This window comes from Medicago sativa, chromosome 7 (assembly GCF_051527215.1).
Source record: "Medicago sativa cultivar Bolivia chromosome 7, Bolivia_mono, whole genome shotgun sequence".
Taxonomy (NCBI): domain Eukaryota; kingdom Viridiplantae; phylum Streptophyta; class Magnoliopsida; order Fabales; family Fabaceae; genus Medicago; species Medicago sativa.
Genome location: NC_140755.1, coordinates 93,543,301 through 93,614,934, shown reverse-complemented (window position 1 = coordinate 93,614,934; position 71,634 = coordinate 93,543,301). Strand labels below are relative to the sequence as shown.

Here is a 71,634-nt window from a genome sequence, read left to right as displayed (position 1 = left end):
AAGCTCTCTTAAATGATATGTCTTACAACTATTTTGTAACAATTTTTCAAATAATCCATTTGGGGTTGGCCTAGTGGTTGGTTTGGAATCTTTGAGTGTGTTCGGTCTCAGGTTCGATTATGGTCCCCTCAGATTAGTCAGTCCTTGGATCGGATACCGAGTTTAAAAAAAATCTTTTTTATGTTAAAAAAATATGTTTTAAAAATAATCGTATAAATATCATTTATTTTTATAAACAGTTAATTAACTCTTTATTACTTCATTTCTTAGTTGTTATCAAACTAATGTTGTATCCTCGTTTCTAAACTTTTTTTTGTTTATGTTGAGGATACCAGAGAGCGTCGAGTGCGGTAATTTGTTAAACGTTCAAGACAACTAAGAGACTTTGGCACCACACGTCCACCCAACATCTTAAGATTTTCAATAAAGATGTGGTGTCAAAGTTTCTTAGTGGTCTTGAACAATTAGTTCATTGCCGCTCTGAGCGCTCCTTAAACTCCCCAACAAGAGGTATGAGGGACGACGATAATGGGATCCTGGTGTAGAACAGATTGTTGATGTGGGTGATTTACACTTGAAAGAGAGGTTGTTAGAATTCAAGAGAGTAATTAAATCTCACATCGACTAAAATTGTTGGATATGTAAGACAGGATATCATATATTCAATATTTTAAGATTTTGGGTGAAGGTATAATGTCGAAGTCCTTTGTTTTATGAAATCTAGACATGTGATTAAAAATTGATATGAAATAATATTTTGTTTACATAAGAATACGTTTAAGTATATCCATGAGACAATATCGCAATTTTTATTTTAGGGTTAATAGTTCTCTACCCCCTGTAATATAGGCCACTTTTGATTTTCCCCCCTGTAATTTTTTTTTTTAGATTCCGTCCTTGTAAAAAAAAATTTGTTTTGGAATACCCCCCTAAGTGAGCTGACTGTGCAATTTCGTCAATGTGGCACGCTGAGTCACCTTTTTCTGATGACGTGGCGCGCTGACTGTATAATTATTTTTTATTGTGTACACGTGGCATTTGTGATTTTTTTAAAAAAATCTTAAATTTTTTAAAAATTCTAGAAAAATTAATAAAAATGAAAAAAATACCGGAAAAATTAATAGAAATAATTAAAAAATCTGATAAAATGAAAAATAATGAAACAATTCTAGAAATATTAATAAAAAATCTGGAAATTTTTTTAAAAAATTATGGAAAATATTAATATATATCAAAAATTTTGAAAAATTTTAAAAAATATGAATTAAGTTCCTAAAACATTCTGAAAAAAATCGAAATTTGTATATTTTTGTATAAAAAACAAACTTTTCAATTTCGTATAAAAAATTTGAACTTTTTTTAAAAAATTTCGAAATATTTTATGTTCCTGAATTTTTCCTTTTTTATAAAAATTCTTATAAAAAATAACACTCTTATAAAAATTTCAAGAACTTAAACTATTTGGAAATTTTTTAAAATAATAAGAAAATATATTTCAATTTTTTTTTAAAAAAGATCAAATTTTTCTTTCGAAATTGAAAAGTTTGTTTTTTTATTTTTTATACAAAAAATAAAAATTTTAATTTTTTTCAGGAACTTAATTAAGATTTTTTTTATAATTTTTTTCGAAAATTTCGATGAATATTAATATTTTCCAAAAAGAAATTATTTTTTCATTATTTTTCATTTTTCCGTATTTTTATTAATTTTTCCATAATTTTAAAAAATTTCCAGTATTTTTCTAGATTTTTTTAAATAAAATTTAAGGCTTTTTTTTTATATTTTTTAAGATTTTTTTAAAAAATAAAAATCACAATAAAAATATAAAAAAACAAACTTTAATATAAAAGATGAACAAAATTTACTACATAGTAGCAATAGTAAATAGTGGAGTAATTTGTAAGTAGTACATAAGACCATCCACAACATAGCATCTGGTTTAAGTGCTTAAATGGGACCCCTTTGTCCACATCACTCATTTTACAATAGTACTTAATGAACATCAATTTTCTCCAACTCAGCACCACAAAGAAATTATTAAATAGATCCCACAAATAATTTTATATCATTATATTTCAACAAAAATGTTTAATTCAATCTGATTTATCAAATAGAGTCTACAAAAAAGTGAAGATAAAGAGGGTGCTTTCATAACTACATTTCTCCATAGACACCCAAATATTATACTTTACAATGAGGGTGCCTATTTAATATGGTGCTAAATAGGTGAAGCACCCACCATTGTGGATGACCTAAGTATTTTGAGTCTCTTGTAATCTAGTGAATATCTAAAATCCATTTGACGTAAATTATTTATATATTTTTTTTTAAAAATATGACCGAATTGACTTAAATATTTAAAGATATATTATTTAAAACGTTAGAGGATGCCATCACATGTATCACTAATTAGTTAATATCAGTAAGCACTGTTGATTTCATCTAAAAATAAACTTTATTCCCAGTATTACATTTCTAAAAAAAAAAATTATACTCTGGTCCTTTTTACAAGAAACAATTGATTTTTTAGATACATGGAATAAATTATGTATCTGGTTTAAATTCTAGGTTAGATACAAAAATTATTCAATGTATTTAAAAAGTCAATTGTCTCTTGTAAATAGGACCGGAGGTAGTATATATGTGTATGTATATCGTAATTTAAAAATTAAACTCTTGCTTGGAATGAATTAATGTACAAGTTAATTCGTATTTTCTTATAACTTGGACAACAAATATTTTTTAATTCACACCTCGAAGGATATGCTTTATAAGTGTTCTAAAAAAATGTGCAAAGAAAATGTGAAATCTACACATTGATTGATTTAGAAAAAATATTGAAATTTACATATACTTGAATGGTTAAACATATATTTTTCTCTACGTTTTACCATTCTCAAAGATATTAATTGATACATTGTTCATCGTTAAACCACAAACAAATGGATTTATAGGTATTTGTAAATTATTGTTGCGGGACAAAACTATTAATAGTCAACAGTTGAAGGTCGTTTTACAATTATTTTCATTTTTATAGAAGCCATGATTTGGATGAGCAATTAAAACTTTTTCATAATAATAAGAAATTGCATAAATACCTTTTTAAATTGAAAACTATCATATTGATTATTGAACTTATTTTTATGAGAATCTTAAAAACTATGTTTGATGATATACTTGATCAAACATATGAAGAAAGTATAATTATTGAATATAATTTTCTCCAACATCTATCTGCAACAACATGAGATTTTATCTGATCTGCAATAGCCACCGTTATCATCCCCATAAATCACTCGACACGAATGGTCGCAAAATGCGTGTGTCCCCATACATTGTGGGAAATTAAAGCAATGTTCAGCATTTGTCAGATCTTCTGCTCCTGTTGCAATTGACTCAACCATATTAGAAATGATACCTTCAATTATTTATTAATTATTTGCTTTTCAGGTACAATGTTAAACCATTTTCTTGAAAACGTATTTCTTATAACTCAATTAAAAAAAAATGTCTAAAATCAACTCATATCCTAAAATCAAAATATATTCATCGAAAAGGTAAAAAAGGTTGAGTAATCAAACTTATTTTTTACCTGCAGCCATTATGATTTTGTTTAAGAGGCTAAAATAAAATATATTACCACAACAAATGGCCTTTCTAGCACAAGATGTGCCTAGGAAGTAACACCAAAGTTAGAACAAGGTATGAACAAAAATTACAAGGCAAAAGCCTAAACTCAACCAAACCACAGAACAGAAACAACGATAATTAGTCTATGCCTAATAAAGTAAATGGACTAAGCCACCAACCATGATAATTAAAGGGAAGAGTTGCATTCACCTTCAACCACTTGTAGGTTAACGACTTTATCTTGTCCACCACCTGCAGCCATTATTGATACGACACACATGATTATAAATGGCATAAGGAGAGGATTGATCCGAGTCGTCATTCTATTTTGAAAGGTTGATAGGAAATGCCTTGCCATAAGGTATTTAAGATCACTGGAGAAGTCATTTTAGAATAAAAACATTTAAGTAAAATTAATTTTTTGGTCAAAAGAATAATTAAATTAAATACTTTTTGACGATTTCACTTTATAAAAATTTATTTCCAATGAATGGTACGTATTATTTTACCTAAAAACTGTTATATCTTATTAAATATGTTCAAAACTTGATATAGCTTTTTGTAAATCATATTTTTTTACAGATTTTATCAATTAATACTAAAAACAAATGTGGTATCTGTCTACCGAATTTACTGTCAATTAAATTTTGGATATTTCTTCAAAAAAATTAAATTTTGGATATCTATAGGAATTCATCTACTAACAATATATCTACTAACAATATATAAAAATTGAAGTACAATAAAATTTCATAATCATAATCATCCTTATCAAAACCTATGAAATTTCATAATCATCCTTATCAAAATTTATGATATCCTTAATTTTATGTGCATAACGGTCATTTCATAATCTACTAACAATTCATAATTTACTAACAATATATAAAAATTGAAGTATAGCAAAATTTCATAATCGTCCTTATCAAAACCTATGATATCCTTAATTTTATGTGCATAACGGTCATTTCATAAAATTTAATTTATTTGCTTTTTAAATAATTAATTACGGATAATGGTTTGTAACAAATTTTTGGATAACTATGAAGTAATTTTTCGAGAAAAAAAGAGGTGTAACAAAATTCCTCAATACCACGTCACAAGTTGGTAACCAATTTTCTACTAACAATATATAAAAATTGAAGTACAGCAAAATTTTATAACCGTCCTTATCAAAACCTATGATATCCTTAATTTTATGTGCATAACGGTCATTTCATATTCTACTAATATTAATATATTAATATATTATCTACTAACAATATATAAAAATTGAAGTATAGCAAAATTTCATAATCGTCCTTATCAAAACCTATGATATCCTTAATTTTATGTGCATAACGGTCATTTCATAAAATTTAATTTATTTGCTTTTTAAATAATTAATTACGGATAATGGTTTGTAACAAATTTTTGGATAACTATGAAGTAATTTTTCGAGAAAAAAAAAGGTGTAACAAAATTTCTCAATACCACGTCACAAGTTGGTAACCAATTTTCTACTAACAATATATAAAAATTGAAGTACAACAAAATTTTATAATCGTCCTTATCAAAACCTATGATATCCTTAATTTTATGTGCATAACGGTCATTTCATATTCTACTCATATTAATATATTAATATATTATCTACTAACAATATATAAAAATTGAAGTATAGCAAAATTTCATAATCGTCCTTATCAAAACCTATGATATCCTTAATTTTATGTGCATAACGGTCATTTCATAAAATTTAATTTATTTGCTTTTTAAATAATTAATTACGGATAATGGTTTGTAACAAATTTTTGGATAACTATGAAGTAATTTTTCGAGAAAAAAAAAAGGTGTAACCAAATTCCTCAATACCACGTCACAAGTTGGTAACCAATTTTCTACTAACAATATATAAAAATTGAAGTACAACAAAATTTTATAATCGTCCTTATCAAAACCTATGATATCCTTAATTTTATGTGAATAACGGTCATTTCATATTCTACTAATATTAATTTTTTTGCTAAGCAAGGAGTAATGGCAGACATCGGGAGAAAACACCGACATACCAACTAGGTTGGCATCTGGGAAACCTCCGTCCTATGCCGCCAAACTCTAAAATTTTATTAAAAAAAAGGAAAAATATATACAAGAAGAGGGGGGACTAGGCCAAAACCCTCAGAAGAAAAACAAACCAAAAATGCTGGAAAAAAAAACTACTACAGACTAAGAAAATCTGCAGTTAAACAAACCAGCTCTATCACGAAGAAATCCATATGCAACTGACAATCAGCCGGAAGAGTTTCTAACCAAATAGAGCTATGAATCCCATGACTCATATTTTCCAATTTTTCCGCATAGCTGATACGGACATTCCAATATAACATAATCATTTGGAAGATGGAAGACCACCCTTTGCACGGGTTTGATAGGGCGTACCAAGGACTTGCTTTTTACGATTTTGTTTCTGCGCCTTGGTAAGAACTTGAGTGAAGCCTTCATCAGCCATTCGTTGATCATATTCACGGATTCTGGCCCATAAATCAAGGTCATGCTGAATACGAGGATTGCTATGTGTCATTCCTTCTTCACGAACAATTACGGGCCTGTTGACATCGTCCAAATCTGCACCATCAGTGGCATCCAATTGATCAGTTGGTGAGACCTCCCTATCAACATTATGAACATCAGCGGCTGTACCTGCAGAGGCATGTAGGGAAACTTGTGTGTCAGCTGCTGCAGTTGAGTCTACAAGATCAACAATAGGCTCCTCCTGCACATGAACATGCTCCAATTGCAAATGAGGACCAGTAGCAACCGGAACATCAACAACCGGAATAGAGATGTGCCCTTCCGGAGATATGGCAGCATCCTGTGATTCATTTGTCACCAGTGTCAATAAAGGAACCGCAGAATGCAAATCACGTTGAGGAACCTCGTCTGTGACGTTTTGTAAAGAAATACTAAATGAAGTCTCAACATTATTTTTAGTCACCAGAGGTTGTGCAGTAGGTGGGGTTTCAAAGGCCTTGGAGGAGCCTGTTCCGGAAGGATTGTCCTTCAACGGCATCCACTCAGTTTTTTTTACTGGAACTTGCTCTTTCCCCTTACCATCAGTAGGTTTTTGATTGGAATCATCCTTTCTAGGGTACAACCAGCGACACTTAGAAACATCATGGCCAATGCTTGTACAGTGTTTGCAAAAATCGGGTAGTCCCTCATACTCTATTGCCAATGGGAAAGCAAAACCTTCACGTTCCACCATGATCTCATAAAATATATCCTTCGAAAGATCCATGTCAACCAGAACTCGGGCATAATGACCATAAAGTCTGTTACGAGTCACATTATCAATGAGTAACGGAGTCCCTACCGCCCCGGCAATCTCATATAAGGTCCTCTCCATCCAATATTCTTGTGGTAATTCCCATAATCGAACCCAAACCTGAGTGTGAGTTTGTCGTTGCGTGTGCATGTTGAAGTCTTTTTTCCATTCAAATAATCTGAGTAACCCTGGCTTCAAGCTAACAGTACCTGCTGCCCAAACGGTTCTCATATCCTCTTGTGAGTTAAAGAAAAATTCATAAAACCCCCGGCCAAGGGATGTAAGATGCCATGGCCCTTGCACTTTCCATAATTTCTGTAACTTGGCAGCGAGATCCTTGGAGGAGAAAGGCTTATCGCCCTTGTTCAGAACTAACCGCCCTCTAAGGTTGGTTTTGCAAAAATCTAGTCCACAAGAGTAAACGTCGTCAGTGATCTTAACCGATAGCATGTTACCACGAATGGAGGGCACCGGAAGGGGGTCCGAGAGGGCTGTTTTGCCTCGTACGGCCTGGGCTGTCAATGGAGATCCTGTCAGTGCTTGTGCAAACGAGACCGCAGAGGAAACCACCGGCGCCTGAGGTGTGACAACCCTCGTGGCAGAGGGAATTGGTGCTGGAACCATCATCTCAGCCTGCCAATCGAACATGGCAGCTAAGATCGCAACAAAGACAAGGAGCAAGCACGATGTGGAATTCCACAAGGGGATTCAATTGACTGCTTTCACGTAACAAAACTCTGGAGAAACTAGGTGGCCACGTAACAAGCTTAGGGTGCTTTTGCTAATTGCCAATTCTCCACCAAAAGTGCCAAAAGGATGGAGCCAATCACCAAATGTAATGGAAATTGGAAAATCCACCCAAAAGAAAATTAAAAGGAGACGTGAAATAATTGAACAACATGAATTAGCAAATGAAGGGATAGCATGAATTAACAAACCGATTGGAATGGACAGGACGACGCCGGTTACACAAACCCTAGCAGAGCCATTCTTCAATATTCCCGTCTCAAATTCTATTCTACTAATATTAATATATTAATATATTATTAATATATAAAAATTGAAGTACAGCAAAATTTCATAATCGTCCTTATCAAAACCTATGATATCCTTAATTTTATGTGCATAACGGTCATTTCATAATCTACTAATATATATATATATATATATATATATATATATATATATATATAATATAATAAAAAAATTGAAGTACAACAAAATTTCATAATCGTCCTTATCAAAACCTATGATATCCTTAATTTTATGTGCATAACAGACATTTCTTAAAATTTAATTTATTTGCTTTTTAAATAATTAATTACGGATAATGGTTTGTAACAAATTTTTTGATAACTATGAAGTAATTTTTCGAGAAAAAAAAGGTGTAACCAAATTCCTCAATACCACGTCACAAGTTAGTAACCAATTTTTCCTATAATAAAAAAAAAACAATAACAAAAATCCTCAAAATTAATTTCCACGTTATCAAACAAAATTGTAACTAAATTTCTCAAAACAATTTATCACGGTAATGCTCATCACAAAATTTTCTCGGATAAAGTGTAACAAATTTTCTCAAAATTTCTTAAGCAAGTTCCTATATATTCCTATATTTTTTTTCCTCCAATACATCGATCAACTTGATGAGTATGATGAATAATCTACCAACATCCACTAATAATATATAAAAATTAAAGTCCAGCCAAATTTCATAACCGTCCTTATTAAAACTCATGATCTCCTTAATTTTACAATCGTCCAAAAAATATTGAATGATGTTTTGCATATAAATAAAAATTTAATCAATAGAAACACCGTGTTAATGTTGATATTTTGAAAATTTAATCAATAAGGATTCCAAGTATTACATTTCAGTATTTACATTTCTAAAAATAAAATTATATATATGTATGTATGTATGTATGTATGTATGTCGTAATTTAAAAATTAAACTCTTACTTGGAATGAATTAATGTACAAGTTAATTAGCACTTTCTTATAACTTGGACAACAAATATTTTTGAATTCACACCTCGAAGGATATACTTTATAAGTGTTCTAAAAAAATGTGCAAAGAAAATGTGAAATCTATACGTTGATTGATTTAGAAAAAATATTGAAATTTACATATACTTAAATGGTTAAACATATATTTTTCTCTACGTTTTACCATTCTCAAAGATATTAATTGATACATTGTTCATCGTTAAACCACAAATAAATAGATTTATAGGTATTTGTAAATTATTGTTGCGGGACAAAACTATTAATAGTCAACAGTTGAAGGTCGTTTTACAATTATTTTCATTTTTATAGAAGCCATGATTTGGATGAGCAATTAAAACTTTTTCATAATAATAAGAAATTGCATAAATACCTTTTTAAATTGAAAACTATCATATTGATTATTGAACTTATTTTTATGAGAATCTTAAAAACCATGTTTGATGATATACTTGATCAAACATATGAAGAAAGTACAATTATTGAATATAATTTTCTCCAACATCTATCTGCAACAACATGAGATTTTATCTGATCTGCAATAGCCACCGTTATCATCCCCATAAATCACTCGACATGAATGGTCGCAAAATGCGTGTGTACCCATACATTGTGGGAAATTAAAGCAATGTTCAACATTTGTCAGATCTTCTGCTCATGTTGCAATTGACTCAACCATATTAGAAATTATACCTTCAATTATTTATTAATTATTTGCTTTTCAGATACAATGTTAAATCATTTTCTTGAAAACGTATTTCTTATAACTCAATTAAAAAAAATGTCTAAAATCAACTCATATCCTAAAATCAAAATATATTCATCAAAAAGGTAAAAAAGGTTGAGTAATCAAACTTATTTTTTACCTGCAGCCATTATGATTTTTTTTAAGAGGTTAAAATGAAATATATTACCATAACAAATGGCCTTCTTAGCACAAGATGTGTCTAGGAAGTAACACCAAAGTTAGAACAAGGTATGAACAAAAATTACAAGGCGAAAGCCTAAACTGAAGCAAACCACAAAACAGAAACAACGATAATTAGCCTATGTCTAATAAGGTAAATGGACTAAGCCACCAACCATGATAATTAAATGGAAGAGTTGCATTCACCTTCAACCACTTGTAGGTTAACGACTTTATCTTGTCCACCACCTGCAGCCATTATTGATACGACACACATGATTATAAATGACATAAGGAGAGGATTGATCCGAGTCGTCATTCTATTTTGAAAGGTTGATAGGAAATGCCTTGCCATAAGGTATTTAAGATCACTGGAGAAGTCATTTTAGAATAAAAACATTTAAGTAAATTTAATTTTTTGGTCAAAAGAATAATTAAATTAAATACTTTTTGACGATTTCACTTTATAAAAATTTATTTCCAATGAATGGTACATATTATTTTACCTAGAAACTGTTATATCTTATTAAATATGTTCAAAACTTGATATAGCTTTTTGTAAATCATATTTTTTACAGATTTTATCAATTAATACTAAAAACAAATGTGGTATCTGTCCACCGAATTTACTGTCAATTAAATTTTGGATAAATTTTTGGATAACTATGAAGTAATTTTTCGAGAAAAAAAAAGGTGTAACCAAATTCCTCAATACCACGTCACAAGTTGGTAACCAATTTTCTACTAATAATATATAAAAATTGAAGTACAGCAAAATTTTATAATCGTCCTTATCAAAACCTATGATATCCTTAATTTTATGTGAATAACGGTCATTTCATATTCTACTAATATTAATATATTAATATATTTAATATATAAAAATTGAAGTACAGCAAAATTTCATAATCGTCCTTATCAAAACTTATGATATCCTTAATTTTATGTGCATAACAATCATTTCCTAAAATTTAATTTATTTGTTTTTTAAATAATTAATTACGGATAATGGTTTGTAACAATTTTTTGGATAACTATGAAGTAATTTTTCGAGAAAAAAAAAGGTGTAACCAAATTCCTCAATACCACGTCACAAGTTGGTAACCAATTTTCTACTAACAATATATAAAAATTGAACCACAACAAAATTTCATAATCGTCCTTATCAAAACCTATGATATCCTTAATTTTATGTGCATAACGGTCATTTCATAATCTACTAATATATATATATATATATATATATATATATATATATATATATATATATATATATAATATAAAAATTGAAGTACAACAAAATTTCATAATCGTCCTTATCAAAACCTATGATATCCTTAATTTTATGTGCATAACAGACATTTCTTAAAATTTAATTTATTTGCTTTTTAAATAATTAATTACGGATAATGGTTTGTAACAAATTTTTTGATAACTATGAAGTAATTTTTCGAAAAAAAAAGGTGTAACCAAATTCCTCAATACCACGTCACAAGTTAGTAACCAATTTTTCCTATAATAAAAAAAAAACAATAACAAAAATCCTCAAAATTAATTTCCACGTTATCAAACAAAATTGTAACTAAATTTCTCAAAACAATTTATCACGGTAATGCTCATCACAAAATTTTCTCGGATAAAGTGTAACAAATTTTCTCAAAATTTCTTAAGCAAGTTCCTATATATTCCTATATTTTTTTTCCTCCAATACATCGATCAACTTGATGAGTATGATGAATAATCTACCAACATCCACTAATAATATCTAAAAATTAAAGTCCAGCCAAATTTCATAACCGTCCTTATTAAAACTCATGATCTCCTTAATTTTACAATCGTCCAAAAAATATTGAATGATGTTTTGCATATAAATAAAAATTTAATCAATAGAAACACCGTGTTAATGTTGATATTTTGAAAATTTAATCAATAAGGATTCCAAGTATTACATTTCAGTATTTACATTTCTAAAAATAAAATTATATATATGTATGTATGTATGTATGTATGTATGTATGTATGTATGTATGTCGTAATTTAAAAATTAAACTCTTACTTGGAATGAATTAATGTACAAGTTAATTAGCACTTTCTTATAACTTGGACAACAAATATTTTTGAATTCACACCTCGAAGGATATACTTTATAAGTGTTCTAAAAAAATGTGCAAAGAAAATGTGAAATCTATACGTTGATTGATTTAGAAAAAATATTGAAATTTACATATACTTAAATGGTTAAACATATATTTTTCTCTACGTTTTACCATTCTCAAAGATATTAATTGATACATTGTTCATCGTTAAACCACAAATAAATAGATTTATAGGTATTTGTAAATTATTGTTGCGGGACAAAACTATTAATAGTCAACAGTTGAAGGTCGTTTTACAATTATTTTCATTTTTATAGAAGCCATGATTTGGATGAGCAATTAAAACTTTTTCATAATAATAAGAAATTGCATAAATACCTTTTTAAATTGAAAACTATCATATTGATTATTGAACTTATTTTTATGAGAATCTTAAAAACCATGTTTGATGATATACTTGATCAAACATATGAAGAAAGTACAATTATTGAATATAATTTTCTCCAACATCTATCTGCAACAACATGAGATTTTATCTGATCTGCAATAGCCACCGTTATCATCCCCATAAATCACTCGACATGAATGGTCGCAAAATGCGTGTGTACCCATACATTGTGGGAAATTAAAGCAATGTTCAACATTTGTCAGATCTTCTGCTCATGTTGCAATTGACTCAACCATATTAGAAATTATACCTTCAATTATTTATTAATTATTTGCTTTTCAGATACAATGTTAAACCATTTTCTTGGAAACGTATTTCTTATAACTCAATTAAAAAAAATGTCTAAAATCAACTCATATCCTAAAATCAAAATATATTCATCAAAAAGGTAAAAAAGGTTGAGTAATCAAACTTATTTTTTACCTGCAGCCATTATGATTTTTTTTAAGAGGCTAAAATGAAATATATTACCATAACAAATGGCCTTCTTAGCACAAGATGTGTCCAGGAAGTAACACCAAAGTTAGAACAAGGTATGAACAAAAATTACAAGGCGAAAGCCTAAACTGAAGCAAACCACAAAACAGAAACAACGATAATTAGCCTATGTCTAATAAGGTAAATGGACTAAGCCACCAACCATGATAATTAAATGGAAGAGTTGCATTCACCTTCAACCACTTGTAGGTTAACGACTTTATCTTGTCCACCACCTGCAGCCATTATTGATACGACACACATGATTATAAATGACATAAGGAGAGGATTGATCCGAGTCGTCATTCTATTTTGAAAGGTTGATAGGAAATGCCTTGCCATAAGGTATTTAAGATCACTGGAGAAGTCATTTTAGAATAAAAACATTTAAGTAAATTTAATTTTTTGGTCAAAAGAATAATTAAATTAAATACTTTTTGACGATTTCACTTTATAAAAATTTATTTCCAATGAATGGTACATATTATTTTACCTAGAAACTGTTATATCTTATTAAATATGTTCAAAACTTGATATAGCTTTTTGTAAATCATATTTTTTACAGATTTTATCAATTAATACTAAAAACAAATGTGGTATCTGTCCACCGAATTTACTGTCAATTAAATTTTGGATAAATTTTTGGATAACTATGAAGTAATTTTTCGAGAAAAAAAAAGGTGTAACCAAATTCCTCAATACCACGTCACAAGTTGGTAACCAATTTTCTACTAACAATATATAAAAATTGAAGTACAGCAAAATTTTATAATCGTCCTTATCAAAACCTATGATATCCTTAATTTTATGTGAATAACGGTCATTTCATATTCTACTAATATTAATATATTAATATATTTAATATATAAAAATTGAAGTACAGCAAAATTTCATAATCGTCCTTATCAAAACCTATGATATCCTTAATTTTATGTGCATAACAATCATTTCCTAAAATTTAATTTATTTGTTTTTTAAATAATTAATTACGGATAATGGTTTGTAACAATTTTTTGGATAACTATGAAGTAATTTTTCGAGAAAAAAAAAGGTGTAACCAAATTCCTCAATACCACGTCACAAGTTGGTAACCAATTTTCTACTAACAATATATAAAAATTGAACCACAACAAAATTTCATAATCGTCCTTATCAAAACCTATGATATCCTTAATTTTATGTGCATAACGGTCATTTCATAATCTACTAATATATATATATATATATATATATATATATATATATATAATATAATATAAAAATTGAAGTACAACAAAATTTCATAATCGTCCTTATCAAAACCTATGATATCCTTAATTTTATGTGCATAACAGACATTTCTTAAAATTTAATTTATTTGCTTTTTAAATAATTAATTACGGATAATGGTTTGTAACAAATTTTTTGATAACTATGAAGTAATTTTTCGAAAAAAAAAAGGTGTAACCAAATTCCTCAATACCACGTCACAAGTTAGTAACCAATTTTTCCTATAATAAAAAAAAAACAATAACAAAAATCCTCAAAATTAATTTCCACGTTATCAAACAAAATTGTAACTAAATTTCTCAAAACAATTTATCACGGTAATGCTCATCACAAAATTTTCTCGGATAAAGTGTAACAAATTTTCTCAAAATTTCTTAAGCAAGTTCCTATATATTCCTATATTTTTTTTCCTCCAATACATCGATCAACTTGATGAGTATGATGAATAATCTACCAACATCCACTAATAATATATAAAAATTAAAGTCCAGCCAAATTTCATAACCGTCCTTATTAAAACTCATGATCTCCTTAATTTTACAATCGTCCAAAAAATATTGAATGATGTTTTGCATATAAATAAAAATTTAATCAATAGAAACACCGTGTTAATGTTGATATTTTGAAAATTTAATCAATAAGGATTCCAAGTATTACATTTCAGTATTTACATTTCTAAAAATAAAATTATATATATGTATGTATGTATGTATGTATGTCGTAATTTAAAAATTAAACTCTTACTTGGAATGAATTAATGTACAAGTTAATTAGCACTTTCTTATAACTTGGACAACAAATATTTTTGAATTCACACCTCGAAGGATATACTTTATAAGTGTTCTAAAAAAATGTGCAAAGAAAATGTGAAATCTATACATTGATTGATTTAGAAAAAATATTGAAATTTACATATACTTAAATGGTTAAACATATATTTTTCTCTACGTTTTACCATTCTCAAAGATATTAATTGATACATTGTTCATCGTTAAACCACAAATAAATAGATTTATAGGTATTTGTAAATTATTGTTGCGGGACAAAACTATTAATAGTCAACCGTTGAAGGTCGTTTTACAATTATTTTCATTTTTATAGAAGCCATGATTTGGATGAGCAATTAAAACTTTTTCATAATAATAAGAAATTGCATAAATACCTTTTTAAATTGAAAACTATCATATTGATTATTGAACTTATTTTTATGAGAATCTTAAAAACCATGTTTGATGATATACTTGATCAAACATATGAAGAAAGTACAATTATTGAATATAATTTTCTCCAACATCTATCTGCAACAACATGAGATTTTATCTGATCTGCAATAGCCACCGTTATCATCCCCATAAATCACTCGACATGAATGGTCGCAAAATGCGTGTGTACCCATACATTGTGGGAAATTAAAGCAATGTTCAACATTTGTCAGATCTTCTGCTCATGTTGCAATTGACTCAACCATATTAGAAATTATACCTTCAATTATTTATTAATTATTTGCTTTTCAGATACAATGTTAAACCATTTTCTTGAAAACGTATTTCTTATAACTCAATTAAAAAAAATGTCTAAAATCAACTCATATCCTAAAATCAAAATATATTCATCAAAAAGGTAAAAAAGGTTGAGTAATCAAACTTATTTTTTACCTGCAGCCATTATGAATGTTTTTAAGAGGCTAAAATGAAATATATTACCATAACAAATGGCCTTCTTAGGACAAGATGTGTCTAGGAAGTAACACCAAAGTTAGAACAAGGTATGAACAAAAATTACAAGGCGAAAGCCTAAACTGAAGCAAACCACAAAACAGAAACAACGATAATTAGCCTATGTCTAATAAGGTAAATGGACTAAGCCACCAACCATGATAATTAAATGGAAGAGTTTCATACTTCACCTTCAACCACTTGAGGACAAACGACTGGACAAAAATTGAAATTTTTACCCCTCACTCAATCACATCATAACTTTTTGTCCCAAATACAAGGAAATTTGACGTTGGCATACTAAAGAAGGCTGAAAAACACCAGTAAAAGACGTAAATGTCCCGGCGGCAGTTAACTACTGAGGAAAATAACCGGCGACGGTTAACTACCGAGGAAGACTTCGGCAGTTAACTACCGCCGGTTTCATCGCCAGTTAACTGCCGATGCATCTTGAACATATGCAGAAACAAAAACTGTTGGGTATTTGGAGTATTGGCCTCATCATTGCTAAAACAAATACTCATGTACGATGTTAGATATGTTGTTCCAACATCTTGGCATCTTGTACGATGTTGGATATGATGTTCCAACATCCTGACACGGTTCAGTGTGCCCTGTTTGTGTGGCTTGGTTTTCGCGAGCTTTATCTTTTTAAGGAAACCACGCCTTAGTTCTTCTTCACCAAGTAACATATTTTTGTCCATAATCATCTAGGCGATTTGTTTATAAAGTGTAGACAATATTTTAGGATTCCTTGATGGTGTTTTTGGCGGTTCCTAAAGATGTTCCTACTTTTTAGGAGTTGATATATTTGTTACTATTTTGTTACGTGGATCAGCTGAAGGATCTACAATGTTCTGAAGCCCAACAAGACTATTTAGCTTGTGTTGCTTCAGTATATATACAAGAATAAAAGACCTAATTATTCATTCAAGCCGTCATATCAAGATTTTTTTTTTTTAGGGTTTTGAGTCTTTGTGAGCCTTTTTTTGTATCGCTTTGATACATGATAAGGACTGATTTTTAGTGTTTGTTAATTGTGAGCCTTTCTTGTATCACCTTGATGCAAGCATAAGACTGTTTAATAGAGGTGTAATTTGTTGCTACTCCTAAGCTTTGAAGCACGGAGGTTGTTTGTTTTTGAAGGTAACTTCACCATATTGAGTTGTAATCTGATAATCACAGTGGCTGCGATTGATTGAGGGAAATGAGATGAGATCTCAGATCTAAGAGTTCCTAGGTTGAAGTCAAGATGGGTAGGTCCTAGGTCTAGAGTTGTAAACGATGAGTTTGCTAAGAACTTGGAATAAGGACTACACTAGTGGATTTCCTTCCTAGCTTGGTAGCCCCCAGAGTAGGTGTGTTCAGTGTTTGTCACCGAACTGGGTTAACAAACCTTCCGTGCCTTTTACTTTTCTGTCCGTTATATTTTCCTTGTTGTGTTTGTTTTCTGCTAGCACGATGTTCTAAACATTACATTCAACATTCGTATTTTGTGTCTGATGTTGGAACATCGTATAAAACATATGAAAGTTAGCCTGCAGGAATTTCAATTGGTATCAGAGCAGGCACCCTTCCTGTTTTAGGGTGAACTCCAAGGAAGATACTTTATGGCATTATGGACAAGGAAGGAGGATTTGTGAACAGATCACCTCTGTTGGATGTCACCAACTATGATTGTTGGAAATCACGAATGAGTGCTTTCCTTAAATCCATATATAAAGACATGGAAAGCAGTTTTGAAGGGTTGGGAACATCCTATCATAGTTTTAAAAACCGGACCGGTCATCGACTCGGTAAGGTCATCGGATCACTGGTTAAATCGCATGACTGAATCGGATGACTCGTTAAGATAACTCGGTAGTGTTTTATTATTATTTTGTTATTATAATTATAGTAGTAATAATAATGATTATTATTATTATTATGTTTTTGAAGGATTTTTATTACAAGTTTTTGAACGAATATTATTATTATATGTTAATTAGTTATTTTATAAGGGATTATATTTTTACTTTTTTTGAAGAATTTATAAAGGATTATACGTTAGTGCAACATGAATATTATTAGGTAGTTTCTTTTTAAGCCCCCTCGATATCTCTTAGCCCCCCCCCCCCCCCCCCCAAATTCCTATTTTACCCCATGTTCTATTCATTCGGTATCTATCTTTCGGAGGATCTGTTTCCATCATATTAAGCAGCAATAATGTATCCAATATAAATATGCTGAAGTGAATAAGATACTTGCTTTTCTTCTTTATCTTCTTCAACTCAAATAAAACAACCATTTCTCCAAAGCTACCATTTTCTTCTGCCACCTTTCACCACTATCCTTCACTTCTCATCTGCAACATTTTCCAGATTTGAATTTCTGCAACTTGTATGTGAAACAAACAACGTTGGTGTTAGTGTCTTATGTTTCTATGTCTTTTTGATGACTGGATCATGTATTTTAACTTTGTTTATTATGTTCTGATCCCAAATTTAAACAACCTTAATAAATGTTTTAGTACTAGAAAAAATTATGGTTTTTTCAAGATCTAGTTAAATCAAAGTCAACTATGATGGATACACAAAACCCATATGGGAATTCTTCAAAGTTTGAAACTTTCGTGCATAATTCATTATCAAGATGAAGTTCTGGTTGAAATTCAATGCTCTAATTAATGCTTTGTGGATTATGTATCATTACTGACCGAACCTTGAAGAAGAATGACAAAAATAAAGAGTTGCAATGCTCTAATTAATCCATTCCAAGTAGATCGTGTTCTATGTGACTGTAAAGCCCCAAATTGAAAGTGTCTAAAATTTTCAACATGAGCGTTAAAACTGATATTGGATACATTAATTATACAATACTGAAACGACATAAGTCGAGAATTCGGATACAAAAGCAACTTGAGTCATATGTTACATTATTTATACATAAACAGTCTAATGAAACTCGTACAACACGGCTCATTACACACAAGCATATAATATAACATAACATCAAGCTAAGAGACATAAGGGCTGGATCCAAGATAGCACGATCATTCCGTAGCTTTCTCCTTACCTTTGCCACAAGAAACCTGTGAACCTGAACAAAGAAGGAAAGGGATGAGACATATTGTCTCAGTGAGTTCTACCTAATCCTAGGCTATAGGTAACCTCGGGGAAACCTACGGTCACCACGTGTCTACAAAACAATCTGACGGTTGATTATACATGTGTGGTCGTGCTTACCTAGACGGTTGTGCATACTAAATCCGTCATAGGTTCATATATCTTGGCTTAGGTCTTACTTAAATTCTACGTGTCATGGTGGTCAAGGGAACCTAAGACCGCAACACCAAGATACGTTAAACGCATCAAGCCGTAACATAACATATTCATGACACGATCCTAAACCGGACGATCGGGGGAAACCTAGCTCGTCACCGGTATAATTTCATAGCTTGCCCTATGCATAATCCATACATGTCTAACAACGTATCATATCGTGTCGTATAAAATTATATACATTCATTATGTTAGAGGTTAGCGTTGAACAACACATTATCTAAGTTCATTTTACGGAGAGCCCCGGGTGGAGTAACCTCGAGTACAATCCCATACGCGACCGATGAAAACTTAACTAAGGTACATCGGACTCCCTCAGCAACGTGCGGGCCCCCTTGTGAAGCTTATCCCGTTCCCCTGGCGGGAACCCCTTGAGATCCCAACCTAGCGTGGATCGCAAGAGACACGACACCTACATCTTGCTTATTCATTCTTAGCGAAAAGTTTAACTAATCGCTTCACGTCTTAACATACATATAATTCATAATTAACGTTCTAGTTCTCGATAAACTATATCGAGGCTCTAGTTTCATTCCCTTTCTTAAAGTATAGTTCGTTACCCGATCAAGAATCTATCTTTTCTCTCGTATGCCATGAATTACTAAATAAGTTAAATACTTGCTTTACCTTCAAGAAAAACATTTAAAAGATTATCCAATAGGATCTTGGTTTGAGGGGTTTAATTTCGTAAAAAGACAACACAGAGAAAACCGACCCGAAAAATGCCAAAACTGCCTGAAACGAGCAAACAACGAGTTTTTACACTGTTTACTCGCCTAGGCGAGTTTGAGGCGAGCAGAACATGGCTTCTGTGGCTTTTTACTCGCCATGGCGAGTACTAGCTCGCCCCGGCGAGTTATGACATCCCAGAACTTGCAAAAATGGTATTTTTAGCCCAAAAACCTCAAAACCAAGTGATCCCAAGTATATTTTGACTCTAATGATCTTAAGATACCTGAAAAACATTCACATGACAAGTATTCACATGTTTAGTGAGCATGACATGAGAAGGGGTAACTAATCTCTATGCATAAAACCCTAAAATTATGATTTTCTCACAAAAATAATCACATAATCCCAAGGGTGGATTCTATCTAAGAACTTACCTTGAAAAAAACATGTAGTTAAGCTCAAGAACTCTAAGCCTTAACACCAAAACCCTAGTAGATCATTCCTTACATAGTTGCTTGCTTGGAAGATAAATTATTAAGCGAAGATGAAGTTGGGAGGGAGAGAGTGGACCGATTTCTAGAGAGGGAGAGGAGTATAAGTTTTCTCAAAACCCTAGAGAGAGAAAGTTCAAAACATTATGAGAATTTTTGGGTCCAAAAGTCTTTATATACTCCCTCCATGCACAATTACAGTAATACCCTTAAACTTAGTCGCGCGCATTTTGACGTTATCAGGTAAAACATTGCATTGTTAATAAGCGGGATATTACAGTGACTCTCTCGTATTTTCTTAAAGAAATAAATAAATACATATGGGAGATAACTACATAACCCTCTGGTTCGTATCTCCGTTGCTTAAATTCTTCAAAAACTCCTCCGGAACATAGGTCCCGAAACCAAGCGATATGCTTCAGATGATATCTTCCGGATGTATAAAATAATGGTAAAAAATGAATTTTAGGGGGCCTAAAAGATATTAAGGGGCCCAAAAAGAAACCTCCATATTATTATACAAAGAAAAGGAAGATACATGTGCATTGGACTAGTAAAAGCAATGGGCTTTTAACTCATGGACTATGCTGACCCGAAAACAACACATGAGAGGACTCGATCTTCTAAAATGTAAAAAACGGCAAAACAAGTGAGAAAACCATACATGTAGTGCCGTGCCGCCGTCCCTCTGTTCCTCCCTTCTCATATCTCATGTGCTTGATACTCATTTTTTAAGTTTCTTTCATTAAATTTCTAACCCATTTCACCACCTCTTTAATATTTTGAATTGAGTTCATTCCATTAAATTTATGATGTTATCAAACAAGTTTATACAACTGCTTCTTTGTTTTTTCCCTTCTTCAGATCTACTGTTGCACTGCACACCATCTCACTTTCTTCCATTTTCCAGTTAAAAAAAATCAAAACTGATGCATTGATCGGGTCCGGTTCACCAAACCGGCCGAGTCACCGGTTTAAATGCATGCCCGATCCATTATGTGGCTCGAACCGGCCACACCACCGGTTCACGGTCGGACCGGTTGGACCAGCCAATCCGGTTTTTAAAACTATGCATCCTGTTGTGCTTGACAAAGATGGAAACAAAACAGCTGATCTGAAACCAGAAGAAGAGTGGTCCAAGGAAGAAGATGAATTAGCTGTTGAAAACTCCAAGGCTTTGAACGCTTTATTCAATGGAGTGGACAAGAAAATGTTCAGACTGATCAAACAATGCACTGTGGCCAAAGATGCTTGGGAAATCCTCAAAACAACTCATGAAGGCACTTTATAAAGTGCGAATGTTTAGGCACTTATACGTGCAGGACGTCCCTAGACATCCGACGGATGTTGTTGAGCTGCGGCCACCTCATAATGTGCAGGCTTTCATTGACTTTTGTATTCACACGACTAAGGAGCCCGATTGGGGTGAGCCGGCAGGAGAGACGCCGTGGCAGATGCAAGATGTCTATGTACTATGGTAAACTAAAGTGTCTCACCCTCGGATTTTGCCACCTATTCCGGGATCTCCTCCGAGGCCAGCAAATGAGGAGCAGATCATTGCACACCAGTGGAGCAGTGCGAGGTGAGAGGTTCGCCTGATACCTATGACATGGTTAGTGACATAATTGCCTATGCTGATGAGCAGTTAGGTCAGGAGGTGATGAGCCCTGAGCAATGGTTTGAGGCCATGCACCATGTTAGGGAGCATATCACACTGATATTGACCAGGAGGCGAGCCCGTAGGCCGAGGAGGCAGCATGCCGAGTAGGAGCAACAACAAAAGTAGTGTTGTTAGTTTTAGGAGTTATTGGTTGTAGGCTATGTTAGTTTCATTTCAGACTTTGATGACTTTTGTTCGTATTTGGTTGACATTTTATATTTTAACTGATGTTGGTACATTTTTATTTCATCGTGGTAATTTGCATTTATTTTGAATTTTGCTTTTGGTAATTTATTTTTGCTGCTGATGTGAAAATATAAAAAACAGGTTGGGTGTTATATGTTTAAAACACATAACAGGTCCTGAAAATGAAGCTTCTACCAATGCAGAGGCATCACGACGCATCGGCAGTTAACTGCCGAGGAAATAGGAAACTGACAACAGTTAATTGTCGAGGGATATTTTGGTCATTTACTGGTGTTTTTCAGCCTTATTAAGTGTGTGAACAACAATTTTCAAATACAAGTTGTCTAAAATACCAAAATAATTTTGTCAACAAATATGGTACAAGACAAAAAGTTGTTCAATACATTTAAAATTTATCTTACGTTGATTTATCCAATACTCTTATCTTTTAGTATTGATTTATCCAATACTTATCTTTTAGCATATCAAACACACAAAGTTAAAAAAAATATCTTATCTTATCTTATAAATAAAATGTTCGATTAAAGTCCAAACATCCTTTGATGTGAACAATAGTCTAAGCATTTAAAAAATTAATTACATTTAAGTTGGTTAACCCCGTCAGTCTAAGATTCCTAAGCAATATTTTGTGAAAGAAAAAGGTTTTATAAGCAATGCTGAATAAAAAAGTCCTAATTTTTTTTTAGGGCAAAAAGCCCTAATTTTATTCACTAAGGAAAAACCCTAATTTTTTCACCCACTAAAAGGTAAGATATTTTCACACCTTTTTGTTTTACAAGAAAATATCCTTCTCCAATCAATCTCACATATTGTTGGTATGATAGTAGAAAAATGCTCTTCTCCCAACATGATTTGTTCACTCCCAACCAAACTTCCGAAAATACCCCCTGACGTGAGATAAGTCACGCATGTGTTAAACACAACGTGACTTAAGTCACACTGGTTACAGATCTGCGTGAGTTAACTCACGCTGTTACTAATATATCAGCAGACAACATTGAATGCTATGCAACCAAGTCATTAATGACCCGTAATCTTTAAACACTCATAATTGAACTGAATAACGTTAGTTTAACAACATAATCACATAATCGCACATAAACGATCCAAATTACACAAACTCATCGTTTATCACACAATCACATAATCGCACATAAACGATCCAAATTACACAAACTCATCGTTTATCACACAATCACATAATCACACATAAACGATCCAAATTACACAAATTTGTCGTTAATGACGCATAATAATTTAATCACACTTAATGACACATAAACGATCCAAATTACACAAATTCGTCCTTAAATTCCTAAAATCACATAATCGCACATAAACAATCCAAATTATACAAATTCATCGTTAAATTACACATAACACAGATTCATTAAAATTCAACATTACATACACAAATTCAAACACATTACACTATTGCACGTTAATAATACACTTCAACGGATCAGACATAAATGTGTAAAATGTTATTTTCAACCATTAACCTAAACATGTAATCAATGTCTATCATCTGTGACGAGTTGTGGATAATACATAGTCTTTCAAAAGTCTTATTCCTTATACTCCCCCAAGTCCACGCATGGCACCTGTACTATGACATGAGATGTTCTTTGATTTTCACCAATATGGATAAAATATTTGTTAAGTTGTGCCTTCAACTCGTCCAACTTGTCGGTGGGGGTTAAAAAGACCTTAACCTTCTTTCTCACGCTCTCGTATCGGGCATGAGCTTCAACTGGAACCAGTGCATCTTCAGACATGTTTCACTTCACAAAATATAATGGAATAACAAGTATGAGAATAAAACCAAATAAAAGATAAAATAAATAGTTGAATAATTGGAGACGAAAAATTGAAAGCAATAATTGACGTGACATAACCGTCCACAAAAAAAATCACTTCATATATTTATATAATAAATATAATATTAATTACATATTGGCCACAAATATCCAAATTACATAACCGGCCATCAAAAAATACGTCGGTGTAATATCTACAAAAAATAGGACGAACACCGACCAAAAAGTGTCATAACCTATCTAACTAGACTAGTGATAGTGCATAATCTTCGTCTTCTTCCATGACTTCAAATTCTTGTTTTGGTTTTTTCGGAGTGGGAGTGCCACAAATAATTGGATTGTTCTCATTTGTTGGTTTCTTTGGTGGCTTCGGCTCCTTAGACATGAAGTCATTGAAGGCGGCTTGTCTATCCGTAAAAGCAAAATGCCATTTCTCCGCCTCACCAATCTCTTAATCACTCCATTCCCCACAAGGCGGCGATAATGGACAACCTTATTTCAAAAAAACATGAAGAAAGTGGCCGGGAATTAAGTCAAGACACATGATGTTGGAATGTGGGTTAAGCGGTGGAGGACCTCAGATTGGGAAATATGTCTCACATATATCTCTTTTGGGCAAAACCAATTGAACAACGAATCTATGGTAGCAAATTGCAATAATGTGACCCATATCCGGTAATGTCAACCACTTATCTTCAAGATCAATGCCACTACTACTTGTTGGAGGGTGTAAACCATCCAAAATATATTTATAACGCTTCTAGGTACCAAATATCGGAAAATAGTGATGACAGTGCATCAACATTAGTTTCTTAGTCATATTTAGGTCTTTATTATAGCATTTAGAGAGTCAACTGCAATGAATTCATGGTGAAATCAAACCAAAACATGAACAAGAGCTCAAGAGAAGAAACTTTGAGAAAACAGGAAAATATTGCCCAAGTATAAGCAAACGTGCCACGTTGGTAACTGGTCGTGGCACGTTGGAACGATGTGGAGTTCATGGTGACATTCTGGAAATTTTGTGGCACGAAGGAATACGCAACGTGCCACGATGGGTTGATGAACTTGCTGCCACGTCAGATTAATGAAGGCATCGTGCCACGATGGTCCCGTAACGTGGCACGATGATGGGCTTTTCTGAAACTCTAATTCTCTTTCTATAAATATCCAGCTGCTAGCAAGGGTTTTGGGTACTGATTATTATTGCGATTTTGAGCACTAAGGACGACAGGAGACCAAGGAACGAGCCCTGAATCTCATACCAACACCCCGTTGGTTAGATTTATGTATGTTTTCTCTTGTTATTTCTTAATTCTTATGATTGTTTAGCTATGAGTAGCTAAACCTTTAGTTTGGTTAAGCCATGATGAAACTCTTGTAATATATGATTTTGTAGTTGAACTCTCTCTATAATCAATGCTATTCAGTTTTTATTCAGAATTACTTGTGTTTATTGCTTTTCATGATTATTGTTTTGTATGACTACTAGCCCTAGCTTCTTGCAATCACATGAATTGATCTTAGGAATTGAATGAATACTAGCCCTAGCTTTTAATCCTAAAATAGTAATTTTGTTTAACTCAACACTAGGAGCCTAGAGATAGGAAATTGAGGGTTATGATATATGAATTAACGTTCCAATATTGCTTCCGCGGTTATTCAATCACGTTAAGAGATTAATAGGGTTATAACTTAGGAAAGGGTTTTGAGTCAAGAGATTGATCAAAACCACTTAGTTAATTTATCGTAAAAACTGAGTAGTAATTGAGAGTAGAGAGAGGTAGAACTTTCATATAGAGCAATAGTGGATTCACCGGCTTAATCATTCATCTCAATATAATTTTCTTTCGAACTCTTTCTACTTTAATCAAATCTGATTAAAACCAAACTTTACTGCCTAGGGCAACCAATTACGAACTTTAAACATCCTAACGTATAACGAGCTTGCTGGAATTGAAATTAACACAGTCCTTGTGGATCGATATTTTTACTACTTCGATAGTTTTTGGTACACTTGCCAGATTTCTATCAAGTTTTTGGCGCCGTTGCCGGGGACTGTTGATTTATTTCAACAAGGCAATTACGTTATAATTTAGGATTTCTGCAATTTAATTTTCTGTTTTTAATTTTTATTTTTCTGTTTTCGTATTCATTTGATTACTTTGCGTTGTGCAGTGCTACTAAGGTATTTTGCTGTTTATGCGAGGTAAAGTGAGCGCCGACGATCTCGAATTCGATCCAGAAATTGAAAGGACTGCTAGAGCACTCCGAAAAACTGTCCGGTCGCAAAGGTTAGCTCATTCCGTTCCACCGGGTGTTCGAGAACAAATACCGGAGCCACTCTCAATTGAATCTGAAACCATGGGAGACCCTGCACCAAGACCAAAGCTAGGAGATTATGGGTTAGCCACTCATCGCTGTCAACTGACCCATACTTTTCAACCAGCTAACCCTGTTGCTTTCGACATCAAGACAACTGTCCTCAACGGTTTGAGGGACAAGCAATTCGATGGGACTGAAGCTATGAGTCCTCATGAACACTTGAGCCGCTTTGCTGAAACTTATGAATTTTGTGTGCAACCAGCCACCGTGACTGAAGCACAAAAGAAACTAAGGCTATTTCCTTTCACCTTGACGGGAAGAGCAAAAGATTGGTTGCTAACTATACCAAACGGGACTGTCCAAACATGGGAAGAGTTAGAGCTGAAGTTCTTAGAGAAATATTTCCCTATGTCTAAGTATTGGGAAAAGAAGATGGAGATCTCTAACTTCAAGCAAGGAGAAGGTGAATCATTGTATGATGCTTGGGAGCGATTCAACTTGCTTCTTAAAAGATGTCCAAACCACGAGTTCACTGAAAAACAATACCTCCAAATCTTCACTAAGGGGGTGACACCTAACACTAGGATGTTCTTAGATGCTTCCGCGGGAGGCAGTCTCAAGAGTAAAACTGATCATGAAGTACAAGCTTTAATTGAAAACATGGCTAGCAATGAGTATCGTGCTGAAGCGAAAAAGAAAGAAAAAGGAGTGTTTGGGGTAAGTGATCAAACTGCAATCTTAGCCAACCAAGCAGCTATGAACAATCAAATAGAGACTCTAACTAAGGAGTTTCAGAATTTCACATTGGCACACAAGTCACAACAAGTGGCTGCAATCAGGTGTGATTTATGTGGTGAAGGACATGCTAACGGCGAATGTGTACCTGAAGGAACTAGTGAGGACGCCAACTACATGGGAAACTATCAAAGGCAGAATCAATGTTATCCTCCACAACAACAACAAAGAAAGCCTTCAGCTCTTGAGGAAACTATGATTAACTTTATGAAGATGACTCAAGGCAACTTTGGAGAGATGAAGAAGAGTCAAGAGGCTGAAAGAAAGAACAATGAAGCCTCTAGAAAGATGCTTGAGACTCAGCTGGGGCAATTAGCAAAGCAATTGGCTGAACAAAACAAAGGGGGATTCTCAGGTAACACAAAAGACAACCCTAAGAATGAGTCTTGCAATGCTATTGAATTGAGGAGCAAAAAGGTTCTTGAACCTTTAGTTCAAAAGACTCCAAAGAAAGTTGACGGAGTAATAGAGGAGGACGGTGAAATTGAAAAGAATAATGAGGGAATAGTTGAAAAAGAAATTGAACATGGTGTAGTTGAAAAGGAGAATGATCAAGGAGTAGTTGAAAATGAAGGGAAGAAAAAAACAGAGGGAGAAAAAAGTGAGAAATTGATTGATGAAGACTCAATTTTGAGGAAGTCTAAGAGCCAAATATTGAAGGATGGAGACAAGCAACAAGTTGTTCCATCATATATGAAGCTTCCCTACCCTCATTTAGCCAAGAAAAAGAAGAAGGAGGAAGGTCAATTCAAGAAGTTTATGCAACTTTTCTCACAACTTCAGGTGAACATTCCTTTCGGTGAGGCTCTTGATCAAATGCCTTTATATGCTAAGTTCATGAAGGATTTGTTGACTGGAAGAAGAAAACCAAAAGATGATGAAAACATTGCACTTTCAGAAAATTGTAGTGCTATTCTTCAAAAGAAACTTCCACCAAAACTAAAAGATCCAGGTGCTTTCACTATTCCTTGTTCAATTGGACCGGTAGACATCGGAAGAGCTTTGGGTGATTTAGGGGCAAGTATCAACTTGATGCCCCTTTCAATGATGAAGAAGCTTGGATGTGGGGAGCCAAAACCAACAAGAATGACCATTACTTTAGCTGATCGTTCAATCTCTTACCCTTTTGGTATACTTGAAAATGTGTTAGTTAAGGTTAACGAGCTAGTATTCCCTGCTGATTTTGTGATTCTAGACATGGCTGAAGACGAAGACATGCCACTCATTCTAGGAAGACCCTTCCTTGCAACTGGTCGTGCTTTGATTGATGTTGAAATGGGCGAGCTTATGTTGAGATTCCACAATGAGCAAGTGGTGTTTAATATTTTTGAAGCCATGAAACATCGAGCTGAAAATCCTAAGTGCTACCGGATTGATGTCATTGAGGAGATAGTTGAAGATGATTCTCGTGAACCTCAACCAACATAACCTATGGAGAGAACACTTGTTAATTCCATAAAGAATGATGAAGATATTGAAGATGTTGAGGTGAAGGAGTGTGTTAAGCAACTTGAGGCAAGTAAGCAACAAATACATCCACCGCCACTTGAAAACATACTTGGTGAAAAATATGGGGGATCGGAAACCTCGAATAATGAAAAAGAAAAAAATCCAGAGTTAAAAGAACTCCCTCCACACTTGAAATATGTCTTCCTTAGTGAGGATTTTTCCAGACCAGCAATCATCAGTAATACACTGACACCTTTAGAGGAAGAGAAGCTAATGAGGGTGTTGAGAAGCAATCAAGAAGCACTGGGATGGAGTATTTCTGATCTAAAGGGTATTAGTCCAGCCTATTGTATGCACAAAATACATATGGAGGCTGAATACAAACCTGTAGTTCAACCTCAAAGGAGACTAAATCCAACAATGAAGGAGGTGGTTAAAAAGGAGGTGTTAAAGTTGCTCGATGCAGGCATGATTTACCCTATTTCTGACAGCTCTTGGGTAAGTCCTGTTCATGTAGTACCTAAAAAGGGAGGAATGACGGTAGTGGCTAATGAAAAGAATGAATTGATACCCACACGCACCGTCACCGGTTGGAGAATGTGTATAGATTACTGGAGGCTGAATTCCGCAACAAGGAAAGATCACTTCCCATTACCATTCATGGATCAAATGCTAGAAAGGTTGGCTGGCCAAGCCTTTTACTGCTTCTTGGATGGGTATTCATGGTATAATCAGATTGCGGTGGCTCCGGAAGACCAAGAAAAGACTGCCTTCACTTGTCCTTTTGGTATATTTGCTTATAGGAGGATGCCCTTTGGGTTGTGTAATGCACCGGCGACCTTCCAACGGTGTATGCTCTCCATCTTCTCTGATATGATAGAGAAGAACATTGAGGTATTCATGGACGACTTTTCTGTGTTTGGTAAATCTTTTGATCAATGCTTGTTTCACTTAAATGCTGTACTTAAAAGATGCACCGAAACGAACCTTGTTTTAAATTGGGAAAAGTGTCATTTTATGGTTATAGATGGTATAGTTTTGGGGCATACAATAAGTGCTAAAAGCATAGAAGTGGATCAAGCAAAGATAGAGGTTATAGAGAAACTCCCCCCACCTGGTAATGTTAAAGGAGTTAGGAGTTTCTTGGGGCATGCCGGTTTCTATCGGCGTTTTATCAAAGATTTTTCAAAAATTTCTAAGCCCCTTTGCAACCTCTTGGTCAAAAAGAATGATTTTGATTTTGACTCTGAATGTTTAAATGCTTTTTCTTTGATTAAAACCAAGTTGGTGACTGCACCAATAATCATTGCACCCGATTGGGATTTACCTTTTGAACTTATGTGTGACGCAAGTGATTATGCTGTTGGTGCAGTCCTAGGCCAACGAAAGAACAATTTTTTCCATGCAATTTACTATGCAAGCAAGGTTTTAAATGAAAATCAAGTCAACTATTCCACTACTGAAAAGGAATTGCTTGCAGTGATATTTGCATTGGAGAAATTTCGTTCTTATCTAATAGGCTCCAAAGTCATTGTTTTTACAGATCATGCAACCCTTAAATATCTCTTGACGAAAGGGGATTCGAAGCCTCGGCTGTTGAGGCAGATCCTTTTATTACAAGAATTTGACCTGGAGATTCGTGACAAGAAAGGAGTGGAGAATGTGGTAGCTGATCACCTCTCAAGGTTGGAAAATGAGGAGGTGACAAAGAAAGAGAAGGCCATAAGGGCTGAATTCCCAGATGAAAAGCTGATGGCCGTTGAAGAAAGGCCTTGGTTTGCCGACATGGCAAATTTTAAGGCCGGTAACATAATTCCGGATGACATGGAGCAGCACCAGAGGAAAAAGTTTTTCAAGGATGCAAACCACTATTTGTGGGATGATCCTTATTTATTCAAGGTAGGTGTTGATGGTTTGATTAGACGTTGTGTTGCAGGAACGGAAGCTAATAGTATCATGTGGCACTGCTATAGCTCAGCTTATGGGGGCCACCATAGTGGAGAAAGAACCGCTGCAAAAATCTTGCAAAGTGGCTTCTGGTGGCCCACACTCTTCAAGGATTGCCAAGAGTCTGTAAAGAGGTGTGATGAATGCCAAAGAACAGGTAGTATCTCAAAGAGGAATGAAATGCCCCTAACTGGAATCATCGAGGTTGAACCTTTTAATTAATGGGGCATAGATTTTATGGGACCATTTCCCTCCTCTTACTCTTATCTCCATATACTTGTGTGTGTTGACTATGTTACCAAGTGGGTTGAAGCGATACCATGTGTTGCTAATGATGCTAAAACTGTGGTTAATTTCTTGAAAAGGAATATTTTCACTAGGTTTGGAACCCCTAGAGTTTTGATCAGTGATGGGGGGAAGCACTTTTGCAACAATCTTCTTGAATATGTGCTTAAAAAGTTTAACATCAAACACAAAGTTGCAACTCCCTATCATCCTCAAACTAGCGGTCAAGCGGAGGTTTCAAACCGTCAGTTGAAACAAATTTTGGAGAAAACTGTAGCGTCTTCTAGGAAGGATTGGTCTAGGAAGTTAGACGACGCTCTTTGGGCATATAGAATTGCGTTTAAGACGCACCTTGGGATGTCCCCTTATCAGTTGGTTTATGGAAAGGCTTGTCATCTCCCAGTTGAATTGGAACATAAAGCGTATTGGGCTATCAAAGCCCTAAATTTTGATCAAACTTTAGCTGGAAAGAAAAGGCTGTTAAAACTTAATGAGCTAGAGGAGATGAGATTGCGTGCGTACGAGAACGCCGTAATTTACAAAGAGAGAACTAAGAGGTATCACGACAAGGGATTGGTGAGGAGAGAATTTTATATTGGACAACTTGTTTTGCTGTTTAATTCTAGGTTGAAGTTATTTCCCGGGAAGTTAAAATCCAAGTGGTCCGGACCATTCGTGATTGTAGACATGACTCCCTATGGAGCTGTGGAGCTGAGCAAGCCTGGTGCACAAGAGACTTTCAAGGTTGATGCACAAAGGCTGAAACCTTACCTTGGAGGCGAACTCCCTAAGAATAGAGCGGGAGTGGTGTTGGATGATCCTTAGGGGTCATCATAAGTCAAGCTAGTGACGGTAAAGAAGCGCTGGATGGGAGGCAACCCATTGGATTTAGGTCCACTCAGGTATTGTTTATATTTATTTACTGCATTTTACAAAACAAAAACAACAAAAAGATTTTTATGAAAGCTGAAAGCAAAATTTTACTTCATGATCGTGGCACGCCAGTTTCTCATCGTGGCACGATTTGGAAACTAAAATCAGGATGGAAGCCACTGGAAAATTCGTGGCACGAGTGTTTCCAAATCGTGGCACGTTTGCTGGAGAAACTATGATCGTGGCACGATGGTTTATAATCGCGACACGATGCTACCTTGACCTAAAAATCATGGCACAATTGCTCTCCCTTATATACCCATCTCACAAAATTTTCACCATTTTCTCCAAAACCCCTTATCAAGACCTTGCCAAAAATCTCCTCTCATTCCTCCCTTACCACTCAACTCAATCACCCTTATAAATCTTCATCTTCATTACCCTTCTAAGCTTCAAAAAAATCTAAAAACCGTCAACCCTAACTCCACAAACGACCTCTGCATTCAATAAACATTCCAGAACCCCCCATCAACCAAACTACCAACAAGCACCTACTTATTGGAAATCTTACCATAGAAGTGCTGGTGACAAAGAGGGTCGTCTTCAATCCAACTTCGCTCATGGGAAGGCAACTAGTAATTAGAGCGTGAATGAATTGTTTGCTGGCTTGCAAGCTGATCCGGAGGCCACTGATGATGATGAGCAGTGATGGACTTGGAGTCCAATTTTATTTTTCAGCTTTTTGTAACTTATTCCTTTTATTTTGATGTACTTTTTATTCCGTTTGAACATTATGTTGGTGCGTTGTTGTTTAACTTTATTGCCCCCGTTTGTGATGCTTTCCTGTGTTTATTATTAATGAATCTGTTTGTTTGTGGATATTTATCAGTCTCATAACAGTGCTATACCAATGATATGCCAAAGAGTTCAAGGAGGATGATGCCTAATTGATTCAAAGGGAAGTGTACGGCAAAGGAAATAGGTAGCCACAACTCCCAGATACCTCAACTTGTAAGGTCCATAGCCAAATTTTTATTTTTCCAATTTTACATATATGAGTGTTCCATGCAACTGCTGTTTCTAGAACTTGCGATATTTCTCTATTTGTTGATTGGTCTTGTTTTGTACACACTAAGGCAAAGTGCTTGGTACCTTGAGCCTTTTTGAGCCTACCTTAATTTATGCATTATTTATCCTTTGTAAAGCCAATTTGAGCCATTAGGTATAGATCATTTTTGTTCGGTGACGAGACATTTTACAAACCCATAAGACCTTAGGAATGAATGTCCCAATTATTTGTTTGAAGTAAGCTCTTTAGGTTATGTGAAATGTTCAAGTTTGGGGTTGCTTCTGGAATTAGCAACTTACTAAGTTTGGGGTGGGGGTACTTGAGAACCAAGAGAAAGGAAATGGAATTTTTTTATATTTTATCTCTTGAAAAGCACTTGAGAATGTGCAGAAAAAAAATGAAAAGAAAAGAATCTTGTATATGAGACCAACAATGCTTATATGTCTTAAAAGAATAAAAGTTCTCTAGTACTCTTCTATGTTCAATTTGAAAGGAAGGATTGGTTTTCTGTGATGTTACCAAAGATACCCAAGTAGTATGAGCTTAACTTCATTGTTTATAACACTACTTCCCAAATTATATCCACCTTTCACCTAAGCCCCGTTATAACCTTGAAAGACCTTAAAAGTGTGTACTTGACTCTGACTTTGATTGACAGTTTAGAAATTTTTCAAGCTTATGGTAATACAGCAGACTTGCATGATGATTGTGTGACCCTATTCAAACAATTGCGTGGAGTTGTGGATTTGGAGGTATGAGCTAGGCATCCGGTACATCATTACACCGGGAAGGAGTGAACTTTTTAAGCATATCATTGGCTGGTAAGTTGTTATCTCACTGCGATCTTTCCATTTGCAAATTTGATTCCTTGAGGACAAGGAATGGTTTAAGTTTGGGGTTGTGATGACAGTGCATCAACATTAGTTTCTTAGTCATATTTAGGTCTTTATTATAGCATTTAGAGAGTCAACTGCAATGAATTCATGGTGAAATCAAACCAAAACAGGAACAAGAGCTCAAGAGAAGAAACTTTGAGAAAACAGGAAAATATTGCCCAAGTATAAGCAAACGTGCCACGTTGGTAACTGGTCGTGGCACGTTGGAACGATGTGGAGTTCATGGTGACATTCTGGAAATTTCGTGGCACGAAGGAATACGCAACGTGCCACGATGGGTTGATGAACTTGCTGCCACGTCAGATTAATGAAGGCATCGTGCCACGATGGTCCCGTAACGTGGCACGATGATGGGCTTTTCTGAAACCCTAATTTTCTTTCTATAAATATCCAGCTGCTAGCAAGGGTTTTGGGTACTGATTATTATTGCGATTTTGAGCACTAAGGACGACAGGAGACCAAGGAACGAGCCCTGAATCTCATACCAACACCCCGTTGGTTAGATTTATGTATGTTTTCTCTTGTTATTTCTTAATTCTTATGATTGTTTAGCTATGAGTAGCTAAACCTTTAGTTTGGTTAAGCCATGATGAAACTCTTGTAATATATGATTTTGTAGTTGAACTCTCTCTATAATCAATGCTATTCAGTTTTTATTCAGAATTACTTGTGTTTATTGCTTTTCATGATTATTGTTTTGTATGACTACTAGCCCTAGCTTCTTGCAATCACATGAATTGATCTTAGGAATTGAATGAATACTAGCCCTAGCTTTTAATCCTGAAATAGTAATTTTGTTTAACTCAACACTAGGAGCCTAGAGATAGGAAATTGAGGGTTATGATATATGAATTAACGTTCCAATATTGCTTCCGCGGTTATTCAATCACGTTAAGAGATTAATAGGGTTATAACTTAGGAAAGGGTTTTGAGTCAAGAGATTGATCAAAACCACTTAGTTAATTTATCGTAAAAACTGAGTAGTAATTGAGAGTAGAGAGAGGTAGACCTTTCATATAGAGCAATAGTGGATTCACCGGCTTAATCATTCATCTCAATATAATTTTCGTTCGAACTCTTTCTACTTTAATCAAATCTGATTAAAACCAAACTTTACTGCCTAGGGCAACCAATTACGAACTTTAAACATCCTAACGTATAACGAGCTTGCTGGAATTGAAATTAACACAGTCCTTGTGGATCGTTGTTTTTTGTTGGGAGAAGAGTAATTTTCATGATAATATTCGTAAGGACACCATCATTTCCATCCATAGAAAGCTAAATAAATAAATAAGAAATCCAATCCAAAACCCATATAAACCCATCATCATATCCTTTAACACAATTTCAACCAAAATAAACAAACGGTTCGCAAAGAATGAGAGATTTTGTGATCCTCGGTTCATCCATCATCACTCCACGTTCATCCTCATCTTCCACTCCTCAACACCGCCACACCATAATCAAATCACACAAATCCTCTCTTCCAAACCTCTCTCCACGGAACAATTCTACTTCCCTTCTTCAAACCCCTCTCGTTCTCAAAGAATTTGAAACTGTCTTACACGGCGAGCTTGATTCCGATTCCGATGTGGATGTTGAGCTCTTGGCCAATGCGGTCCTGATTGGTATCCAAGACAGAAATGTTCGGACTGTGATTGACAGTTTGAATAAAGTTGAAGGTCTTGCTGAGATTTCTCTCTCTACTCATCTTGATGCTTCCGCCATTGCTAATGAGTGTGGTCATATGGTTAAGTGTGGTCATATGGAAGAAGCTGTTGAATTGATGGAGGTTCTCTCACGTAATTTCTCTATTTTCTATATTTGTTCAATTTCTTGTTCCATTCTATTTGTTTTTAGTAGCAATCAATTCTAGTTCTAGAATGTGTTATTCAGTAAAAAGAACATATGGCAGATTAATTAGCTGATAATAGATAACGGATAAGTTAGTTGATATCGATTAAACATGTAGATTGAATTTTAAGTGTTTGGTGCAATTAGTGGCTTAACAGACTAATAAATTTAAATGACATATTTTCAATTATGATAATGAGGGTAAAAATGAGAACGAAAATGATACAGTATAAGTTCAAATGCTACTTATGTTTGGTTCTGCGGTGACAAGAATTGATTTTGAGTGAATTGATGATTCTGGAAAATTGATTAGTTTCTTTATGACACATTCATGTAAAAGTGAGTTAAACTTTAAATTTGTGTGTAAAAATCAATTCTAGAATCAAAAGCTACAAATCCTAACTTCAAGTAGAGTCAATTCTGATTGCAAAATCAATTTTGTTCGAAAGCAACCAAACATGTTAGAATCAATTCTACAACCCCATAATCAATTATGACCCCTCTAGAAGTGGAACCAAACATACCAACATGGTGAGAGAAGACCGTTAACCACACAAATCTACTTTAATCATTATACGATAGAAGTAATACCTATTGGTTTGGCCTTGCCATAGATACAAAGCTATAGTGTTTATGAACGGATTAGTTTCTTTGTGATTGACTTTTTTCGATGTGATAAATTAAAATACTTGGATTTCTTCCTTCAGGTTTCCAGTTATCAATTGCAAAACTTGTTCAGCCATCTGACATTATAAAAAGATGTATTCTTAGTCGTAAACCAACTTTAGCTGTGAGGTATGTATGATTTTATATTGTTTCGATTTCTTAAGCACATTGATATTGATGCCATTGAAATCTGTAGTCTTCGATTTTTTATAAGTAGTTCTACACTTCTGCTGGTTATGTTTTTCTTGTGTCATTAGTTAATTTATATTTTCTAAACTGCTGCTTCCTGGGGAGTTCTAAGTAGTTCATATAGTATCCTATATATATTCATTTTGTTTTATACGGAGTTTCACATTTTTCAGGTATGCGTCACTTCTTCCACAAGCACCTGTATTATTTTGTAGCATCATATCTGAATTCGGCAAAAGGAGGGATTTGGTTTCTGCTCTAAAAGCTTACGATGCATTGAAAAAGAACTTGAAAGGTCCCAATATGTACATATACCGGGCAATAATTGACGCTTGTGGTCTCTGTGGCGATTTCATGAAATCTAGGTACATATATGAGGTATTTTTCAATCAGTTTATATTTTCTTACTTAAACTTGTATACAAAGACTTACATCAGAGGGCCTATTAAAGAATTATGGGTTTTATTTTAGTACTTTACATTCCGAGATGTAGCTATGATGATGCAAACGCCCTTTACTTACCAGTTACAGCCCACATGTTGATTCATTTTTTTGCTCTTGCCCCTTTTCACTTTACTGAACATTCATAGATGAGACATGGAGTTATTTTTAATTAAGAGAAATGTTGATATGGATCAAATGGCATTTTCAATAAAAAAAATATTATGTATGCAGCCAATTGATTGTTAACTTACAAGAAAGATAAAATAGTAAAATTTTAGCAACACTGCTTTACACTACAAGGATTGTTTTATTGCTACTTACTCATAATAAATATGTAATCATTTTGATCACCGTGGTTTAGTTGAATTTAAAGCAGTAAAAGGCAACTACGAGAAAGAGATTATTCCTCAGCGTAGATAGGGGCATAGAAGTAGTAATTAAATTTTAACAATTTTTTAACTTATTCTGTGATTTGGCCTGACATTTGCATGTTTCCGAAAGTGTTGTCTTAGATTTTCAAAATATGAAGTTTAAACTTTATTGTTCTGTTAAAGTCTTGTACTGTTTATTCACTTCTCAGTTGTGTATTATAGAATTTGATTTTGCACATTTGCTGTTGCAGGATTTGCTTAATCAGAAAATCACTCCAAATATATATGTGTTCAACAGTCTCATGAATGTGAATGCCCATGATCTCAGCTACTCGTTAAATCTATATCAGAATATGCAGGTGACTCATGCTGTCCACAAATATTATTGTGGCATATATACATATTACATATATACATACAAATTTGAATCATGAAAAGAAAAGAATTCTAGAACTGATATGGTTTAATTGTGATTCTGAAAACTTGCTTCAAGCATCACTTGTTTTTTTACCGTTCTTGCCTGAGCAAATGCTGAATATTTGTTGAATTATTTCTACAAACCCAGAAGCTAGGCCTGAAACCTGATATGGCATCCTATAACATCCTACTGAAAGCTTGCTGTGTTGCTGGAAGAGTTGACGTGGCTCAAGACATGTATAGGGAACTTAAGCATTTGGAATCATTGGGACAGCTGAAATTAGATGTTTTCACCTACAGCACAATTATAAAGGTATATTAGGGTAGATCAATAGAATTGCCATAGTTTCATTGATTTTACGTGCTACCTACTAGAATCTTCTTCTTGAAGGAATATGTAATACATTATTGTACAAGCTATTTGGCATGTGCTGACTGGTGCCGATATCAGGTCTTTGCAGATGCAAAATTGTGGCAAATGGCTCTAAAAATCAAGCGCGACATGCTGTCTGCTGGCGTGTCTCTTAATACTGTTGCGTGGTCATCATTAATCAATGCCTGTGCACATGCAGGGCTTGTTGAGCAGGCAATTCAATTATTTGAAGAAATGCTTTTGGCTGGCTGTGAACCAAATACACAGTGTTTCAACATAATTTTACATGCATGTGTTGAAGGTTGCCAATATGACAGGGCTTTTCGCTTTTTCCACTCATGGAAGGGAAGTAAGATGTTAGTGCCCTTAGATGAAAGCTGCAATAGCAATTCAGAGCAGGGAGGCATGCATAATGTTACCACAGTGCCAACCGGCATTTCTAGTTCACATATCTTGAGCTTTACTGAGAGGTTCCCTTTCACACCCACTACAACAACATACAATATTTTACTGAAGGCCTGTGGTACTAATTACTATCAAGCAAAAGCGTTAATCAACGAGATGAGAACAGTGGGTCTTTCCCCGAATCAAATAAGCTGGTCAATTTTGATAAATATATGTGGCGCATCAGAAAATGTGGATGGTGTCATTGAGGTAAAAAAAATTAAATAATTAGAATACAATGTTTTTTCTTCGATTTTGCATGATATTTTGGAAATATTGTCAGTGAAGTTGTGTTTGAATTGGTGTTATGGTAACTTTTCTACAGGGAAATTATTGGTTTCTAATCATATTTGACATTTTTTATGTACCAATTGAACTCGGGGACAGACCCAGAAATTTTAAACAGTGTAGGCAACACACACACACACACACAGGCGATGATTTTCTCATTTACAATGTCAATGAAAATTAATGAATTGAGAAGGAAATCAAAGCTCCAAGTTCCTGCAAGACGGTGTGGTTGTTGCTTCTCTCTCGAATTAGGGTTTCTCATTTCTGTTTTTTTGCCTGGAATTGGGGTTCTAGTTCTGCAATTTGTTGATTTGGTGATTAAGTATTATTCATTTTTTTTGGGTAGACAGACGAAGTGACAATAACCATTTGAAAACTCACACACATAAGTAGAAGATCCCAAGTTCGAACCTAGATCACGCATCCAACCTAGCAATTATTAATTGAATATATCTATTTTATAATTTATAGTGTGGGCCTTAATCATTTAGTCATACTTCACTACTTTTGGAAGCAAAATAAAAAAAAAAAATCATATATTTTTTATTTTGCTTCCAAAAGTAGTGAAGGCCAATGCCCACATAGCAATACATGTCTGGGGCCGTCCCTTGAACTATTTAGTAACACCACAAAAAGTGAGAGCAATTAAAAGTATTTGTTACCCATAAATTGCCCAATATGTTCAATTTTTGTTTGTTATTGATTGAATGTATGATTTGATACCTTGATCAATAATTAGAAAAATGACTATTGGTTTAGACCGCGGAGGGATGGAATAGATGAATAGGAAAATCCTTCCAAGATGGTGAAAAGTAAATGATTTACTATGTGCAAATCTGTAGCTGCATGAAAAAGTCATTGTGACCTGTCATGTTTACATTGCAGCTGTCAAAAAAAATTAAAGGCATCTTACCATTCTTCAATTCGAAAACCTTAACATGAAGTCATATCTGAGAGAAAGCCATATTCCCTAATAATAACTAAGAAATAATAGTCTCTGAATACTTGTATGCATAGAGTACAAACTATTATCCTTTGCTTAATTTTATCATGTTATGATAATATGAAATCAGCTCTCTGATGGGATGACCATGCCTGCTTGCAGATTTTGAGAACCATGGTTGATGCTGGAATTAAACCGGATGTTATTTCATATACAACAGCCATTAAGGTCCAAAGTCTTGTTAAATTAGTCATTTCATTTTATAAAATTATTTGCACACTTGAAGGGTGCATTTTTTCATAATCTCAAAATTACTTGGATTTTGACATATAGGAAAATTTCCTTTTGCTTTACAGGTTTGTGTCGAAAGTAAGAATTTTACGCAGGCATTAACATTATATAGAGAAATGAAAAGCTATGGGACGCATCCAAATTTGGTGAGTGAGTTGTTATCATGTTATGGTTCTATTTTTCCCAAAATCATAAACTTAGATCTATCTACTAACTCAATGCAATATGGATGCTGCTGCTCTAAGATTCCTCCTCCATTAAAATCATGGTTGATATATCTACTCAGCGTTTCTGTTAGGATGTATCGTTAGATTAGGTAGTTAGAACGGATTACAATGGAGGGATACAATATAATTGATTAGATAAATACTAGGGAGATGCAATCAGTGCATTTGATAGTTTTTAAGTGAAATGAGAGATCCGTTGTGAAGGGGACACCTTTAGGGAGAATTTTGTTCCCCATTTTCTGTTTTAGTTTTCAATACTAATGTATTTCTATTTTTTCGTATTCTTTCTATCATACCTTCATTCCATTTTCTCTAGGTTGCTCACAGTTTCCAAGGTTAGAAAAGAAATGACAGACAATGCATATAGTAAATGGAAATCACAAATTTCTTGGATCGGAGAAAAAACAGAGAATATGCTTAATCAAGTTAATCTCTTTTAGTTTTGTAACTTTGTTAATTATCTTCTCAGGTGACATATAATACACTTCTAAGGGCACGCAGTAAGTACGGATCCTTACGTGAAGTGCAACAGTGCCTAGCTATATATCAAGATATGCGAAAGGCGGGGTATGTTGGCTTATTTTCTCTACAATTGACCTGTACTAATTATCTTTTCGATGCATACCTGAAAAATGTCACGTGTACCATGTTTGGTCCATGTTTAATGGTTTCATGAAAAGGTATAGCCGATTAACGGTTTCAACCTATATATGCATACAAGTGCAGCTGCCTGCAATGAATCTTTTAAAAAATGGCCAGAATATCCTTTGACACGGACACTGCTTCGGTTTTAAACTCAATAACATATGTCTTATAGGTACAAACCAAATGACTACTATCTTGAGGAGCTGATTGAGGAGTGGTGTGAAGGAGTGATACAAGACAACGAAGAGTACGAAGGAGAAGAATTTTCTTCCAGCAAGAAATCTGAAATAGAGAGACCTCAAAGTTTACTTCTTGAAAAAATTGCGTCACACCTGTTAAAGAGGGTAGCTGACATCCTGGCAATTGATGTTCAAGGGCTCACAAAGGTGTGAATAAATTCCTCGGCTATTATTTTGCATAAATCTGTCACAAGCATGACTCAAAAGTACAATTTTTGTTGATAACATTTCTTAAAAAGCACGTCATTTGTTTCCATATCTTCTCTGGGTTTCAGTCGCAACTCTTAATTTAGAAAATAAAACAATAGCTTGTATGCAATATTTAATCTTTATGAAGTCTTAATTCTTAATTTTTGTCATCAAACCTTCTGTGTCAATAGGTTGAAGCCCGCCTGGTGATTCTTGCAGTTCTTCGAATGATAAAAGAGAACTACGCTATTGGTATGTAATGACTTCATTGCATGCTCATTTTTACATAGCCTTTTGTTTACATAAGCATTCATAGTCATAACTCATATGAACCAACAAAGTAAGCAAGTTGAGACCACAGAAAAACGTGCAACTAAATACGCTGTTGACCGTTCTGAATACAGGGCATTCAGTGAAGGATGACGTCTTGATCATCATAGGAGCTTCCAAAGCAGATGAAAATCCATCCAAAGAGATATTAGTTGTGCAAGAGGCTATGGTAAAACTTCTTACGAATGAACTGGGGCTCGAGGCTCTTCCAGCCACAACCAGATTCGCACCTATTCACACACCAAAGTTACAAAACCCCAAATTTTCTAATCTCACCATAGAAGCACTCCCAGGAGAGAATGCATTACCCACATCAATGGGGTTTCACACAAGGAGACCTGCAGTTCTACAAAGATTGAAGGTCACCAAAAAATCATTACACCGTTGGTTGCAGAGGAAGTCAAACATAAAATAGTATTTGATGACCTCTTCATATTTTTTTACAGAGTTGATGATCTCTTCATTGTTCTTCATATTTTTTTTACAGAGTTGATGATCTCTTCATTGTTTATATATGATAAGAACTCATAGGAGTTATGTAAAAATGTTAGATAAGCTAATTTTTTCCCTGCCACAAGCTGCTTTGATGAGTAAAAAAAAGCAGTTGCATCGATGAGTAAAAAAAAAAGCAGCTGCTTCGATGTGTATATAATCATATGGTATAGCTGCAAATGCATTTTGTATCCAAAATATAACTTTCACAGAATTGAATAAAATCATATGTTTTCTTCAGTATTTACTTTTCAATATTTTTTTTTTTGTCTCAGTTGTTCTTGTTCTTAATTACAAGTTTAACTCAAGCAAATTAAAAGCACTCTTTCCCGAAACAAGAATAAACAATATAAAGACGAAGACAACACCAATGTAAAAAAGAAGGTCTAAACAGATATAGACGCAGAGCATAACTTTTTGAACCAATTTTTCTTTAGAAGTCTAACACATTCTACTGCAGATTGAAAAATATTATTATATAAAAGATTTTATAACAAAGTATAGAATAACTTCTATATTGTGATGTGAGCTTGTCATTTGGCAAATGGCTGGTTATAGTTTATAAATTAATCTCTTCATAACTGAACCTCAAGAAAAAGCTACTGTTCAGCTAAATATGATGATGTACATGCTCTACGATGAGAGGCTCCACCTCTTCTTTCTTCACGAGCAACATTCTTTTAAGATATCTTCAATTTCTGGGTCATCTCCTGCTTCTTTGTCCTACTCATGTGAGCACATTTGACATAATGATAACATAAAAATGTTAAACATGTATACCATGAATATTCCAAGATAGATTCTATAAAATTTTGAGTATAGGGTTTGACATACACACCTTGTGAATATAGGAGATGTTACCTTTACCAGGACCTGCAACTATAATTCCTCCTTGTTGCCTGCCACAGTGTCAAGTTCATAATATTAAAGGAAAAATTATGATCATAATTCACATACATAACAAATAAAAAATGTCCAAAGAGAGCTTTCTTCTATCAGCAAGCAAGGAATGAACTTCTTATCCTCTAATTATAGATTCAATGTAGACACATATCTTTACGATTTTTTCGCAAACCAAAAATGATAAAGAAGACATCACAGAGGATCCTTTAAGAGTGGTATGGATAATCAGATAATGTGATAGTGTAAGACTTCTTGTAGGACAAATTTACATACCAGCCTCCTCTGCTAACAGTATCCTTTTCGAATGAAAGCTTCCAATCTTGTCGATAACCTTCCATATACAATTCTATTATCTTAAGACCCGCCTGTAGTGCAACAGCTAAAATTAACACGGGGTCCTTTGTATATTTAACAAAAACTTCAATTTATAAACGCACACATCACTCAGCCACATGTGTTTTATTTATTACTTATGAATAAAAAATTAGGTTGTTTCTCTTACTTTGGGGGTAAATGTGGTTAAAACTCCAGAAACAAATTGTAAGGCCTCATATGACGATTGAGCGGGGTCTGCATAGATTTCTAGAACAGGTAACCAGGTTCTGTTAAAGTGCTGATATAAGATGAGTACATTACAGAAACTAGCACAGGTATTATGTCAGCTGTAGAGTACCTCCTTTAAATTTTGTTTGCTCAGCAAAGGCTTTGGCCTGTGTTAAATATAGGTATTAGCTCCGAAAATTCCAGCATTCTAAGATGTTAGGAGAATGCAGAAAATCCTGCGTACCTGATCAATGTTGCCAGGTCCAATCAATACAAGTGCTACACCAGATGCATCCATTATATCCTGTTGGACGTTGGTAGAGCATAATCAAAACTAGAGAAGGTAAAGTGCAGCTTACAACATAAGGAAGCAAAACAAATATTAAACAAAAAGGGACAAAAACCATGAGTATGTTTGGACCCACATTTTGAATAGAGATGCATATCTTGTTGATACTATAAACTCTTAAAAACCAGGAGTCCAGAACCAAAATCGTCTCCTAAGAAGACTGTAAGTACTGAAAGCAACGTTCAAATGTTTTTCCAAGAAAAACAGCAATCTTAATATGAGGCAGAAGCTAGCAAGAATCAAATTATGGATAAATAAATAACATGCGTGACACCGTGATGCGTTCGATGAAATTTCAGAAGACAGTATAAGAAGAACAGAAAACATTACCTTCTTGGATGCAAGATAATCAGCTCTTTTGCGGCAAAGCACACACCTGCAACATATGCAATTGTTAATTTGTTACACAATTCAATTTCAGGAGCTAAGTGCATGATTGGATTGATAGTGAATTTTGTCAAATCACGGTGACACCATGATTTTATTGAAGCTTCAAAGTATAGTTTTTGCCAAAATTGTCGTGGCTCACCATGATTCTTCCCTATTCACTGTTAATCTAAACATGCACACATCTAACAAAATGGTAGCTTGATTTTTGAATCTAATTAGAGAAAATCACCCAAAGTGACGAGCAAATGCCACAACTGCTTTCCGATCTTTCCACAAGTCGGAAATTGGAATCCCATTTCCTTCCAAATTAAAGACTTTCACCAATTCCAGTGAACTTGAGGTATCCTCACTCAGCACTGGAGACTCAACTCCTGGTCATATTCACACATTGAAACAATTGTTGGCTCTCAAAAAGGTAAGTGTTCAACAGAGGTTTCATTTTCATTTTCATCATTATACAAAAATGAAGAGATAAACTTCCCATATTATCTAACTAATATATTATTGATAGCACCGAGACATTAGAGTGAAGACGTGTCTGGTGTCTGATACGTGTTAGCGTCCAATACCAATATCCACACATTTAATCACTTGTATTTTCTTAAATTATTACAGGTATCTACATGTCAGTGTTGCGTTTATGTTCGTGCGTCATAGATAGTATGTAAGCTGTGCAAGATTCTTGGATGACATAAAAAAATTATGTACCATGTTTATCATGAAAATGAATCGATCAACAATTCTAGTGCAATAAAAATAGACAAGTGGTTGAGAATACAAGGGGAAAAGAGCAAAGAGTGAGACAAAACTTGCCTGCAGAAGGAGAAGCAAAGGGTATAGTGGTGGTGGTGGATACATGATGCAGTTTGAGTGGATTATTAGAATATATTGGAAGCTTTTGATTAAGTGAAAGTGTGGGATATACATGTAGCTTACATTTATTTGTAAGTTTGTTAAGGTGAAAAGAATTCGACAAAAGCGTTGTAGAGCACGCCATGGAAAGTGGTCTTAGGAAGCTCAACTACAAACTTTGTTGTGCAAGTCTTTGTTTTCCTGATTGTCATCACACGCACGGGTTTAGCTTGACAAAACGACAAATCAGATGTGTTACGCAGTAGAAGAGTTTGGAACCACGAGAATCAACAAACGTCGTGGCATATTCTGTGGCATAAAAATTCTTTCAAACTAGTAACAAAGAATATAAAATTTGTTTGGTTTAATAATACTAAGCATAAATGAAAAGTATATACTTCTAAATTACTTTGCTATTTATCAAACAATCAATGAATTAAATTAATTAATCATATAAATTAAGTAAAAATAAGCTTGTATACAAAATTATTCAGGAGGTTTGTTTTCATAATAAAATACTGAATAAATTATCAACAATTCTAAATCTCTAAATTAATTTAGACTTCACTTAAAAAAAATGATATTGTTTGTTGTTGTAAAAAGTGATATACTAGTTCTGTAAAAAAAATACTCACATAAAAATAGATGCATGAGTTATAAATTCTTATTATTTTGTTGTACATCTAACACAATTTTTTTTCTTTTCTAAGAAGTTAAATTAGCCCATCCAAATTATAACTTAGTAAATTTCATTTTCCTTAAACAAACTTAAACTATTTAAACCCTTTGTCTTTTTCACTAGATTTCCGATGAATATGGATATAATACCTCTACTAATAAGAGATTCAAATTTTGGTTCTCCATTGATAAATTAAATTTTTTTTTTTGATAAATTAAACTCTTATTAATGTCAAGAAAAAATGAATTAAACTCTTATTAAAAATGAAAAGCCATGACAAAAAAAAAACCCGTGTGATTTATTAATTAAAAAAACAACAACGAGAAATTAGGTATAGACATAGCAACACAACACTACTTGTCTGCCTCCATCATCGTCTCCCTTTTTGTTATTCCTTCGCTCCTCTGAGATCACAGCTGCGATCCCGATGGCGGCCATAACCCGCCTCGTTAAACGCACCACTTCCTTTTATCCCTTGACACGTGGATTCTCCTCGTATTCTCACTCGCCACCGCGTGAAAACAGGAATATTCAGTGGGTTTTCTTAGGCTGTCCCGGCGTTGGTAAAGGCACCTACGCCAGCCGCCTCTGTAACCTCCTCGGTGTTCCTCACATCGCTACCGGAGATCTCGTTCGCCATGAGCTTTCCTCCAATGGCCCCCTTTCTTCTCAGGTTCCATTTTTCCCCCTTTTTTTATTCAAAATGAAAAAAATGGCACCTTTTTTATTACATGCTTTGGTTTTGTTGATTGAATTTTGTTTTTCTGATGTGATATGCAGTATAGAACTCAAATCAAGTAGTAGTAGATTCACTATATTGATAGCATAAAAGGGGTTATTCTATGGCTTGTGATTTGTCTCTTAATGCATTCAAAGCTTTAAAATCATGAACCCATCTGCTTGATTTGCGTCGTTCTTATGATATACTCCTGAAAATTTGTGCTTTTTCGACTGACCATGTTTTGGATTTATGTGCCTTCAATACTTTGGACTCATTTGTTAAATCTGGCTATGTAACAAATCATGGTAGTCTTAAATTTTAGAATTGTTGCATGTAATAAGCTGTAATTATGGATAAAAAATTGCTACTTGTTACTTATCAGTATGTTGGCTTAAATCTCTGATTCATGGTTCAACTGGTTTGATGGATCTGAGTTCCTTTAACATTTCTGATTGTTAAATGATGATTGACATTCTATGAAATGTCTTTTGTCACTTGTTGTTGTTGGTTATTTATCTTTTTCTTGACAATCTGTACAACATGTATATTAACTTCAGATTTTATTGATTTTAAGTTCCTTAAACAATATGATTGTTGGTGACCATGCATTCTGCTTTTTGATGGTGACGGAGCATATTTTTGTTGTTTTATAGTGATTTGATTGCTTCTCAAATTTATTATTGCATTTTTAAGTGTACAAGCCACTAAAAGTTTTAATATTATTAATTTTTTTGAGGTTTTTGATAATACATAGCAATGGTATTTCAGTGTTAATAAATATTAGCATAGCTTGCCTTAATTCTTGTGTGAGTGTGAATTGAAGATAGCATGGTTTTTGGAAGCAATTATAAGAGAATACTATATTTACATAAAAATGCATCTCTTTAGTTTCTGATTTTCATTTTTTCTGTTTCATTTGCAGCTATCAGAAATCGTAAATCAAGGCCAATTAGTGTCAGATGAAATTATTATGAGCTTGTTGTCTAAGAGACTGGCCGAAGGACAAGCCAAAGGCGAATCAGGTTTCATTCTTGATGGTTTTCCTCGAACAATAAAGCAAGCAGTGAGTATCTTTGTACTTAATTGTTGTTTACCCCTCACCCCTGTCCTAGTTTTTAAGGACTTTCTATATTAATAGTAAGTTCTTACTTTCAAAACAAAATTTCCATCGAAAAATGACACAAGGAAATTTGTATTACTTTTCCATGAATCAGGAAATATTGGAAGGGGTGACAGACATTGACTTGGTGGTCAATCTGAAGATCCGAGAAGAAGCACTGCTTGCAAAATGCCTCGGTAGGAGAACATGCAGTCAGTGTGGAGGAAATTTTAATGTTGCCTCCATTAACATCAAGGGTGAGAATGGGTACCCTGGAATTAGTATGGCTCCCCTGCTTCCTCCTGAGCATTGTATGTCCAAGCTCATCACTCGCTCTGATGATACTGAACCAGTAGTCAAAGAAAGGCTTCGTATATACAATGAATTGGTACTTTCCTTGTCTTACTGTTATTGTCGTTGTTATTGTTGTTGGTTATGGGGATGTGAACCTATGGCATCTTAATTATGGGGGCATTGATAATTCTGGGTGAAGTTGATAAAATATTTGTTTAATTTCTGTTTCTTGCAATCTCTATTAGTAATTTTTCTCTCTTTCACTTCTCAATTGTTTTATGATTTTATCAATATCATGATTGTAGAGTCAACCTGTGGAGGGATTTTACCGTAGCCGAGGAAAACTAATGGAGTTTGAGCTTCCTGGAGGGATCCCGGAATCTTGGCCAAAGTTGTTGCATGCTCTTAATCTAGATGATGAAGAGAAGCAGTCTGCTGCAGCATAAGATATAAAAGTGTACCGTATAATTATGTATTTCATTCTTTGCATGTGTATACTGCATGCTATACAATTTTGCAGGAAATAGAACCAGGGAAGGTTGACTTCTCGAATTGGTATTATTTTGATAAATAATGTTATAAGGAAGTGTCATAATCTGATCAAACTTATACCCTATTTGGATTTTCTTTTTGTTTCTTTAATTTTTTTTTTTTTAGTTATATACTAGTGTTTTTTAATGTTGGGATCAGAGTTTCTGATATAGTTTTTGCATAAATGTTTGTTTACTAATGCCAACAGGATTGGCACAATCACTGTATTTTAAGTTGTAACTGAAATATATTGAACTAATGTTATGTTCCAAGGTATTTACAAAAGACCTTTGCCATTGATGTCCTCTGCTGTTTAACTAACCTTATTTCACATTACTCACCAATGACTCCTTTTCATTGACTATACTTTGTTTTGAATTTCATATATGTGAGTACATATTATTGCAATTCTCCTTTTATTTTTCTGTGCTGTGAATTCCACATGTCTGATTCTTGTCTGGATAATTTATATTTTTTTTTTTGTCAAAAAATTAATAATTGATAAATGGTTTTAAAAAATATTCAATGATCCTCTTCCCACATCCAATTTGTGACAGGGTGGAGTTTTATTACAATGCAGCTGGCCGAGCTGGTTGGCTTTAGTATTTGCCAACCAGGAAGTTTAAACTGCTGCTAAACTAAGACTGAGCACAGTACCAGCTCTTGACTGCATAAGTTTTCTTGGTGCAAGATAGATTGTGCACTACATTTTACATTGTTACTTCTTAGTCACCCTTGAGTTCCTTTGAGTCCATTTTCCTTCTACTTTTTTCCCAGACTTTCAAATATTAATCAGCTATAGTTCATACACAAGACTTTTACTGGTGTAGTTTCTGGCTAATTCTAGTTGTCAGTTCCTTCTTGTACTTGATGATTCTACAATACTCACCAATGACTCCTTTGTTTTAAATGGCATGCTACTGTAGGTTCAATGTGAGTGCACATTATACCAATTCTGTTTTTTTTTAATAGCAGTGATGTGAATTTCTCACGTATGACCTTTGTATGAATAATTTTATTTTACTTTTCTTAAGATTAATTGATGTATGGATTTCAAACATATTCAATTATCCCCTCACTACCCCGATCAAATTTTATAATATTGCAGCTGGCCGAGCTGGTTGGCTTTAGTATTTGCCAACTAGGAAATTTAAACTGCTGCTAAAACAAGACATGGCACACTACCAGCTCTTGACTGCTTAAGTTTTCTTGGTGCAAGATAGATTGTGCCCTACATTTTATTTTGTTCATTTTTAGTCACCCTTGTGCACTTAAGTCCCTTTTCCTTTTACATTTTTTTTTTGCTTGACCTTCATATCTTAATCAGTTATTGTCATGTCCCTGTGGTTGAAGTTGTTGTCCAGATATTTTTGTTGTTTTATATTAAGTTTGCTGTCTGTTGCATTTGATTTAAGAAAGGTTAATTTCTTTTATGGGTATAAAACAGTATAATTTGGTTTACTTATCTGTTGTATGTGCAAATTTTTGTATTATTGTTGTATTTATTTTTACAGTATTTGTTTGGGGCGGCCAACAGTGATTGGTTGCAGTGGAAGTGTAGTGTGTGATTCAGTAAAATTTTATCAGCTATATCATTTTCAATTCTAGATATCACTTTTGGAGTAATTTTTTTTTGGGAAATGTTAACTCGTGACCTCAAGGCACAAGTTAAAAATTTAAATATAGAAAGAACTTATTGGAATGTGTGCATTGCATTTAATATTTAACTTTTTAATCATTTAAATGCACAAAATTTTAGAGAAGGTTTCTTCTTTTAGGTTTCTTAACATGTACCCTAAGGGCACAAGTTAACACTTTTTATTAGTTCATCGAATGATTAACTCTCGTAAACACAGGCTAAAATCATGAAACGCAATGATTTAATTAAATAAGTTTGTTTATTCTCTATCAAAATAGGATAAATTATAAATTAGATTGTGAGTTATAATGAAAAAGGAGGGAAATTGTTTAGACCAATGCTGGACCGAGTTTAGTATGCTCCATTCAGTCAATTTAGATCATGGATGCAAGACATGTGGCAAAATAATATTCAAGGGTTGAGATTTATACTTAAAAAACAATTATTTGTGTATTTTTTTTTTTTTGGTTAAGTAGCCTAGTGGCTAGAGAAATTCACCTTTAAGATGGATAAGTGGGGTGTCCGGGGTTCGAACCCCGGCCCCTGCACAAATTGTGCATTATCCCTTATCAAATGAGCTAAGCTCATGGGGACATTTGTGTGTTTAATTTAATAAAATAATAATAGTAATAAATCAGAATCCTCTTCCTCGCTTCACAGTCTGTTGCGGTCAACCTCCACCTGCCGCTTGTGGTGTCACCCGTATCGTCACATCCTTGTCTTGTCGCTGCCAACACAAACCAATCCAGCATTGCTCTTCTCATCTTCTTCACCCGTCGAAATTAGAACAAAACATTGATCACATTTAAGAAAAAAATAAACACAAAGATTCAAAATTTGCATTAATCCCAATTCTTCAATCCTATTCATTGCTCAATTTTACAACTACATTATTATTTTTCACCAATCTTAATTTCCCCCAAAATTTGTTTCAGATTCTAGTATGTGAATTCAAATAGGTTTGGCTTGTTGAGTTGGAACAATTTGAGATGGAAACGGATAATTGGAACTAGAATAATAATGGACGGTGAACGATGATAAAAATTGGTTTTTGATGGCAGCTGCAAGACCACGTTGGATTGTTTAAATTTGAACCATTAGATGTTTCTTTGTCGCATGTCGTGCATCATAACCTAAATGAACTAAATGGAACATTACTTAAATGGAACATACGTGAACTCCAAACCACCCTCAACCAATATGTTTTTTTAGCTGACGAAAACCACCCTCAACCGATATGGTTTTTTAGCAGACCAAGTCAACTACTAGTAACGGGTTCAAAATTTTGTAAAATGTGGGATAAGTGGATGGACTTGAAGATGGACCAACACATTTTTCCATCCTCAACTTTTTCCACACAACAAAATAAAATCTCACTTTTATTTCTTTCTAGTATTTTATCTATATTATGTTGGTGACAGTGAACCACAACAACTGGTCAAACGATAGAAATATTGACAGTTAGTTGTCCGTACAAATGTGGGGGGTTGGAACAACCAATCCTTAATATCCACAATGCTTCTCATCTTTTTTTAATTTCCAATATAGTTTTAGTAATTGTTGACTGTAACAAGCATGTGTTTTTATTCACTTTTGGAATCAAAACACTCCCTCTCTTATCTCCACCCTTTTTCATTCATTTTCTGTCTGGTTAGCATGCACACATAAAATAAATACTAGTACATAGTATTTATTTACGTAATTTGTTTCCCTCTTACTCTCTCAACTCCCAAGCCCAATTATAGATTTCATGGAGCATTTTTTGAATTTTTCATGGTCATATATATTGTAGGAACTTTTATTTATTTATTTTGACCCTTGTAATGCAGGAGGGGTTAATTTAACTCAGTTTCATGCATTTTGGGAAATTAGAAGTCACCGAATCAAAGCTGTCACTCTTTGGCATGTTAAGTTGCAACTTTTTCTTGACTTTCTGCAGGTTAGTTTGTTGATCCTAATTATCGTGCATGTTTGATATCACGGTGGTTCGCAATGATTTCAGCAGATAATTAATCATACCAACCATTTTGCTTTGGTTATTAGGCTTTCAAGGTTGTTCATTCTGCTAAAAAGTTCCCTTTTTGGTGGGGACTACAATAGTAGATTAAAATTCTAATATGGTTTAGCCTCAAATTTATTGTTCAAATCAGTTTTACTTGTATTTTATTTTTTTAGGCTCATCCTTTCATGTCTTTGGAACGAACACCATTTATTGATTTGTGAGACAATGATAAAAGGAAAATGCTAACATGTGCCTTAATGGGAAGGATTAGTTAAATCGTTTAAAGCTATATCTAGGAATACACTAGGACTTTTTAGTCTATGATTATATTTGCACTATTATTGTCTGATTATATTTGCACTATTATTGTCCTTTGAAACTTTGAGTTGTTGAAACTTTTAATATAACAGTTGCATTATGAACCATCATTAAACCTTTGTGTATGTAATTTGCAAATTTTAATGTTATTTAGTTATACCTACCTACCATTGGTAAGTATAAATCCCTTGTTAGTTTTTGAAGGTGAAAGTCTTGCAAACAGAAGCATACATTGCGAAACATAGCAGTTCATGATGGATATTGAAGAAGCAGAAAGAGTAGTTGTTGCCAAGCCAGTTGCTTCAAGGCCTACTTGTTCTTCTTACAAATCTTTCTCAGAGCTTCTAGCAGGTGCAATCAACTCCACTCCTCCAATTGCATCTTCTCAAACTACAATATCCGCCATTAGGCCAAAGACAGTGAGGTTCAAGCCAGCAATGAATCTCCCCCCTCCTCAGGTGAACATTCAGTGCAACATACCATAATGCAGCGTTTTAAAAACCGAACTGAAAGTTCCAACTGATTGAACCTTGACCCAGAGGTCACACCGGTTTGATGTCCGATTTGGTTTTCTAAACATTGTCATACTGTTTTGAAATGCTTATCGGTTTCTAACATATGTTGTGTTATTACCAATTACAGGCTAATATTGCACTTAGTAGTTCTTCTGACATGGATCCGAAACCTGACACCAATCAATCTCTTATTTACAAACCAATGGCAAAATTTGTGTCACAAACAACTGTCTCTCTCTTGGCAAACATGGTCAGTATCTACACACACATATCATACACTTCTTTCTCTCATTCATACAAGTTAGCTTAGTTAGTTTTATTTCGGTTATATTTTGTTATTTTATTATTCATCCTATATATAATCCTTCATTTGTAATCATTTTTGTTCAACCAATTGATCAATGATATGAGTTTATTCAGAAAGTTTACTCTTCATTCATCAAGCAATATAGTGTTTTGAAATGGTTGAGAATCATATTAAGCAAGAATAACATTATAAATGACGGCAACTTGCATATTATAAGCTAGCTTATAGAGTTAAGTTAGGTCTAAATCAAAATTCTAATATGTTATCAAAACCTATCTTAGATTTGTTCGACCACCCGCAGATGTTTAGGAATGTAAACTTTACACTCCAGATGTCGTGCTTTGGACATGAGCACAATTGGTTAGTGCAATGATATGAACAACATTTGTAAGTGAGGGGACAAACCGTCATTCCGTTAGCTAACTTCGGAGTTTGAGTTAGCTCCAAAACCAAATTCTAACAGAGTTTTCCAAAATAAATTATCCGCTATATTTGTGTTAGTGACTATTAGAATTTTTTTATTGGGCCTTACTCAACCTTACAAAAAGAACTTGTAAAGTGAGAGGTGCCTCTCTTTATAAACTAATTTCAGACTTTATCTCTTTTCAATTTGAGACTTGGATTTTTCTTGATACTTACCTCTTTTTGTCTTCTTTTGGAGAAGGGAATTTGCAGTACTAATCAGCAACAACCACAAAAATCAATGGAGACCAATCCTCAGCATCTTAACCATGAAAACTTTAGAGCTAACACGAGCTCGAAATTACATCAGAACATTACCCTTCCTACAGAAACGTATCAGGCCACAGAATCTTGTACGATGGCACCACAGAACATGGAGGAGGACCAAAAAGCATTACCATCCACAAATAATGCTGATAGACCTTCGTATGATGGATATAACTGGAGAAAATATGGACAGAAGCAAGTAAAAGGAAGCGAGTATCCTCGAAGTTACTACAAGTGCACATATCCTAATTGTCCAGTTAAAAAGAAAGTTGAAAGATCATTAGATGGTGAGATTGCAGAAATTGTTTATAAAGGTGAGCACAACCATGGAAAGCCACAACATCAAAAGCGAAACTCGGGAGCAACATCAGGGATGATTTCTGATGGAATGGTTCAAGATAAAGTATGGAGTAATAATAGTAATCAGAATGAAAGGAATGAAGGAAGAATAGAGAATAAAGTCAAAGCTTCACAGCCTAATGATTTTGCTCTAGAAAATTCTTGTGGTCTAAGCGGGGAATGTGAGGAAGGAAGCAAAGGATTTGAGGCAGAGGAAGATGACCCTAGAAGTAAAAGAAGGTTATTTTTTTTATTAAATCTATAACCTGAAAATAAATAAAAAGAAACACAGAAGAAAAACACACTAGGAAAATGAAATTTATACACAATTGCTGCATGAGTTTGCAATATATAACTTCATATTATTTGCAATGTTTCAAAAACTGGACCAAAAAGACAGCTTCAACCGTGAACCAGCCAGTTCGTTGATTGGTTTCGTTCCGGGTATACTATAGTCTGGTTGAAGCAGATTAAAATAGAGTTGAACAAGTTTTCATTTTTTTTTGGAAGTTTTCATTTGTGTCATCCAGTTCAACCATGATTCGGATGTTTCATTGATTCAATCTCTTGTCCGATTTTTAATTTTAATTCATTGGTTATTTGTGACATAATTTCTTCGGCATTAAGTCAATTAAGTTTGCGCATTGTCCATACAGTAACATATTAGTGATTATAAGGTAACTAACTAATTTTTCATGATAAATTTTTAATTAAAGGATAACTTACGTTAAAAGTTTCTCATTCTTTAGGAAAAATGAGAATCAATCAAATGAAGTGGCAGTATCAGAGGAAGGTCTAGTAGAGCCAGGCATTGTAATGCAAAGTTCTGTGGATTCTGAAGTCCTTGGAGATGGCTTTCGCTGGAGGAAATATGGGCAGAAGGTGGTGAAGGGAAATCCATATCCCAGGTTTATACTTTTCTTCTTCAAAGTAACTTTTATAAATGAGCTGTTTCAAGATTTTCAAGATTACTTATACAGCAAGGTTCTAAATTCTGCTATGCATCGGCCCAAAATATCGAGTACATAGGCGGCAATTTTGTACCTGAAATTGTAGCCATCTGTAAAATTAGTACCTAACTTTTACAAATTAGCCTTTTTGTCTCTGAAATTATAACATGGCGACCAAAACATTTATCAGTTAAGTTCAATTGTTAGATGGTATGATATGACACATTGAATGAAGACGCGGTGCTTGATGTGGACTGCACGTCACTAAGTTTGAGTTTTTATTCAAATGACTAATGATCCTAGTATCTTTTTCTTTATACTCATTTTTTTTTCTTCTTGTTTATCTTGCAGAAGTTACTATAGATGTACTAGTGTCAACTGCAATGTTCGCAAGCACGTGGAGAGATCAATAGATGATCCAAAATCATTTGTGACTACATATGAAGGAAAACACAACCACGAGATGCCACTCAAGAACACAACAACAATGACCTCTGAAAAAGATTCAATGACTTCTCTTAAGTAAAGATAAACCATATTGACACTTTTATTTATTAGTTAACAATAACAGTATAGTTATTATGACTAAATGCTTTGGATCCTCTTATAGATGGTGACAATTTGGAATGTAGTACCTACAGAGACTAGGATATTTACTTTCTGTTGCAACATTTGATGACAACAGTTGGTCTTGGAATTTGGTGTTGGTTTGTACTCCCTCCGTCCCGGAATAACTGACCCATTTTCTTAAAAAAAATGTTCCAAAATAACTGACTCATTTCAATTTTCAATACAACTTTCATCATTCCCAATACAATATAACACTAAATAATACTACTTTTATCATTCCCAATACAATATATTCCACCTTTCCCTTCATTTATACACTTTTCTTAATCTATGTGAAAAACCAAAGTAGGTCAATTATACCGGGACGGAGGGAGTAACTTCGTATACTATTCTGATAACACTGCCACCATTGTCCTTCAATAATTTTAATGCTATTATCACTGCATAAATTAATTATCCACCCATCTTTTTGAAATGGAGCATAATTCATATGGTAATCAATCTTATTCTAAGTCACTGCAATCAACATAGGATAAACTTGTTTATTAGTACTTCCTTTGTCTCATAGTATATCTATCTTATACTCAAAAAATACAACTAGTATCTAAGGAAATTAGTAATTATACCGATTGCCATGACAGAATAATTTAATAGTTAATAAATTCAACGATTTAATAGAAAAAAAGGTCCTTCATTAATCATTAGTACTAGAACTTGTTTTATTACGACATGATTGAACATTTTGACCAAGATACAAATACATGAAATAGTGTTTTGCGGTCACTTGCGTTATTCAATTGTATCACATTATTTTTCTAAGTTTTTTTCAGTCTCAACTAAGTCATTTAAATCTCAAAACATGCATGGAGTTGTTTCTTTTTACGGTTAACGATGGTTATATAATGTTGATGTATTTACAACGGTGGTGTTGGCAGTGACAAGTTCAAATACAATTTACATTAAAAAAATATTTTTAAATAATTTTTTTTCAAAGTAAAATATCATAAAATCTAAAATTAAAATTAATTAGAGTTCCACATTCTTAACATTTTTTTAAATGGTCAATGTTAGTAGATTAGTTTTTCCTCTTTGCTCAATTTTAAACTCAAAACCTCAAACTTCTTAAACTTTTAACACAAATCAGTTGAGATACCTAACTTCGTCCATTCTTCGACGTTTTAAATGGCCAACATTGCTTCTTCTTCAACTTCAATTAATAACATTGATTATACGCTTCTTCATTTTTGTGTCAATCACATCAACACCTACATAAATTTCAGTCATCACAACAACAACAAACATATTCTTTGGGTAACAATAATAGAAATGGTTACTGCCGAAGCCTACCCAATCGTTGCTTTGGAGAAGCATTATCAATGCTATTAATTTAAGTTAAGTTGAAGAAGGAGGGAAATGTTGAAGAAAAAAGAACTCTCTTAAATTTTAAGGTGATTTATTTTAATTAAAAAAAATAATTTGTCAACTAAATCTTACTCCCTCCGTCCCTATATCTAAGCACCTTTTGCATTTTTCACATTTCTTAAAAAAAGTTGTTAGTGCAATTAATGTGTCTATTTTGTGTTAATATTACCAAATTGTCCTTTGTTTGTACGTGTATTAAATTTGATTTTTCACATTTCAAGATAAGTTAGTAGTATTAATTAGGGGTATGTTTAAGAAAATATAATAAATGCATCTGGTAATTTAAAAAAGAGTTTACATTTAAAGACAAAAATAAAGTCAAATAGGTGTTTAGATACAAGGACGGAGGGAGTATTTGGATATCTCGTTATTGTTATGGACACATTAGTTAGTCTTATAACAATCATGTGGTTTTTTTTGAAGTAGTTAAATGAAATCCATAAAAAAAAAGGTAGTTAAACGAAAATTAAAAAACAAAATGAACGTCGTGCTAGGAAAAAAACTTAATGATTATAATTAAATAAATAGAGTAAAAGACTGCAAACTGTATTTTTATCTAATACTTCCTTCGGTCACTATTATAAGCAAAATTTCACTTTTTAGATACATTGAATAATTAATGTATCTAAAATTTATTATAGACTAGAGGGAGGGAGTATATCTTTCTCCCATAGACTAATGGAAAAAAAAAAAACCTAACGTTTAGTTTAGTAAATTCATTCATATAAGTTGATTACAAAATGATGAAAGTATAATCATTAAACTAATTTTTATTAGAGAGCCGTGTCATTCATGGCAAGCGTTACATTTTTTATTTTGTTGAAGGAATGGCAAGTGTTTAAATTAAATTAGTTTTTATTAAAGAGTTAATTAAGTTTTTGATCCCTATAAATATTTGCAGTTTTGTTTTTAGTCCCTATAAAAGCAAATCACACTTTTTAGTCCTTACAAAATTTTCCGTTAATGTTTTTAGTCATTGTTAAATTAAAATTTGTTTAATTAGGCTTAAATTTCTAAATTTTTGAAAGATTTTTTTACAGACATGTTCATAACATCGTAAGACACTCTTTTATAAAATCTTTTAGTTTTTTAACATGTAATGAATTAAATATGAATTTTTCTAAAAGCCAAAATTTCAAGATTATATTAATGAAAATTTGGACCTAATAATAAAATTTTGAGTTACTTTTTTGCGGAGGAACTTTGTATAATGTTCTAAATAAGTATGTAAAAAATATGTTAAAAATTTAAAAGTTTAAGCACAATTAAGCAAATTTTAATTTTACAAGGACTAAAAGTATGTGTTGGTCCCTGTTAAATTAAAATTTGTTTAATTATACTTAAACTTTTATATCTTTAAATGATTTTTAACAGACATGTTAAGAACATTATAATAATCTCGTTTATAAAAAATTATAATTTTTTAACATGTAATGAATTAAATATATTTTTTTTAAAACGCCAAAAATTCAAGATAAAACTAAAGAAAATTTGGACTTAAAAATAAAATTTTGAGCTAACTTATTGCGGCGGAATGTTTTATAATGTTTTAAACAAGTATGTAAACAATCATTAATAAATTTAAAATTTTAAGCATAGTTAAACAAATTTTAATTTAACAGGGACTAAAAACACTAACAAATTTTTTTGTAGGGACTAAAAAGTGTGATTTTTTTTATAGGGACTAAAAACAAAACTGTAGATATTTATAGGGACCAAAAACTTAATTAACCCTTTATTAAATACGAAGCCTCTATCCACTATTGTTTTTAAGGAATAGATATGGTCTTAATTTTTTTACCAAAAAAAAAATAGATATGTTTTTTTTTTAACAAATCAAAATGAGATATATTATTAAATTTGAAGGTGATTCACCCCGTACAAGGCGTGCTGAAAGTGAAGCATCTAAATAATTACTGAGTCACGTTGGGTGCCTAAACAAAATGGCACTAGCAAAGCAAAACAAAAAGAAATTACGTAGAAACACCCATACAAAGAAGGGGGTGACGCCACCTATCAAGGTAGCATAAAAGCGAACAAAACATTATTTGATTTCAACCATAGAAACAAATTCAGCTTAACTTTATCAAGGAGGGCATAAAGATTGGAAGCCACATTTTTGAAGATGCGGTTGTTCTTTTCTTTCTAAATTACCCACACACAAGCAAGCCAAATTACCTTGAAGAATGAATTTGAAGATCGCGGCATACCCATCAAATCAATAAACTGAGCGAAATGATCACCAATCACATCAGAGGAAACAGAAGTAATACCTAATCATTACCTACCAAATTCCAAATGCTACCAAAAATGTCGCATCCAAGAAAAAGGTGGTTCTTAATTTTTTTATTTTCATAATTTAAGTCTTAAAACTTTGACAGTAAAATGCTTGTTCAAATTTTACACATTCTTCACTTAAGTGACTATGTATAAAAACTTATCCAAACTTTGTTCTAATCCTCTGATTTTTCCCTCTAATTTTTCTTTTCTAAATGCAAATTGGTTTTCATCTAAATTACTAGCTTTCTAACGGATTTTTTTTTTACAAAATAAAAGATATTCATTCATTCAAATTGAAAGAGTACATCGATATAATACAAATTCGTTAAAAACAAAAAGGATGAATCTGTGAATAGGTTCACAACATCCATGTTAATAGCATAAAACGGCAAAGTACAAATGCCTACACATATGACTATATTTAAATCTCCAGAATTACCATGTTTCTGGATCTGCAACGTGGATGACGCCAAAGTCATTGATTAGATCTGCACTGGATCGAAGTTGATCTGACAATCTGAAGCGATCAAATACCTGAGAGAAACAATTAAAACAAACAACGTCGCACAAAGACGACGAACAACCAATGTCGCACGAAGACGACGAAATCACAAAATAAAACGAAATAGATGTGAAAATCACTTATTTCAATAAAAGGGAAATATAAAAACGAGTTAGAGAGGTGATTTTGGGTCAAAAATTGACCCTAAATCACCCCTCTTTGGTGGATGAAGGAGAAGAAACTAGGGTTTTTGTGACGGCTCACAGCTTTCTAACGGAACTAGTCGGTAGAAAGGTGAAAATGAAAGAAAAATAAATTGAGCCCCATCTTGTGTCTTGTAATAATTATTGAAACATCTTTAAAATTTACAGCTGTTTTAGTACTTGTGGTTGTTCAGTTATTATTGTCATAAAGTTGAATTTTATGGGCGGCCAAAATTGTGATCACATCAATAAGTTATACACTGCCTCAAATATATAAATTAAATGGACATAACATAGAATATTTTTTCCTTTTTTTCCTTATAGTTTAGGACTTATTCTAAAAAATGCATTAGGTATTTTAATTTTTTTAGATTCCTAAGGTTGAGACAGTAAGGAGCATACAGTAGTGGGTGGCATGACATGTTAAATAAATTAACTTAATTCAAAAGCAATTATTTTATAAATGAAGTTGGTTTTGGAGATGATCCAGTGAGGCACATTAGAACCAATCATGGTGTTTCCCCGACAAAAAAAAGAAACCAATGACTAACTTAATGAAGACAAAAAAACATAAAACTGAAAACATAAACACTAGAACACATGACATAACCAGAGAGAGAAAAAGAACATAAAAGAGGTTCTTTTCCAAGTTTCCATAGCTGCTGCAACCCGAGGACCGTGTTCCGGGTCGGGTTGAATCTTCAAAGGGAAGAGGAAAAAATGGGTTGGATTCCATGTTCTGGAAATTCAGGAACTAAGAAGAAGATTGTGAAGATGGAAGTTCAAGATAGTGTTGCTCCTCAGATTAAAGCTACCCCAGGTACCGTTGTTATTTTTCATTTATTAGTTTATGGTTTTGATTTGTGATACCCTATTGGAAATAATTGAGCTTTGACTTTATGAAGATGTTTTTAAATGTGTCTTGTACAAATTTATCTATTGCTTTGTTTGGTTTGGGTTTATTGTAAAAAATTAAAAAGATAAATTTTTTTGGCTGGAATTTGATGTGTTTAATGCTGCAATCTTTTTAGGGATTGACCAAAAATGGAATTTGATGTGATTTATGTATGAAATTTTACAAAACTAGCAGCAGGAGGAATATGTACATTTGCCATATACAGATCATAAAAATGTCAACATGTCTAAAAATGTTATGATTACAAAGTATTAGGCATGTGTTCTGCAAACATACATGTAGCTTTACTCTTTTATAACCTTGAATGATTAATTGAATTATTGTTGAGAGGACACTAAAGTCACCAAAGTCACAAAAACTCAAAGTTAGAAAATTGTTATACATTAAATCTGTGACATTACTCGGTGATGTCCATAATTTGCACATAAGAATGAAAGAGGTAACAAGCTGAATACACCATCCGGTAACAACACGAGGCTTCTTCTTTTATTTTGTTGTCTTTCAGCTCTGGCTTCTTCAATCACATAGCACAATCCTAACCAATTGTATGTATGTACTGTAGATGATGATTTTGAAACGGTTCATAATGTTTGTAAAGTCAGTTTGTGATTCATATTATACTAATAATCTTTAGTTATTTGTTTTTGGAACTTCAAAGGAGAAACATATATGGTCGCATTTCTATGGTTCCTAAAGATTGCAATATCATGTGTTGGTCTTAGAAGTCAAAGATAACCATGCTTTAGTGTGCTTCTCCCCCGTTAAATCATTGTTTGTCTCACTTGTGTGCAGGAAAGTTGAAGAGGAATTCATCGACAAATTCCAAAGATACATCTAAAAATGGGAACACTGAACACATTGCAGCACAAACTTTCTCATTCCGCGAGTTAGCAACTTCAACTAGAAATTTTCGAGCAGAATGTCTTTTGGGGGAGGGAGGCTTTGGTAGAGTATACAAAGGGCATCTGGAAAGTATTAATCAGGTGAGTATGCTGTATCATTTAACTGTTAAACTAAGAGATTGAATTTTGCCAACATTGAATTCTTCAGAAAGGTTGAGTTTGTAATGTATTTCATCCTTTCTAATATCGAATATAGGTTGTCGCCATCAAGCAACTTGACCGAAACGGACTCCAAGGGAACAGGGAATTCCTTGTTGAAGTATTGATGTTAAGTCTACTTCACCACCCTAACCTTGTCAACCTTATTGGTTATTGCGCCGATGGAGATCAAAGGCTTTTAGTTTATGAATATATGCCATTAGGATGCTTGGAAGATCACTTGCATGGTATTTCATTTCATTTATGCAAATGTCCTTTTCTCTCTCTCTTTTTGAATTCGGTGTTGGCTTCTTGTTGTTATTTATGGATCATATATGTTTGATTTGCAGATATTTCTCCTGCCAAGAAACGGCTTGACTGGAACACACGAATGATAATAGCTGCGGGGGCAGCAAAGGGGTTGGAATATCTACACGACAAAGCTAATCCTCCGGTCATATACCGAGATTTGAAGTGCTCCAACATTTTGCTTGGTGAAGGATATCACCCAAAGTTATCTGATTTTGGTTTGGCCAAACTAGGCCCGGTCGGAGAAAACACCCATGTATCGACAAGAGTTATGGGAACCTATGGATATTGTGCTCCAGAGTATGCGATGACTGGTCAACTCACTCTAAAATCAGATGTTTATAGCTTTGGCGTAGTTCTTCTCGAAATAATTACAGGAAGGAAAGCAATTGACTATTCGAAATCCGCAGCAGAACAGAATCTTGTCGCATGGGTAAGAAAGTCTTTAACTCGAGAATTTGTGGTAGAATTCCTGTTCTTTTATTAGGATTTTTTATCATCCTGTTCTATGTTTTATTCATTTCTCAAGAAATTACTATCATGGTTAAAGGTAGCATTCAAAGTTTGGTGAACTTTTCAAGGGGCATATTTTAAATTGGCCTTAAATTATTGAAGTACTTAATTCACAATGAAGTTTGATATATATGGTTTGATTTTTGCTCTTTATTTGAGTAGTAATTTTGGAATGGACTATTGTGGTGTAATTGCAGGCTAGACCATTGTTCAAAGATCGAAGGAAATTTTCACAAATGGCCGATCCTATGCTTCAAGGTCAGTATCCTTCAAGAGGGCTATACCAGGCCCTTGCTGTTGCAGCAATGTGTGTTCAGGAACAAGCTAATATGCGTCCGGTTATAGCTGATGTTGTCACGGCTTTGTCTTACCTTGCATTGCAAAAACATGATCCCAATACAGTCCAAAACACTCGCCTCGCTCCTAGTACTCCTACTAGAACCAGGAGGGGGCGATGACACAGAGCTGAATCTTTGGCGGGTATAAAATAGTCTGGTGAAAATTTCAAATATGTTGTTTAATGGGGCCATAACATGCTTCAAAGTATAGGTTTTATATAGATGTTAATATGGAGTGGTCTTTTGTGGTGTTATCTCAGCTCATAGGATATGGATAGTTCCCAAAAAAACCTGGTCGAATTTTGTTCTACGTTTTGTTCAAAACTGCTCCTATTTCTATTTAGAGCTAAGATGGTATTTCCTCTTTTTCTATAAATATTTATTAAAGAGCAATTTTTTTTATTCATAATTGATGATTCATGGCAAAAAATAGAAACTGCAAAACGTTGGTTCCTAAGCATAGTGTTTTGTACTGGTTTGCAGCATCCTCTTCTGCAGTACCTCTACCTTTGGCTATTTGACTAGAGTTGGAACAGTACTCTATGTTCCAACAATATTTGACTTTGACAATGCTTGTTTGACAATAGTGGTATTCAATGCTTATTTGACAATGTAATCCCAATTGAGTAAGTTCCCTTTGGTTCACTTATTATAGCAACAACTTGGCCCACAAGAATCTTCATCCTATATTTGACTTTGACCTATCGCATTCATAAGGACTAGTGCTGAAAATGGGAAATGGATTCAGTGCCGTAAAAAATAACACAATTGTTATCCCAACCATCGAATGAGTTTGACAAAGTTACACTAATACCATCCAATGGCTATATGAAAACTTTGTGAAACTGTGTTGTTTCACTACAATAACAAACCCTAATCCCTGAAAATGAAGTTCAGCTCATTGTACCCCATGAAGTTAGATGACGTGGAAAATGAGAGTGAGGCAAAAAAAAGAGGAAGATAAAAATAAAAAAATAACTTAATAAAATGAAAAAAAAAGGCTAATTTCAGTGATCATACGGTTGAAAACATATCATGTGCATGTCGAGAGTGTCATACAAAGTTAAGGATGAATTTTGTGGTTTACTCAAATATTATTGAATTTTATTTGAAATTTTATAAATGTTAATCTCAATGATCATGTTATATATTTTAAAATTTTATTTTATAAATGTTAATCTCAATGATCATGTTATATATTTTAAAATTTTAAAAAGATATGTTTTTTTTTTCTTTTCACATATGTATGGTTAAGGTCTACCAAAATTGTTAGTATTTTTAATTGGATATCTCTACGCACAACTCTTTCTTAAAAGATTAAACACCGTTACATTTTTAGAACCGTGGATTCGAATCCAAAACATCTAATTAAGTTGAAAGAGATATCTCAACATCTCATCTAGGACACCAAAATTAATATTTATTTATTTTTGGAGTTGTCTTTATATTTTAGTATAAAAAAAATAGATTCATAGTAGAAATAATAAGAGGGTGTTTATAAAAGAAGTGGGGTATGACTCACAAATCGCACATAAAACAATTAGGTCTCTTTTCTATAGTGTATTAAAGGTTGTACACAAAACAAAAAAATATGAACGTATAAAAGAGAAAATATAGTGTGAAGTTTGAAGCGTATGAATGAACAAGGGTTTCTCATAATCAGCGATATCAAGAATTTTGCATTGACAGTGGAGCTACGAGCCTACGACCGAACATCGTAAATCTTGTATGTGTTACTAGTTTACTGTTTTTTCATTCCGATTTTATTATGTTATTTTCTTTCATAGTTGTTCGTGGTTTACGGTTTTTTGAAATATGCTTGCTTTGTGTGAGTGTTATAGTTTATGGTTATGTACACGTCTCTGGTTTTACTTTCTGCAAATTTGATTTAACCTATGAAGTAATAATCAATCATCATACTTCTAAGTTGCAAAACCCCTTCTACTTCCACTCTGAACAATATTGATGCTCTCATAATTGATGAGGATTTTTTTTTGTGAGCAAAGTTATGAGATGTTATTTTTCAATTATTATTATTATTATTATTATTATTATTATTATTATTATTATTATTATTATTATTATTATTATTATTATTACTACTACTACTACTAGCGTTTACACAACTCTTTTAAGTTTTAATGACACCAACAATATATCAAATATAATGTCAATTCTTATTTTTTGAATGACACAACCAAGTTGAAAGTGAAAAAGACGGTCCAAAACCATATATTATAATATACATTATTATTTATACTTCCTATGATTATTAGGTTTTGAGGTATCGACGTAGTTGGAATTCCTTTTCTTAAATAGCAATGTCAAGACACTTGAATTATGCTTTTATATCACAATCAACATAAACCTACCTATACTTTTTATTGCACTAATATTTGCAAGTGGCTCAATGAAATCAAAAATTACGAGACGGAAGAAAAAACACACATTGACAAATCTACCCATTGATGTGTTAGAATTGATTATGAAGCGTTTGCTCATTAAAGATTGCCTTGGTTTAAGAGCAATATGTCGTTCTTGTAGGAAAACAGTTTCTAATGTCATTGAAAACATTCTTGTAGGAAAACAATTTCTAATGTCATTGAAAACAAACATTGCTGCCATTTACCTGAACTGCCACTAGTTTTCATATGGTCCAAAAATTCAAGGTTTTATTACAGTTTGAGTACAAAAAGTGTACATCACCTTAGAGCAACACTGTGGCAGAGCACTCATGAGTGTCTTGGCTCAGTTGAAGGCTGGTTGATTGTGAGTGACTTTTCTGAAGAAGGTTTTGCGAAAATTTTCTTCTTAAATCCGGTGACTGATGTTAGAATCTTGATACCATCAAAGTTGTACTTGCCCTCCATTTAGATTATCACCTATGAGAAAAATGGTGGCCTCTTCCAAACCAAATTGTGATGGTTCTGATTGTTATTTAGTCGGTCTTTTGAGTGATCTTCGTCACATTGTAATTTATAAACTCTTTGACAAGTCATGGACTACAATCGAGCTAGATAAGGATTCAAGGACTTATTTTACAGATGTGGAAATTATGGGTACAAATTTTATGTAAGTGATATGTCCTCAAATTCTTTATTTGTTTATGGTCTCAAAGACTCCACTACTGGACCTCCAAAAGCTGAAGTGTCGGCTATGCGTCTAGAAACAATCAACAACATTCGGTTTGGCTTTCTAGCCAAAGATGAAGTGTTAAGAGAGTTATACTTCATTTTTATGTTCTGTAATGCTGAGTATGAAACTCAACATTATTTCACTGACCGTTTGAAAGTCCCAACATTTGCTAAGCCACCTCAAGTTATTGGCTTTTAAGTGTTCAAGCTGGTCACGAACAAGGATCCTATTGGGTGGCAGAATGTGAAGCTCGAAGATAGAGTGGCTTTTATTAATAACTACAAGAGCATGATAATGTCAAGGGATGAACTTAAATACAATAAAGAGTTGATTAGAGGAAATAGCATCTACTTTGCTCTTAATTTTCCCTGTCCTAAAAATCCATGGTCAGGTTTAAACTTGGGGATGTTTTGTTTGACTGATAGCAGCATCAAATACTTTTCTGTGGAGACATCGTTAGAGCATAGTGATTTTCCTTATCCTTTATGGTTTGTACCAAATTTATGGTAATTCCATTGTCTTGGCACTAACATATGTTTGATTGCATGCCAATGGTGTCTTCAACGAAGTGGTTGGAAGATGCATTCATGTCATTGGACTTCTTCATGGCTTTAACATTATTTACGCCTCAAGATGCAAAGCATTTAGAGATTCATGTCAAAAAAATCATACATTATTTCTTAGTACATGATTTTTCTTTATTTATTTAAAGAATGCAGTGTTGATCCTAAACAAAGTATTTAGGCAATGTTGGGATGTGTCAATATTGAAAGCATTGCCAATGCGTTGTTTTTTTTTTTTTTTTAAATTTTTTTTTATGGATTTTCTAAGTTTCACATTCCTTTCTTGTTTTCCTTACATATGAATGTTTTGAAGACAATGTACGTTATATCCAAGTAGTTTATGCAATGATCTATAGTAATCAAACCAAAGCTAATATCCACGGTTTTATGAATGAATTGTTAATGATTGTTTTTCCAAATTGGCAGAAGAACAAAATTGGTTAGATGAAGATATTGATGTAGAGAGAAATCATTCACATGGGACTGATTTAGCATTTCCTTTGACACAAATAAACTATCTACACTTTCAACATTCAACATTCTTTCGGTACAAAAATATGTGTAGATCTCTTCCAAAGTCATTTGACTATGAACCAAGATTTATGAGCAATATAAATCAGCTGAACAATTCTTAAATTTCATTTAGATTCCAAGTAAAAACACAAGAAAAAAAATTGATATATGTGAAAATCGTTTATTTAGATTGAAAGAAACGGGGAAAAAGATACATAGGGGTAATTCTAGGTCAAAAAATGACCTAAAACCACCCCCTCTTCGATGATTGAAAGAGAAAGAGAACTTCGGGCCGACGAAAAACTAACTGTCTAAAAAATGATATAATTATTATATGAACCTCTTAAAATTGGTCAACAAATATAATATTATTTTCCCTAAAAAAATATAACATTATTTTTTGAAAGAAAATATAATATTTTATTCCCCTAAAAAATATTATATTAAAATTTAAAAGAATTATAAGGGCCCCCGTTTTAATTAGATCCATGCTATGCGCTCCTATAATTATGATATGCAATCCTTTATTATAAAAGCTAGACTTGGTTAGCAAACATGTTGCCCTAATTTGCCCTAATCCCTAGCATTTTTCCCTCCTAAACATGCTAATCTAATCTCACCCGTTGATTCGATCTCTATTCTCAAACTCCTCATTTTCAATCATATAACTTAGTTAATGCTAATTGAAAACGAATAACACACTTTTAATGCAATTGAAAACGAATAACAAACTTTTAATGGCAATTGAAAATGTAGTTAATGCCAATTCGATTAACAACCCCCTACAAACTTTTAAACCATATCCTCTCCTAATGTTAACTTGAGAAACTTTCAATATTAACGATTGCATACCAATTATCCCCTCCTACCATCATTTTTACATCAAAACAGTTTAGACTTAACAATGGAAAGTGATGCACTAACTCTCTTAGCATTGCACTGCTTGAAGGGTACAATATTTCATCTTCTTTCTTGATCTCTTATGTGTTGTTTCGTTTATATTTTTCAGATTGCACTAATTTTTTTGAATCTTTGATCTGTTTCAGCTCCATTAAATCCAAATCCTGTAACGGATTTGGACAAGTTTGTTAACAGATTGCGAGTTCAATATAGAAAAAAATATTGTATAGATATCACGAAAAATCTTCTATGGGCGACAAAAAATTGATGCAATATATTTTTTGTTAAATTTTCTGTTTCCATTATTTATGGAAATGGTACTTTTTTGATGCTCTCCATTTGTCTTTATGATGTGATTTAAGATCAAGCAATGCAGGGCTATGTGCAATTCTGTTAACAAGTAGTCAATTTTATTTTGATACTCACATTTACGTGCAAGGATAAAATGAAAATTACCACGTAGCTATTGCTAATCGAATAAAAGAAAATAGTAATGATATTTATGGAACTTAATGACATTTCAGGAAGAGTGAAAGAGAGATTATCACATAGCTATTACAGAAATCGAATTACTAATTTGACTGTCATCCATGCAACAATTCAAATTTCAAAATTTTTTGAAATTGATTAATGATATTTGATTGTGAATAATAGAAACTTATTACTCATTATTGCTAATCGTTAACATCATTGTGAATAAAAGAAACTTATTGCTCATACGAAATGGAAAAGGTTAGTAGTGTTAATCGAATAAAAGAAAAAAGTAATGATATTTATGGAACTTAATGACGTTTCATTTCATGAAGAGGAAAAGAAAGATTAGCACGTACTTATTTCAAAAATTAATACGTATCAAGGTTAATTGCTTTTATTCAGTATGCACCAATTGTTTTTATTGCTTTTCGTATAGGAATTGCTTTTAATTGCTATAACTAATTACTTTTAATTGCTTTTCGTATAGGACTTGATTGCTGAACCGTTTTAGGCGCATATTTTTGTATAGGAATTGCTTTTAATTGCTTTTATGCAGTATGCACTAATTGCTTTTAATTGCTTTTCGTATAGGAATTGTTTTTAATTGCTATAACTAATTGCTGTTAATTGCTTTTTGTATAGGACTTGATTACAGAACCGTTTTAGGTGCATATTTTCGTATAGGAATTGCTTTTAATTGCTTTATGCAGTATACACTAATTGCTCTACCAATTACTACCTATTAAAAGCAATTATGACTGCAATGATGATATTAACATAAGACTCTCCAACATTTATGCAGTAATTGCGTTTAATTGCTTTTATGCACTATGCAGTAATCCACGAAATGTTTGAGAATTACTTTTATTTACAAGGTTAGTAGTGCTAATCGAATAAGAGAAAAAAGTAATGATATTTATGGAACTTAATGACATTTCATTTCATGAAAAGGAAAAGAAAGATTAGCACGTAGTTATTGCAAAAATCGTTTAGGAGAGTTAACTGTCCTCCATGTAACAAGTCAAATTTCAAATATTTATGAAATTGATTAATGATATTTGATTGTGAATAATAGAAACTTATTGCTCATTATTGCTAATCGTTAACATCATTTTGAATAAAAGAAACTTAGTGCTCATACGAAATGAAAGAGGTTAGTAATGTTAATCGAATAAAAGAAAAAAGTAATGATATTTTTGGAACTTAATGACATTTCATGAAGAGGAAAGAAAGATTAGCACGTAGTTATCGCAAAAATCAAATTAGAAATTTGACTGTCCTCCATGTAACAAGTCAAATTTTATATATTTATGAAATTGATTAATGATATTTCATTGTGAATAAAAGAAACTTATTGCTCATTATTGCTAATCGTTATTTCAGGTCATGCATAGATGGTAAATTAGTAAACTTTCAAAGAAGACTTGCCAATTACCTATTTAAATACCACTCTGTTGTGAGAATACAACTATTCTCTTCTTTAAGCCAATTAATATTTTTATCATTGGTTAGTCTTCCTTTTATCACGAAGTATTTCGTAATGTATCTTGATGGTTAATGTTCAAACCTTTTTGTTATGTATGCTACCATTTTATTTTCTTGCTATTGTTGTCTTCGAAGTGAACATATTTTTAAAACTGATATAAAACTTCTATCAACTATATATGTTTACATTATTGCTATTGATTCAATTAACTTCTACGTGGTATGACCCGTGCGGTAGCACGGGTCAATAGTCTAGTTACAAATAAACCAATCATTACATATTTTTTAATGTATTCAATTTCATTTGTAAATTTGGGAAACACGTTTAAATAAGGAGGATTTGTTCTTAAGGAATAAACAAAGAGGTCTTCTAACTCAACAGACAAAATCGTTGAAATTGTTAGATCATGACCAAAGTTCAAACATCGACACCTTCACTTGTATATGTGAATTTATAATTTATAATTTATAATTACTTTGTCATTTAGTCTATCTACAAACAAATAAAAATAAAATAAGGCGAACTTGTGTTTTACATACGGTTTTTATTTTCTTCACAAAAGAAAACACCATAAAAACAAAAACCACGCATTTCCATGAAGTTTAAAAAAAAACTTAAAATACTTAAATATTATATCAATTTGTGAAGCACATTTTTTTTGTTACATTTGTGAAACACATTTAAACTCAGTTTTTTTTTTGGTGGCCGGGATTTGAACTCCGGACCTTACATATATCATGCATTGCCCCTACCAACTGAGTTAAGCTCACGAGGACCTCATTTTTTTTGTTCTAATATTTGGGAAATAAATTTCATATTAATCGTAAATTTTGGGACATATTTTTTTTGAGGGAAAATTTTGGGACATATTTAAAATCAGTTTTCCCCTAAAAAAGCAGTTTTTGTTAAGATGGTATTTTTTACATGATAATTAAAGTAATATCAAAACAATAAATTGTATCATAATTAAGTTTGAAAAAAAGAAATAATAAAATTTTGAAAAAGGAAACACAATTAATTTACAAAGTATGGATACACAATTAATTATTATTATTTAGATTTTTTTTTCATAGAAGAAAAAGTTTAACTCGGTTGAATTTCGGGTGCTCACCAAGATCGTGACACCCTCAAGGTTTGATGGACGCTCACAGAGGTACTTACTGATCATCTATCAAAGAGGTCATGCGTTGATAGCAGAAGTTGAACGCACAACCTTAATGTGAGTCATCTCCTTATCAAC

General features: G+C 33.2%; 7 protein-coding genes and 2 pseudogenes across 8 annotated transcripts; 7 read left to right on the top strand and 2 right to left on the bottom strand.

Moving 5' to 3' along the window:
• Positions 1–6,001: 6,001 nt before the first annotated feature.
• On the bottom strand, positions 6,002–7,585 carry LOC146910449 (uncharacterized). Its single transcript, XM_085729434.1, has one exon. It carries the CDS (start codon positions 7,583–7,585, stop codon positions 6,002–6,004), a length of 1,584 nt encoding a protein of 527 aa, XP_085585560.1.
• A 13,823-nt stretch (positions 7,586–21,408) lies between these two features.
• On the top strand, positions 21,409–22,107 carry LOC146910448 (uncharacterized). The gene is made up of 3 exons (XM_085729433.1): positions 21,409–21,576; positions 21,662–21,808; positions 21,985–22,107. The coding sequence occupies exons 1-3, from the start codon at positions 21,409–21,411 to the stop codon at positions 22,105–22,107; spliced, it is 438 nt and encodes a 145-aa protein (XP_085585559.1).
• Positions 22,108–25,948: 3,841 nt separating this feature from the next.
• LOC146910447 (uncharacterized) lies at positions 25,949–31,652 on the top strand. The gene is made up of 5 exons (XM_085729432.1): positions 25,949–27,029; positions 27,738–28,536; positions 28,723–29,027; positions 29,124–30,507; positions 31,021–31,652. The coding sequence occupies exons 1-5, from the start codon at positions 26,229–26,231 to the stop codon at positions 31,650–31,652; spliced, it is 3,921 nt and encodes a 1,306-aa protein (XP_085585558.1). The 5' UTR covers positions 25,949–26,228.
• Positions 31,653–35,010: 3,358 nt separating this feature from the next.
• Positions 35,011–42,310, top strand: LOC146910446 (Tetratricopeptide repeat (TPR)-like superfamily protein). Its single transcript, XM_085727135.1, has 12 exons — positions 35,011–35,467; positions 36,227–36,314; positions 36,548–36,752; positions 37,441–37,548; positions 37,755–37,919; positions 38,058–38,633; positions 39,820–39,885; positions 40,014–40,094; positions 40,645–40,742; positions 40,993–41,206; positions 41,440–41,500; positions 41,653–42,310. The coding sequence occupies exons 1-12, from the start codon at positions 35,044–35,046 to the stop codon at positions 41,991–41,993; spliced, it is 2,427 nt and encodes an 808-aa protein (XP_085583261.1). The 5' UTR covers positions 35,011–35,043; the 3' UTR covers positions 41,994–42,310.
• Positions 42,311–42,484: 174 nt separating this feature from the next.
• On the bottom strand, positions 42,485–45,288 carry LOC146910445 (Thioredoxin superfamily protein). Its single transcript, XM_085727145.1, has 9 exons — positions 45,069–45,288; positions 44,485–44,626; positions 44,196–44,241; positions 43,761–43,820; positions 43,647–43,683; positions 43,476–43,555; positions 43,247–43,338; positions 42,909–42,969; positions 42,485–42,793 (listed from the first exon to the last, which is right to left on the bottom strand). Exons 1-9 carry the CDS (start codon positions 45,250–45,252, stop codon positions 42,734–42,736), a joined length of 762 nt encoding a protein of 253 aa, XP_085583271.1. The 5' UTR covers positions 45,253–45,288; the 3' UTR covers positions 42,485–42,733.
• Positions 45,289–46,115: 827 nt separating this feature from the next.
• Positions 46,116–48,716, top strand: LOC146910444 (putative adenylate kinase 1, chloroplastic). The gene is made up of 4 exons (XM_085727144.1): positions 46,116–46,459; positions 47,430–47,570; positions 47,722–47,994; positions 48,206–48,716. Exons 1-4 carry the CDS (start codon positions 46,214–46,216, stop codon positions 48,344–48,346), a joined length of 801 nt encoding a protein of 266 aa, XP_085583270.1. The 5' UTR covers positions 46,116–46,213; the 3' UTR covers positions 48,347–48,716.
• A 2,919-nt stretch (positions 48,717–51,635) lies between these two features.
• LOC146910443 (WRKY transcription factor 44-like) lies at positions 51,636–56,275 on the top strand (annotated as a pseudogene). The gene is made up of 7 exons (XR_015019395.1): positions 51,636–51,768; positions 51,900–52,009; positions 52,569–52,848; positions 53,033–53,155; positions 53,877–54,520; positions 55,030–55,188; positions 55,582–56,275. The product of XR_015019395.1 is annotated as a WRKY transcription factor 44-like (transcript).
• Positions 56,276–60,807: 4,532 nt separating this feature from the next.
• Positions 60,808–63,699, top strand: LOC146910442 (putative serine/threonine-protein kinase PBL7). Its single transcript, XM_085727143.1, has 5 exons — positions 60,808–61,027; positions 61,916–62,106; positions 62,222–62,411; positions 62,514–62,905; positions 63,183–63,699. Exons 1-5 carry the CDS (start codon positions 60,928–60,930, stop codon positions 63,441–63,443), a joined length of 1,134 nt encoding a protein of 377 aa, XP_085583269.1. The 5' UTR covers positions 60,808–60,927; the 3' UTR covers positions 63,444–63,699.
• A 151-nt stretch (positions 63,700–63,850) lies between these two features.
• On the top strand, positions 63,851–66,968 carry LOC146910441 (uncharacterized; annotated as a pseudogene).
• Positions 66,969–71,634: the final 4,666 nt, after the last annotated feature.

Coding starts and splice junctions, on each gene's coding strand:
- LOC146910449 (XM_085729434.1), bottom strand. CDS start 7,585: ATGTTCGATTGGCAGGCTGAGATGATGGTTCCAGCACCAATTCCCTCT.
- LOC146910448 (XM_085729433.1), top strand. CDS start 21,409: ATGCATCCTGTTGTGCTTGACAAAGATGGAAACAAAACAGCTGATCTG. Junction 21,577..21,661: donor GACTGATCAAACAATGCACT/GTGGCCAAAGAT, acceptor TTATACGTGCAG/GACGTCCCTAGACATCCGAC. Junction 21,809..21,984: donor GGCAGATGCAAGATGTCTAT/GTACTATGGTAA, acceptor GCTGATGAGCAG/TTAGGTCAGGAGGTGATGAG.
- LOC146910447 (XM_085729432.1), top strand. CDS start 26,229: ATGCGAGGTAAAGTGAGCGCCGACGATCTCGAATTCGATCCAGAAATT. Junction 27,030..27,737: donor ACATGGCTAGCAATGAGTAT/CGTGCTGAAGCG, acceptor AAAAAAACAGAG/GGAGAAAAAAGTGAGAAATT. Junction 28,537..28,722: donor GATTGATGTCATTGAGGAGA/TAGTTGAAGATG, acceptor AAAAATATGGGG/GATCGGAAACCTCGAATAAT.
- LOC146910446 (XM_085727135.1), top strand. CDS start 35,044: ATGAGAGATTTTGTGATCCTCGGTTCATCCATCATCACTCCACGTTCA. Junction 38,634..39,819: donor ATGTGGATGGTGTCATTGAG/GTAAAAAAAATT, acceptor GCCTGCTTGCAG/ATTTTGAGAACCATGGTTGA. Junction 39,886..40,013: donor CATATACAACAGCCATTAAG/GTCCAAAGTCTT, acceptor TTTGCTTTACAG/GTTTGTGTCGAAAGTAAGAA.
- LOC146910445 (XM_085727145.1), bottom strand. CDS start 45,252: ATGGCGTGCTCTACAACGCTTTTGTCGAATTCTTTTCACCTTAACAAA. Junction 44,242..44,484: donor GCATTTGCTCGTCACTTTGG/GTGATTTTCTCT, acceptor CATATGTTGCAG/GTGTGTGCTTTGCCGCAAAA. Junction 43,339..43,475: donor TAACCACATTTACCCCCAAA/GTAAGAGAAACA, acceptor GTTGCACTACAG/GCGGGTCTTAAGATAATAGA.
- LOC146910444 (XM_085727144.1), top strand. CDS start 46,214: ATGGCGGCCATAACCCGCCTCGTTAAACGCACCACTTCCTTTTATCCC. Junction 46,460..47,429: donor ATGGCCCCCTTTCTTCTCAG/GTTCCATTTTTC, acceptor TTTCATTTGCAG/CTATCAGAAATCGTAAATCA. Junction 47,995..48,205: donor TTCGTATATACAATGAATTG/GTACTTTCCTTG, acceptor TCATGATTGTAG/AGTCAACCTGTGGAGGGATT.
- LOC146910442 (XM_085727143.1), top strand. CDS start 60,928: ATGGGTTGGATTCCATGTTCTGGAAATTCAGGAACTAAGAAGAAGATT. Junction 61,028..61,915: donor TCAGATTAAAGCTACCCCAG/GTACCGTTGTTA, acceptor ACTTGTGTGCAG/GAAAGTTGAAGAGGAATTCA. Junction 62,906..63,182: donor AACAGAATCTTGTCGCATGG/GTAAGAAAGTCT, acceptor GTGTAATTGCAG/GCTAGACCATTGTTCAAAGA.